Source organism: Engraulis encrasicolus, chromosome 15, assembly GCF_034702125.1.
Source record: "Engraulis encrasicolus isolate BLACKSEA-1 chromosome 15, IST_EnEncr_1.0, whole genome shotgun sequence".
NCBI classification, from domain to species: domain Eukaryota; kingdom Metazoa; phylum Chordata; class Actinopteri; order Clupeiformes; family Engraulidae; genus Engraulis; species Engraulis encrasicolus.
Genome location: NC_085871.1, coordinates 45,772,670 through 45,844,758, shown reverse-complemented (window position 1 = coordinate 45,844,758; position 72,089 = coordinate 45,772,670). Strand labels below are relative to the sequence as shown.

The following is a 72,089-nucleotide window of genomic DNA, read 5'->3' as shown; positions in this document are numbered from 1 at the left end:
ACACGGGCGAGAGGGCCTACACATGCCCAGAGTGCGCCGAGGGCTTTAAGAAGAAAAAGGAACTGAGTTCTCACATGGAGAAGACACACTACAACGCGATGCAGGACCAGCACCAGCAGCAGCAGCAGCAGCAGCAGCAGCAGCAGCAGCAGCAGCAGCAGCAGCAGCAGCAGCAGCAGCTTCAGCCCTTGTAAAGTGTTCTGGTCATTTTGACCCATTTTTAGTTTTTTGGTTGAGAAAAATAATATCAGTTATTATTTTTTCCACAGTGAGATTCACTAAATTTGGTTCATTTTCTGTGAGAAACATGATTCTGAAGGGAAAAAAGTGACCCCCCCCCCCTTCTCTCTCTATCTCTCACTGTAAAAATCATACATAAACTGAAATTCACAGGCATAATGCAGGGAACATGAGGGTGAATATGAGCTATGACTTTTTTTTCCTTTTTAAAATTATTTTTCTATATGCACAGGTCAAAATGACCTGAACACATTCTATGAAACAAAACCACATGCACCTTACAAAGGTTAAGAAGAAAACGCATCTGGGTTTACACATGAATAAGTAGGGATGGGGCCGGTCCAATAATGTGTCTGTATCGGGTTCGGATATCACCATAAGTCAGAGATTCATTCAGAGATTCATTTTCACAAAATTTCCAATAATGACTTTGAGCTAGGTGTAATGTTAATTCAAAATCATTACAGTTGCATATTTGTTTTCAGCATTGGATTATTACTACATTTTTAATTGTTACCTTTTTCTTGTTACTTGGTTTCCTGCGTCCTCTGCAACAATTTTTTTTTCTAACTGAGATGCACCACACAAAGTGATTTGTTTTGTACACGATTAGACTTGGAATCAGCTTGAAAACATTGCTGGTATGCTTTCATTTGTTGTTGAGAGGAGTTGCTGGGTTTTTTTTCTAATCATACTAGTACTGTATATAAAAGTTACGGTAAAATTACAATGAAATGCACAGAGCAAGTCAATACCATGTGCGCATTCCAATATGCGACCTTGCTTCCTCCACTTGTGCTTGTGGCCTCGTACCAGGAAGTAATATGTCATGATGACATCACTGACAACAGCATTATATTTCAATATCGTGCAAAAGCTCAATTGTGAAGTCTTTTTCTCATTTGCAATTGGGATGGTGAATGAAAAACAACCCCACAAAAGTTGTTGTGGCTAGGCTGACAGATGGGAAACTTTACTGTTTTCTCCACGGAGGAGGGGCCAGGAGGCGGGGCGAGGCCACAAGCACAAGTGGAGGAAGCAAGGTTGCATATTGGAACGCACTTCATGTCAGGTTAGAAAGGTTCCTTGGCTCCATCTATTGGGTTCAGCACAAAACAGATTTTTTTGTCTCACACTCTGGAGGAATGTAAACTAAAATACGAGTATACACTTGGACCCAATATACTATACTGTGTGAATAATGATCTTATGCAAAAATGTTTTTGAAGATTATTGGAAAGAAATTGGGTGTTCAAAGACCCATCAATACTACTGAATTTAAACGGATAAATGTAAAAAAAAGAAAAAAAGAATGGACGGATAAGGATATGATGCAAGTTTGGTGTTGAGAGTTTTTACATGTTTATCAATAAATACAATATCAAACATGGCAGTTTAGTATTCCTTTAATGTTCAACGTTTAATAGGAACGCGGGGGGAACAGGAGTAATAAAAGATAGAAAAAAGATTTATGAATATAGCATTTAAATATGTCTTTTAGAAGTTTGGTAAAGAATTCTGCATGTGCAGCAGTGTTTCTCAGAGCACAGGCAGCTGGGGTGGGGGTGGGGGTTGTCTCATGAGGAAGTCAATGGGGTGTTGTCTGGCATATGATGACGTCAATGGGGCGTTTGTTCAAAATAGTTTGAGAACCATAATTATGACATTGTGAGCAACCTGTATTCTAGGGACCTTGGGCCCTCTTAATGAGCGAAAGAAAGCGAAAGCCCAACTGGGAAACTCCAACTCCCATTGTCATTGTGACACAGCACTCCACAGCACACAATGAAATTGCATTTATGCCTCACCCCTGCAAGGAAGCAGCCCCCAATGGCGCCTGAAAGGGTATCTCAGTCATGGAAGAGGATCGGGGAGATGGTTAATTACCACCAACCTGGCAGGTCGAGAGCTGAACTGGCAACTTTTGGGCTACAAGTCTGACGCCCTGACTGCTAACCCATGACTAATGCGACCCTGTTTGTATGTTCCTATGTGAATATTACCAAACATTCTGGAGGTAGCTTTACATTTTTAGTATCTTCACAGAAGAAATTCAACACGCAATTTTGTGTTTATCGCTACAATAATGAAATACATAGTAGCCCGTGGCGTGGGTCATGTACTTGCTCTCCTTCCCTTGCTTTCTCCGTCTGTCAATGCCACTAGGCGGGTTTTGATCATTTTTTGGGCTGGAGTTCACCAGCCTCATCTGGCAACCCTGGCTGGGACTCACTCCCCAGAGGGGGTTCACTCGCTGGTGGTTACTGTAGCCAGGCCGCACCCTCCAATATGGCTTTCAGGCCGACCAGAACGGAGCTGGTGTCGGTGCTCACACCAGTTACGGTAGGGACACATACACGCGAATTTGCGAACTTTGCCATTCATTCCTATGAGAATGGCGAAGGCAAGCGATGGCGAGGCGAAGGCAAGCGATGGCAAGCGACAGCAAGCAAACAGGAGCGAAGCGAAGCGAAATTATTAAAGAAAGTTTAATGTTATGCAAATGAGGAGCGAATTCGCCTGCCACGGCCCAATCAAATCAACAACATAACTGTTCCATTCCATTTGATTCGCCGTGACGACCCGATGACGGTTGAATTTCGCCTCTCTTCGCTTCGCCTTGCTTCGCCTCCTATGTGTCCCTACCGTTACGTTCGGCACTAAAGTGTTTGTCTGCGAACCGCCAGTGTTCATACCGGGCTCTGAACTTTTTCCGCACGTGACAGTGTTACCCGGATGAACCTGCTGACGACCACGCTGTCGTCACGGTTCGCAGAGAAAAACCTAGTATTTTGCGGTTCGCATTGCGAACCAATTTTCCGGTTCGCGAACGCAAATATCTGTGGCGTGAACACGACGGTCGGTTCACGATTAGGTGCGGGAACGGGCTCCAGCACGGTTCTCAGTCGGCCTGAATGCGCTACTAGTGACGCAACACCTTCGGCGTTGCAACTAGTCATGTCAAGAGCAATGCACTTTCGAAAATACGGGAACTCCTTTCACTTTGTCGGGAAGCAAACAACCATAAGCAAACCGAGGGAGGCGGGTCAACCATGTCGTTTGGGAAATGTTTAATGTTATGCTCTTGGTCAGACCAAGTCTTGAAGAGATTTGAATGTCGATGACAATCAGGCTAGGTTACTGTAGCCTACTGCAGCTAGTTTGCGATCGCAAGTGAAAGATGGATGGGTGTCAATGGAGCTGCTTATAATAATATATATTTTTTCTCATTTTATATTTTTTTGCCCTGAAATGTTAATATTCAGTTCGAAGCTAGAACTAATACGAACTCATTTGGGTTGGGGTTTTTTTGTGCCACTAGGTCATTATTAGACTATATTAGATTATTATTATTATTATTATTATTATTATTATTATTATTATTATTATTATTATATAGGCTACTGGGTCAGCATTGCAAGCTCAATTAATGAGGCCAAATCACTGACCTAGACAGGGCCAAATCCATTTTTCATGCTGGAAAAACTTAACATCTGGGGGAAAAAAATGACAATACAGCCTCTGGTATAACACCTTCCATAGGTCCAGTAGCCTAGCAATTTCTTTTACATTGAGCCATATAATATGGACTTCATTTTCCATTCCATTGCCTTTCCCCTTGCCCATGTTCGCCAACTAGTGGCAGCTAGGTGGAACTGTGGCTACAATGGGAACCAATGGGACTGCAGCTCCTCCATTCAAGTTTCGCTGGACTCTGGACTCACTATAATTATAGTACTACACCGTGTCGGGTCGCGTTGACTGGTGTTTCGCCCTTCGCAGTGTTGTTTAGTGATTGCACGTTTGTTGGTTTTAACGCATGACACTAGTCCCACCGGCAGCCGTCTCCGTGTTGGAACCGATGCACCTCCAGTTGTAAGAAAGGTAGGCTGTATTTGTTTATGTCCCCCTCGATCACCCGACACGATGCAAATGCATACTACTACTGTAGCATCATGTTAAGTCCATGCACTAACAGCCCTGTTATCATGGGTACTGTCCGTTCGGAATGGTGGTATTTCTCTCTGTATACTGTAAGTTAGAAATGAATGAACACTCGTGGTCATTGCGCGTGTTTGGCTTGCAGGACCAAAACACAGCTGCATCGCATCGCTGCTTTGCGTGGATGTGTGCTTCCTTGTGTGATTGTGTGTTCGAATTGGTGCTACTGTACGTGTTTTCGATTGCATTGTATTTTTTCCCCTCTAGTTTGTCAGCTCGCTGTGGCACAGCATGTACGATTTGAAAAATACTTGTAGCTATGGCTGTGGTTTTCTCTTCTCCTTTCTTTTCATTTGTTATCAGTCTTGTCCGTCTTTGATGCCCCTCCCCAATCCATGCATTCATCCGTTGCTGGTGCATGGGATGTGTGTGAAAGGCCACACACTGAAACCATGAGCGCATCTTAATATGGGACCTTGCCTCCTCCACTCGCTTCTCGTCATGATGACATCACTGACAACAGCATTATATTTCAATATCTTGCAAAAGCTCAATTGTAGAGTCTTTTTCTCGTTTGCAATTGTTATGGTGAATGAAAAACAGTCCCTCAAAAGTTGTTGTGGCTAGGCTGACAGCTGGGAAACTTTATCGTTTTCTCCACGGAGGAGGGACCAGGAGGCGGGGCGAGGAGACGCGCAAGTGGAGGAGGCAAGGTCACATATTAAGATGCACTCCATATCTTATGCACATAGTGAAGGATTTGCAGCGACATTGCCATTGCATGACTAGTGTATAACAGGTGTGGATCACCAAGTGTGATATCAAGTGTGAAACAAAACAAGTGTAACACCAAGCGTGAATTCCAGTGTGTAACACCAATAATCCAAGTGTGTAACAAAACAAGTGTGTAGTGTTTCCCAACCAGGGGTATGTGTACACTGCGAGCACACTGCAGGGGGTACTTGGAAAATTGTCATTTTAACAAATGCATGGCGCTTAGTTATATTAGCATAGAGAAAGCGATATAAAACTTGACTTAGGGGGTACTCATGACACAAGGAAAAGACTTAGGGATACACAAGACAAAAAAGGTTGGGAAACACTGCCCTAGTGTAACAACAAGTGTGAATTCCTGTATGTAACAGACATGTGTTTGCACCATAGCCTATCAGGGTTATTGAGGCCCTATCATGTCCCTGGTGCTTCTCTTAATCATGCCCACGTCTTTGCAGGTTTGTTTTTCTTTTTTCCTGTTTTGTTAATGTAGCCTATTGTTTCGTTTCTTTTTCTGTCTTTCGTTACTTGTGGAGCCAGATTTTCAACAGATTTTTAAAAATAAAGATTGTATTTTTTTAATATTTTTCTAAACCCTGTGTCGCCCACCTTGTTGGGTATTTGGTTCCTTTGCTTTTGCCTCCAGCTAGCCATAGGGAAGTAAAGGGTGGTAGTAAAGGGCTTTACATAAGGCTGTGAACTAGAAGTGTGCATAGCACTTACTTAAATCCCTGGGTGTTACAATCTTGGCAGTAGTTGGCAGGGCGAACAACAACAACAACAAAAAATTCCCTGTGTTTTTTGTTTGTTGACTTTTTTTTTGGGCTAGTTATTTCGAGAAGCACCTTGTGTGTGTATGTTTGTGGCTGTGGCTGTGTGTGTGTTTTGAGAATTAATGAATGTCTGAATATCTTTATTGTCATTGTACAGGTACAAGGAAATTTGTAAAGTGCAGAACAGCAGTTGGCAGAAGAACGAGCACAGACAACGGCGCTGAGGAACCCGTCGCAGCGGCAATGCTGCGACTACAAGATCATGTGGCTCAGCAACTTGAAGCTGAGATTGAGATGCTCTCAAGCATTCAGGGACCTGCCACTGCGCAGGGAGGAGGTTCCCAGCCAGTACCAAGGGAGCAGGCACTGTGTTTGCCTCGGAAGAGGCGGCGCACTACGTTTTCGGGCTCCTCCACTGGTGAAGAGTGTCTGGACGAATTGGAAAGCTGCACACAGTTGAGGTACATGTCTGATGTGGACAAACCATTGTTTTTGTATAACCATCTAGAGTAGTGTTTCTCAACGGGGGCGGTACAGCCCCCCAGGGGGCTTTGGGAAGGTTACATCCGAGAGGGGGCGGGACTTAGTTTCTATTTGAGGCATATGTCCATTTCTTTTTTGAATACTAAGGAGGGCGTTGACTGGCTTATGATGAGGTCAAGGGGGAATTGGGAGGCTTGTGATGAGGCCAAGGGGGCGTTCAAAAAAGGTTGAGAACCACTGATCTAGAGCGATGTTTCCCAACCTTTTCTGTCATGAGTACCCCCTAAGCATTATGAAAAGTTCCGAAAACACGGCACACCTAGCCAGGCAGTGCCCTCCTAGTGACGCAACACCTTCAACGCGTTGCTTCTAGTCAGGCCAAGAGCAATACAACAACGATTCTGAGCTCCCGAAAAATCGTGAATTCCTCCCACTTTGTCGGGATGCATGCAACCATTAGCAAACCAAGGGAGGCAGGTCAACCATGCCATTTGGGAAATGTTACATGTTACGCTCTTGGTCAGACTAAGTCTTGAAGAGATTTTAAAGTCGATGATAATCATGCACACTGGATACTGTTCTTTTTTTTCTCTTTATTTATTTCCCTCCCCCCCCCCCCCCAAAAAAAAAATATCCAGTGTGCTGTTTTTTACCCTTCATATTGCTCATGTTTTCCTGCCTTACACATGCACCTGGATAACTGAATGCTTGTGCCATTTTAAATGTTGACACTGTATTAAGAGACCAATTCTGTGAAAATGTGCGGGATTACATGCTACGTAGACGAGAACTCAAAGATTGGTTAAAGCAGACAATGATTTGACCCTGTTGGATGTTAGAAGTGAGGCCACTAGGTGGGTGGAGGAGGGGTCAGCCCATGGGCGTAATTTTAGGCGTGGACGGTGGGGACATGTCCATACTACTTTTGAGATAAACCTAGCTTGTCACCACCATTTTTTCACAAATATAATGTAAAAACAGCATACCCAGACAATTTGCCATGGCAATGTCCCCATCATTTTCCAAGCTAAACCTACTCCTTTGGGTCAGCCTGACCGTGACGGGGGTTCCTGTGCTCCGGTATGCGTTAATGAGGCCACATACAGTAAGGGAAGCCGACAGGGGGGACAAAGGGTTCTGTTGTCCCGGGCCCTGGGAGAGAGGGAGGCCAGAATTGGGGCATCATTACATTGTGTGTATTGGGTGGGGGGCCCTTTCAGATGACTTTGTCCTGGGCCCGGCCAAAGCTGTCAGCGGCCCTGCATACGGTACTCTGCACAGTGCGACCAAAGAAAGTGGATCTAATAAGAAGCGTCATTTTGTTTCTTTTCCGGTATCCACTTTATGTCGGGTGAACGCCCCTTTAGGAGACCTTCGGTTAGGAGACCTTTGGAGTCCTGAGGTTGAGAATCAATTAAGTCCCCTTAGCGCTGTAGATGGCGGTAGCGCACGTGTTGCGCAAGCACCTCAAAAAGAGAAGAAGAAGTAGGGGACAACGCCCTCTTAGGAGAACCAACTTGAGCACAAGCTTTTGCATTGAGTGGGCGTGTTTTGCGTTATCTTGGTTTGATTCAGTATTTTTGGTGCGACTCCACCTTGGCCCAGACATCTGAAGTAGCAGAGTTAAAGTGATACTGTCCCATTTATAGAAATCAGCTTATTTTACCCCTCTCCATGAGTTAAATGATTGAGAGCCTGTTCCAACCTCCGTACTTTCCGCCCTCTCCACACTGTGTTTGGGTACGCAGGGCGGTTCCATTTCTAATCGTGGCGGTGAAGTGTACTGTAGACTACCCGGATAACGCCCCCAAACCGGACGTTTTATGAAGTGTGGAGTTACTGTACACTTTTCGCACTCAACGGCCGCCATGTTTGTTACGTAGTTGAGTGTCAGATCGGTCAAACTCCTGAATCTCTGTGATGACAGCATAGTTTTGATTCCAAAGACAATAGCCATGTGTTTAAGAGAAAGGGGGAACTAAAAACAAATGTCAACATGAGGAACAGTGTCTTCCATGATGAATTGCATTTTGGCGGTTGGTAAACGCTGATGACACGCAACAACCGTCATTTCCGTGAAATGTATCAGACAGAACGTGAATTTTAACTGCACTTCACCCTCAAATTTAGCCGTTAAGCTCAGGGTGGAAAGTGCACTGCATCTCAGTACACAGTGCACAGTGTGGAGAATGGAACAGGCCCTGAGTTTTACCTTTCTCCTGTACTTCCTGCTGTTCTCTAAGTATGGCAGTGCAAATTTTACTTCCATGCTAGCATTTAACATTGTGTGCGTTCCAATATGGGACCTTGCTTCCTCCACTTGTGCTTGTGGACTCTCCCCGCCTCCTGGTCCCTCCTCCATGGAGAAAACAATAAAGTTTCCCAGCTGTCAGCCTAGCCATAACAAATTTTAGGGGACTTTTTTTCATTCACCATACCAATTACAAATGAGAAAAGACTTGACAATTGAGCTTTTGCAAGATATGGATATATATATATATAGTTGTCAGTGATGTCATCATGACATATTACTTCCTGGTACGAGGCCACAAGTGGAGGACGCAAGGTCGCATATTGGAACGCACCCACAGTCATGAAGAGTTGATGCATATTGCTTACTCTGTGTGCATCATTTTTGTTTCGCTCTGCTGTTTTTTTCAGTGACGGTGATGATGCAGGCTGGGTGCCCTCCAGGGAAGAAGCAGAAGGAGAAGGAGATGTGGAGGAGAGCTGGACCACCGCTGGGTCTCCCAAGAAGGCTGCTGGGTCTTCAACCTCTCCGAAGAAAGCTGCTGTATTCCACGTCTCTGAGTCAGGGAAGCATAGTGATAGTGAAGGTGATGATGATGTAGGTGATGCAGACTGGATGCCTTCCAAGGAGGAAGCAGAAAGAGATGATGATGAGGAGGAGGAGGAATGGACCCCTGCTCGGTCTTCATTGACTCCGAGGAAAACTGCCGGGTCTTCAACCTCTCCCAAGAAGGCTGCTCGGTCCTCAAGCTCTCCGAGGAAAACGGCCTGGTCTTCTACCTCTCCCAAGAAAACTGCCTGGTCTTCAACCTCTCCCAAGAAGGCTGCTTGGTCTTCAAGCTCTCCGAGGAAAGCAGGTTGGTCTTCACCCTCTCCGAGGAAAGGTACTAGACAACGACGGGGCAGCGCAGCATCCGCAAGCCAAGGCTCAACAGGTGGTGAAGAGGAGGGTGGGCCCTGGTTGGACGATAGTACAGAGGACCACCTGCCGCCTCAGCCCGAATTTCAGCCTCTACGGACGCCTGGTCCGCAAATTAAGCAAGGAGCGCAATACACAACCCTGCAACTTTTCAGGCTGTTCTTTACTGACGCCATGCTGGACACTTTGCTACGAAACACTAATAGAAATGGAGTCAAGCATCACAAAAAGAAATGGACTGACATCACACTTCCAGACCTCTTCTCATACATGTCCATGCTCATATACATGGGAATAACACAGCTTCCTAGCCTTAAAGACTACTGGAAACAAGCCAAACCATACAACCTATCCTTTCCCAGGTCCGTGATATCCGGCAAGAAGTTCCAGCTCATCACCACGGCGATACACATGAGCGACCCAGACGACGATGCCGCAAATGACGCACGGATAGGAACGGCCGAATATGATCGCCTGCAGAAGGTGAAACCCATGTACACAGAGCTGCAGGAGGCTTGCAGGAACAACTTCCATCCCTATCAGCATCTCAGTGTGGATGAGAGGATGGTGGCCAGCAAGGCCCGCATCGGATTTAAACAGCATCAGAAAGACAAACCGACCAAATGGGGCTACAAGCTGTTTGTCCTCGCCGACTCCAGATTTGGCTACACCTGGAATTTCTTCATTTACGAGGGGAAATCATCTGAAGCGTCTCAAGCGCTGGTGGCTGAAAAAGGCCTCAGCTATGACTCTGTGATGCAGCTGCTGCCCACGGAAGAACTGGGCACAGGATACAAACTGTATGTGGACAATTTTTACACAAGCCCAGAGCTCTTCAAGGACCTCCTGGAGAAAATGGTCTGGGCCTGCGGAACCATCAGGCCAAACAGGAAGGGTTTCCCTACAGACAGGCCCGGTGCGCTTGACAAGAAATCTCCGCGAGGCACCATCAGGTGGATCAGGGAAGACCCCCTGTTGTTTGTGCAGTGGAAGGACTCACGCGATGTGCACATGTGCTCCACCATGCACCAGGCCCATGCAGGGGAGACCATTCAAAGGAGCCTCAAGGGTGCTGATGGGAAGTATTCGCCACAGGATGTCCCAGTTCCGCCAGCAGTCAGAGACTACAACAAACACATGGGTGGGGTCGACTACTCGGATGCTCTCATTGGCTACTACAATATCCTGCACAAGACCAGGAGGTGGTACAGAACCCTGTTCTTCCACTTCATAGACATTGCAATCACCAATGCCTTCATTCTACACAAGGAGATTGCCTTGAGCAAAGGGGAAAAGCCAAAACCCCAGAAGGTCTTCCGGGAGCAACTCTTGGTAGAGATGTCAGAAGCTGGATCCCCCTCCACTGCGGTCCCACCTCCCTCAGCCCCCTACCTCCTGCGCGGCATGCACCTGCCAGTGTATATTGGTGAAAATGCCAGTCAGGGCCGTAAGAAGTGCACTGTGTGCCAGCATAAGACCCCCATCATGTGTGAGGCTTGTGAACGCCCGTTCTGCTTCGTCTCGACCCGAAACTGCTACAACAATTGGCATAAGCAGAAAATCCCCTGAACTTCCCCAGGGGTCAACGCAGATTTGTGGTAACTCAACTGGGATTTGGACTCAATGTCCTATGTGATTATCAGTCTAACCAATGACAATGCGAGAGAATTGTGTGGGGTGTCTACTTGCGTGAAGTTCGTGGTCTAGCTTTTTAGAGAGTGCCCCCGGCATTCAAAACTGCAACATTTCGGGGGCTTTGAGGCTTGTGACTGCTCATTCTTTGTGCTCTCGGCCCGAAACTGCTACAACCAGTGGCACAAGAAGAACTTCCCCTGAACTTCCCTGGCAATATTTTTAAGGAGCGCCCCGGCATTTAGAACTGCAACTTTTTGAGGGCTTTGATGGTGTAAATGAGGCTTGTGTCCTCCCATTCTGCATGATACCGACCGGCAGTGCTTAATTCGAGGGGGAGCTAGCTCCGGAACCTCAGACGAGAGCTCCGGAACCTTGGATGGAACCTCATGGAAATACATCGCAGATCCCCTTGGGGGGGAGCCACCCATCTTCTGCGCTCCAGAACCTCCCGCTTGACAAATTAAGCACTGCCGACCGGAAACTGCTACAACCAGTGGCATTAGCAGAACTTCGCCTGATATGCACTTCCCCAAGACCCCACAACTGCCTCTCAGTGTACAATGACAGTTAGGGATGCACGATTTGAAAAATTTCGTCCGATACCGATATTGAGGTTTTGGCCGATAACCGTTATTAACCGATACCGATGGGTTTTTTTTTTAAAAAAAAGAGATAACATTTAATACAGACTGACAATAATGCAAACTGAATTTTTGAATGTCCTCTTATTTCCAAAAACTCCCTGTGATGAAATTGGATAAAAAATAGAGACAAACTAAAAGACAAAACAATGAAAGTCACCATCAAGTCCAATCTTTTAGAACCGTAACATATAAAAAAAACATCGGCATAGGACTGATGTCCGATATGTTGATAAATGTGAAATATCGGCCGATACCGATACATCTGGCCGATACATCGTGCATCCCTAATGACAGTTCTTACATTTCTGTAAAAAGTGGTCATAAAACATGGTCTCATCTTCCAAGAAATCAATTTCAATTTATTTGTTTAGGGGGATAACCCCTTGAGATAGGACATCTGGTTTTCGAGGGGGTCCCCAAATCACAAAAAGGTGCAAGGGTATACTTAGCACTTCTGCCTTGCCGTCCTGTGAATGTTTGCATGCTTACTAACGGTAAATACAAATATGATGGCATGTACATGTTTGGGTGAAATTAGTTAATGACAAAAGATCAACAAAGGTCGGCGTCTGCGCCTGCACTTAACACCCGTGTATTGCTTGGTGCGTGCACTCCCAAAAAGTAGTAATCACTCAAGATAACGGCAAAAAGGAGGCGCACATAAGGCTTGTGTGAAAAAAGTGTATTGAAGCCGAAACACAGAATTCTGAGGTTAACTGGAGAAATAGACGTTTCGGGGATAGTCCATTCTCATTGTCTCCAGTTTTCTAACCTCAGACTTCTGTTGTTTAATTTCGGCTTCAATACACTTTTTCACACAAGCCTTGTGTGCGCCTCCTTTTTTTCCCATTCTCTTGTGAAATTAGGTAAAGCAGACACCTTCTGTTCCTTTTTCTGATTTCCTGAAAGATCAGACCATATTGTAACAGAAATAAAAGAAATTTCAAAGGGTGTACAAAGTTTCTCTTCTGACTGTAAATAATGACTGTATATAGTCTAGGGTTGTAACGATATTGTATCGAACTGAGAAAGTGTTATACGCAGAGTCAAGATACTCTATCGCAGGGGTAAGGAACCTACAGTATGGCTCGGGAGCCATATGTGGCTCTTTTGGGAACTGTATCTGGCTCTTACTTGCTTTGGGTTGCCAACCGTCCCTTGAAATACAGAATTGTATTGTTTCGTTAAAATGCAAATCTATGAATAAACGTATGCGGGACGTTAAAATGTGTTAAAATGCTGGAAATTACATCTAAGAAATTCTGATCACCTTCTTACCTCTGTTTTTTTTTTTTTTAGAACATTCCGTTTATTACTAAATTATTTTTATACTATGTTAGGTTCATTTTTTTAAATATATAACTGTATATCATTCATTTGCATTTTAGTTTCTTAATATCAGATTACACACACACACACACACACACACACACAGCATTATTATTACTTTACATTACATTAGATTAGATTAGATTAGCCTTCATTGTATCTACAGTAGGCTACATAAATTAGGTGTGGACATGAGAAAGTATGTTAGGTTCTATTTTTTCATATCACCGTTATATCATTCATTTGCATTTTTGTTACTTAATAGCCGATCAGATTTGACTACATTGCAGCCTACATTGTATCTACAGGGGCCTATGCTAAGAAGCTGGTTCAGGAGTAAACCAGGTTAAATTAAGAGGTAAATCATCTTCTAATTGAAGAGCCTGGAGTACTCATTTTCGTATGTTATGTTCCCACCATGAGTGACCTGGCATAGATAACTGTAACTCCTAATTTTTTTTGTAATTACAGCATCCAATTTGCACCAGTATAATTGCTTGTGCTGTTCATGACACCAATTTTACAATAAAACTTCAAACTTGCCCAACAATACTTTGTCTCCTTTTCTTTCCATGCCTTCATTTGTGACCAAGGCCATGCTTGTAGTTCAAAAGGTTCTTGTAGAATAAGACTTGGAGAGTGCGCTTTGGGTAGGTGATTGAAATATTCCGATTATTCACACCCTCTTCACATTTCCCCATTTAACCTGGGTCTTTTGTCAGTTGAATTGGTGATTAATTTCTGTTATATGTTTTTTAATCGATTAACGTGTTCAATCCATAAATTAAATTGATTTAACACCTTCTGCATTGCTTCTTGTCAGGCCAGGAGTAATACAAATATTGCCTATGACCTCCGGAGAAATCGGGAACTCCACCCACTTTGTCGGGAAGCAATCAAGCAGCAGCAATTGAGCAGCTCCAACGGCCCTGGGTAGAGACATGTTCAAGGCAGTGGCTTAGTTTAAGCAGAGACATTGTATTGGGACTAGGAAAATGGAAATCAGGCCTTTTGGGAAACGTTATTCGTTATCTTCTGGGTCAGACCAACATCTCAGTACGAAATTTGAATGTCGATGATAATTATGCAAATAGAATAGTGGCACTGGCTGTCGCTGCGCCACCCTGACATGGGGCCTACACTACAAATCTGCTTGTTTGTTTTCTAGTTTATTGCTTGAAAAGTGAAACTTTAACTCCCCGGTGGGTGAAAACCAGTGGCAGGTGTCCACCGATCACATTTGTTATTTGTAAAAGCTCACCTGGGAAACTCCAACTCCCATTGTGACCCAGCTCTTCACAGAATACAAGCACTTGCTGTAGACAATCTTGCTTGCTGTGGGCAGTCATGGATGAGCGGTTAGGGTGTCAGACTTGCATCCCAGAGGTTGCCGGTTCGACTCCCGACCCGCCAGGTTGGTGGGGGGAGTAATCAACCAGTGCTCTCCCCCATCCTCCTCCATGACTGAGGTACCCTGAGCATGGTACCGCCCCACCGCACTGCTCCCCATGGGATGCCACTGAGGGCTGCCCCCTTGCACGGGTGAGGCATAAATGCAATTTCGTTGTGTGCAGTGTGCAGTGTTCACTTGTGTGCTGTGGAGTGCTGTGTCACAATGACAATGGGAGTTGGAGTTTCCCAATGGGCTTTCACTTTCACTTTCACTAAGAAATTGCATTTATGCCTCACCCGTGCAAGATTGCAGCCCCCAATGGCGCACCAAGAGAGTAGTGCAGCGAGACGTTGCCGAGCTCAAGGTACTTAGTCATGAAAGAGGATGGGGAGAGCATTGGTAAATTACTCCCCCCACCAACCTGGCAGGTCGGGACTCGAACCGGCAACCTTTGGGCTACAAGTCTAACTTCCTAACCGCTTACTCATGACTGCCCCAAATGACTTTGCATTAGGTGTGCATTCCAATATGCAGACTTCCGTCCTTCCTTGCTCACTAGCCTGCTTGTGACCTCATGATGACACCAATGACAGAAATTTAATTCTTGCAAAAGCACAATTCTAATATAATATAATTTCCTCATGAAGAACAGTCCCCCAAAAATTGTTGTGACTAGGCTGATTGTGGGGAAACTTTATTGTTTTCTCCACGGAGGCGGGGCATCAGCAACATGCAAGGCCACAAGCATAAGTGGAGGACGGAAGTCTGCATATAAGAATGCACATAAGAAGGAGCCCGTTTTCCTTTTCTCAATTTCCTGGTAAATAACTCCCTGGGTGTATTCAAATATGCGGACTGTCTTCCTCCACTTGTGCTTGTGGCCTCACGTTTTGCTGACGTCCTGTCTCCTTGGAGAAAACAATTAAGTTTCCCCACTGTCAGCCTAGCCTCAACAATTTTTGGGGGACTATTCTCCATTCACCATCCCGATTGCAAATGAGAAAATGACATTGGAATTGTGCTTTTGCAAGATATTGAATTCATTTTCTGTCGTCAGTGACGTCATCACGAGGTCACAAGCAGGCAGGTGAGCAAGGGAGGACAGGAGTCCGCATATTGGAATGCACACCCTATTGTACTACTGCAACACAATACAGCCAGCAACGATTCAGAAGTGCACACAGTGCTCACTGCACCCAACAAAATTGCATTTTTGCCTCATATGTGTAAGAAGGCAGCCCCAAACGGCGCCACGGGCGGTGCATCTGTATAGAGCTGTATAGATATTCTCAACTCACGATTTGGTTTGTATCAGAAGTTTTGACCACCAACCTGTATTGGTTTGATACACCCCAAGATTTATTTAATTAATCTTTATAAAATGCAAAATGAATTTAAAAATTAAAAAACTAATAGTTTATAGGTACCTAGATAACAAGAGACTACAAATATATTTTTAAAAAGTTACATATTCATAATGATTATTTGAAGCTTGAAAGCACAATCACATATTATTTTGTGGTTATTTTTGGGACTGAAGGGTAAAAGAACTTTGATGGGCATATCACAATAATGCCTTCTTGCACTGCGATACAGGACTCTGGACTCTGTATCATGATTCCTCGGTTCGATATAATATCGTTACAGTCCTTTGAGCGGTCCTTTACTGTCCAAATTTAACACCGGGAACCATAACACACTGCTGTTATAGGGAATCAGTTGTGTGTATGTGAGTTACATTAACCTCTTACCTCAAAATACTACACACAATATCCAATTATGTAATTTTTAACAATTTATTGAGAAATTACAAAACGTGTATACAATGTACAGTATATGCACTGATGCTAAATGTGAACCAATGTCCAACAATAAAGTGAACAAAAAAAACATAGGCTACAGCAATTACCATAAAACCGTAAAAATTATATAACAGCAAAATATATTCTGTGTATAAAACTATTAACTTATGGGAACAGCTGTGTGTGCTGCTGAGGAGTGGTGTTCCTGAATGGGGCATCAGTGACATCAGTACAAAATACAAGACGGCACAACATTTTGATCTTTATGTATTGAAGTGCCAGAATCTGTTGGAAAAGCCTTGAGAGGAAAAAAGGACTTTTTACTTGGCTCATAGCTGTTTAATAAGGAAAAACGTGTTGAGAATACAATGGGTGTTCAGAATACAGAAAAGACCTTGACCATGACATTGACCTTGACATTACACCTATAAGGACTCGCAGCAAATAAGTCCACATGTCACATTTGATGGCTGAAAGTGAAAAATATTGAAAAATACAAGAAATTGATGAGAGAGGCTTCATATTAGCAAAATTGACCTTGGCCATGACCATTCAAGTTCAAAGGTCATCCATTAGCTTCATGGAATTTTCAGAAAGGAATCCCAACTCAAATGATCAGAATCAGAGTCAGAATTGATATGATGTGTATTAACATTAAACAAATATGATAATATAGATTCTCCTCATAGGCGATGGCTGCCATATTTGGCGTGGCGACCATATTGTAAAAAAAAACATGGCACTATGGTGAGCGAGCACCTCTGTGATTTTTCATGCCTAGTAGAGAGGGACCCACTAACCCAATTCAAGTAAGAAATTCCCCCAGCTCCAAACTGCGAGCAGAACTTAAGACCAGATAGCCTACTGGACTAAGACATGTTGCATGCCAGCATGTTGCATATTGTCAAAAGCATAATTACATTCTTTGAGGATTCCGACGGTGCGACATGAAGTTGGGGTTACAGCGTAAATGACCATGGAAAATTGTGGGTCTCAAGACAATTCCAGTTAAGAACCACTGATCTATGGTAAATACTAGTAATCTAATCCATCATTGCATTATTTTTGGGTGACTGTGTGTCAGGACCAGGGTTGCCAGACGAGTGATTTCCAGCCCAAAAAAATGCACAAAACCCGCCTGGAGGGACTAAATCCTGCACAATTTGAACTTAATTCTACCCATTGCTGTGGCCATGAATCCACAGGAAAACCCACCAAGTGCTCTTTTTACCCACATGAGACCATCCTAAGCAGCTCCATTGGGTGGGAAACCTCCCAATCTGACAACCCCTGGTCAGGGACAAGATGGAAGTTGGTGTGTGTACCAACATAGGTGTCGGTTTGTATGGCTGAATGCAACCTAGCGGCCATAACATGTTCATATGTTTACTTGTTTAGTATATATGTATGTTTGTTTCTTTCTTCCCTTGTGGTCCTTATGTCCTTTCTTCCTTCATTTGTTAAGAAACTAACATACTTTCACATGATATATATGTATATATAAAATATGATCCTAGAATACTTTCTCCTAATATATATAAAAATAGAACAAAACAAAAAAACTGTAGAATCCAACATACTATCTCATGTCCACACCATATTTGTCCTGTTGTTGCAATGCAGGCTAATCTACTCTAATCTAAACTAACAATAATGCAAATCAATGATATACCGGTACAAAAATTAAAACCCAATATACCTTCTCATGATACAAAAAAATAGAACATAACATACTACCTAAGAACCTAATGTGTATCTTGTAGATACAGTGCAGGCTATTCTAATCTAATCTAAATCTATAGTATTAATTTTGTAATAAATTGAATGTTCTATAAAGTGAAAAGAACAAGGAACATGTTCAGTAAAAAAAACTTTCAAGATAACAAAATATATAGAAATAACAAAACAAATATGGAATATATACAATGGAACATAGACACTAGAGCAGTGGTTCTCAACTGGAACAGTCATGGGACCCACCATTTTCCACTCTCATTCGGTCGCGACCCAATTTTTTTAGCGTTCAAGTCAATTCAATGCAATTCTCAAAATGTAACCAAGACTCGAATGACTGGTTGCACGCTATCTATCTCGCATAAAAATTCAAATTGTATCTTTGACGACAGATGACACGGAGTTCACTATCCTATCAAAATAAAAGTTGTAAATTTGGATTTTTTTTTTTTTAGAATTACATTTTTTTTTACACCAAGGCTCCGTGACCCACCCATGACGGTCGCGACCCACCAGTTGAGAAACACTGCACTAGAGCACACTGAATGCAGCTTGTTTGCATATGCAGGATGCAGAATTTGTATGTGTGTTTTCTGTCTATTTGTGTCTATCTGTGTTTATATCCTGTTTTTTTACCCTGTGAGACCAAAGGCAATTTTCATGCTTGCATGATAATAAAGTATAATCTAATCTAATCTAATCTAATTTCCAAGCATTATTCACGAATGTGCATATCATTTTCTTCTCAGTGGTTTCAGTATTTGGGAGCATTAGCATCAAGCCACACATGATCACATGACGGGATTAAATAGCTATTTTGCACTCATTTCACATTCATTTCAAAGGAAAAGTCCACCCTTTTTTTAGATTTTCACATGTTTGCCGTATTTCCAAGCATTATTCAGAAAAGAGCATATCATTTTCATCGTTTTCAGTACTCAGATTTATTGGATCAGAATTATTAGCATAGCTTAGCATAATCAATGGAAGTAAATTGGGAACATTAGCATCAAGCCACAAGTGATAAAAGGATGGGATTAAATAGCCTTTTTGCACTAACTTTGCATTAATTTTAAAGTAGTTTATAATTACATTTTATGATGTTTTGTTTGCTCCCCATAGACTTGCATTGCTACTCTTAATTTGTCTGTACTGTTAATAAATTAGGTAATGCAAACACATACCTGTAGACGAAAATGATATACACATTCATGAATAATGCTTGGAAATACTGCAAATATGTGAAAATCAAAAAGGGTGGACTGTCCCTTTGAAGTAGTTAAGTATAAGTATAAGTACATTTTATGATGTTTATTGAAGTTTGTTTGCTCCCATAGACTTGCATTGCTATTCAGAATTGGGCTATACTATCAAACTAGGCAATGCAAACACAGAGATGAAAGATCTTGTGCATTCTTATACTTTACTGGGGACTTAACTACATATTTATGAGCAATTTCTTGAAATGAGGTGGACTGTTCCTTTGAATTAATACATTTGCTCTTTTCACATTTTGCCAACATAACAAAATAAAATAATGAATAAAAACGAAGCATATCATACAGTTGTGTTCTGGACTGAAGGGTAGCGAAATTTTGAAAGGAGTCTCCCTCACTGCTTCGCGATGTAGTATCGTGACGCTGCGTATACCGATTTCTCGCTTCGATACAATGTCGTTACAACCCCAGAATATATACAGTCACTATTTACAGTCAGAGGAAAAAAGGTTGTACACCCTTTGAAATGTCTTGCATTTCTGTTCAAATATGGTCTGATCTTCTGAAATATGGTTTCTCAAGAGGGATTTCCTCCCCCGGATGACCGTTGGCATGGTAGTCACCCATCTTTGCTAAGGCGGCCGCGCAGAAGCAAAGCACTGTGGGAAACACTGGACTAGAAGTGATGTACGTATGACATTGAGCCCAAACCCCAGACGAAATACCATAGAACTGCGTAACTAGAACCTGGGGGAAGTTCAGGGGATTTTCTGCTTATGCCAATCGTTGTAGCAGTTTCGGGCCGAGACGAAGCAGAATGGGCGGTCGCAAGCCTCACACACGATGGGGGTCTTCAGCTGGCACACAGTGCACCTCCTCCGGCCACTGGTGGCATTGCCACCGATATACACTGGCAGGTGCATGCCGCGCAGGAGGTAGGGGGCTGAGGGAGGCGGGATCGCAGTGGAGGGGGATCCAGCTTCTGACATCTCTACCAAGAGTCGTTCCCGGAAGCCCTTCTGGGTTTTTGGCTTTTCCCCTTTGCTCAAGGCAATCTCCTTGTGTAGAATAAAGGCATTGGTGATTGCAATGTCTATGAAGTGGAAAAACAGGGTTCTGTACCATCTGCTGGTCTTGTGCAGGACATTGTAGTAGCCAATGAGAGCATCTGAGTAGTCGACCCCACCCATGTGTTTGTTGTAGTCTCTGACTGCTGGCGGAACTGGGACATCCTGTGGCGAATACTTCCCATCAGCACCCTTGAGGCTCCTTTGAATGGTCTCCCCTGCATGGGCCTGGTGCATGGTGGAGCACATGTGCACATCGCGCGAGTCCTTCCACTGCACAAACAACAGGGGGTCTTCCCTGATCCACCTGATGGTGCCTCGTGGAGATTTCTTGTCAAGCGCACCGGGCCTGTCTGTGGGGAAGCCCTTCCTGTTTGGCCTGATGGTTCCGCAGGCCCAGACCATTTTCTCCAGGAGGTCCTTGAAGAGCTCTGGGCTTGTGTAAAAATTGTCCACATACAGTTTGTATCCTGCGCCGAGAGCCTCCGTGGGCAGCAGCTGCATCACAGAGTCATAACTGAGGCCTTTTCCAGCCACCAGCGCTTGAGACGCTTCGGATGATTTCCCCTCGTAAATGAAGAAATTCCACGTGTAGCCAAATCTGGAGTCGGCGAGGACAAACAGCTTGTAGCCCCATTTGGTCGGTTTGTCTTTCTGATGCTGTTTAAATCCGATGCGGGCCTTGGTGGCCACCATCCTCTCATCCACACTGAGGTGCTGGTAGGGATGGAAGTTGTTCCTGCAAGCCTCCTGCAGCTCTGTGTACATGGGCTTCACCTTCTGCAGGCGATCATATTCGGCCGTTCCTATTCGCGCGTCGTTTGCAGCATCGTCGTCGGGGTTGCTCATGTGTATCGCCGTGGTGATGAGCTGGAACTTGATGCCGGATATCACGGACCTGGGAAAGGACAGGTTGTATGGTTTGGCTTGTTTCCAGTAGTCTGTAATGGCGGGCAGCTGTGATAATCCCATGTATATGAGCATGGACATGTATGAAAAGAGGTCTGGAAGTGTGATGTCAGTCCATTTCTTTTTGTGATGCTTTGCTCCGAATTTGTTAGTGTTTCGTACCAAAGTGTCCAGCATGGCGTCAGTAAAGAACAGCCTGAAAAGTTGCAGCGCTGTGTATTCCGCTCCTTGCGTAATTTGTGGGCCAGGCGTCCGTAGAGGCTGAAATTCGGGCTGAGGCGGCAGGTGATCCTCTGTGCTATCGTCCAACCAGGGCCGACCCTCCTCTTCACCACCTGTTGAGCCTTGGCTTGCGGATGCTGCGCTGCCCCGTCGTTGTCTAGTACCTTTCCTCGGAGAGGGTGAAGACCAACCTGCTTTCCTCGGAGAGGTAGAAGACCGAGCAGCTTTCTTGGGAGAGGTTGAAGACCAGGCAGTTTTCTTGGGAGAGGTAGAAGACCAGGCAGTTTTCTTGGGAGAGGTAGAAGACCAGGCAGTTTTCTTGGGAGAGCTTGAGGACCGAGCAGCCTTCTTGGGAGAGGTAGAAGACCCAGCAGTTTTCCTTGGAGTCAATGAAGTCCGAGCAGGGGTCCATTCCTCCTCCTCCTCATCATCATCATCATCATCTCTTTCTGCTTCCTCCTTGGAGGGCATCCAGTCTGCATCACCTACATCATCATCAACATCACTATCACTGTGCTTTCCTGACTCGGAGACGTGGAATCCAGAAGCTTTCTTCGGAGAGGTTGAAGACCCAGCAGCCTTCTTGGTAGAGGTTGTTGACCCAGCAGTGGTCCAGCCCTCCTCCTCCTCCTCCTTCACATCTCCTTCTGCTTCTTCCTTGAAGGGCACCCAGCCTGCATTATCACCATTACTGAAAAAAAACGAGAGAAACAAAAATCATGCACACAGAGTAAGCAATATGCATGCACACTTCTTGACTGCATATCCACCTTGTTCTGTTGTCGTATGGGCGTAGCATTACCGCAGAAATACACTAGCGGCGATCTGAGCAAGGCGAGCGACAGAAGTAATTGACTTTGTATTGAGTTGCTCGACAAAGGCGATTCTGGAGACTAGAGCGATTTGCGAGACGAGCGCGACAGTTTGAAGTTGAAATCTTTTCAACTTTCTATGACGCGGTTCGGCGACAAGCCGCGACAGCCAAATACTGTATAGAGGTCAGTGACCAGCCAATGGGAATGCTTGAATGCTTTGCCTTCTGCCTGTACGGACATACTCTAGTCTCCTCAATCGCTCGTATCGCTTGCTGCTGCACTCTGTCGCTTGAATCGCATCGCGCCTGGTCTATTTGAGCGGTTAGACAATGTCCCCCTCCCTCCAACATACCTATTCCCTACCCTGGGTGTAGTAGACCACACCACCCTTTACTTCCCTATGACTAGCTGTAGGCAAAAGCAAAGACATCAAATACCCAACAAGGTGGGCGACGCAGGTTTAACAAACGTATAAAAAAACACTTTTTTATTAATAAATACACCTAAATCTGGCTCCACAAATTGGAAATGTGGTGTGTAATAAATCGATAATATACAATAAAATAAATTGATAATACTCATACAAAATGTTCAAATCTCTGTAAAGTAGTACTAACTGTATTCCTGAGGGTCTAAGCTTTCAAATTATATATAATGTTCCTGTCTTTATAACACCACCTGAATTATAAACAATTGCGAAATGAAGTTCAAGGTCACGGGTCCTGGTACAGGGCCTCCTTCAGGGTTCCCACTCAAATTCAGATATAAAATTCCATGATTTTCCATGACTTTCCAGACCCAATAAGCTGAATTTCCATGACCACTTGGGTAAAAAAAAAAAGACGACGTAAATTTGTCAAAAAGTGTGAAAACTGAAAATTATCTTCATCCCTACAGCCGACGCCGAACCACCGCGAGACTTCAGTGGGCTCACTGCATTCTAGAGTGTTGCACATATCAGCGTGAAACCAAACAGTCTCTGGCGAAGCGTTTTAGGATAACCAGTAAGAAACAATGTTACACACCAAACAAGTTTCTACTTTTACAGGACAGTTAAGAAAATTCCATGATATTCCAAGGCGGTGCATGCAAAATGGTAAAATTCCATGACTGGAAAAACTTTTATGAAATTCCATGATATTCCAGAAATTCCAAGACCCGTGGGAACCCTGCTCCTTACAGTTAAGAGGTAAATATTTAATGTTGCTTCTGTTACCTTGCGTTGGACAATGCTGTCAGTGTTGCAACTGCACTATGCACCTTGATGTCTTGTTTACTTTCTGCTACTTTTTAATGCATCGTCCTCTCCTTTACTCTGTGTGGGACAATGCTATCAGTGTTGCAACTGTACACTGTGCCTTACCCTGCTCTTGGTTACATTTCTCCTTGTAAGTCGCTTTGGCGAAAGGCATCTGCTAAATGCTAATGTAATGTAATGCAAATCGCCCTTATTCCTTTAGGGACAAAAGAGTTATTGAAAATGCTTTTAACGGCGTTGGGCACCCTAAAATGCCTCCCAGAGGGTAGTAACTCAAATTCACAGTGGAGAGGATGGGAGGGGTCTTATATGAATTTCCTGGTTTTGTTTAAAATTGGGATAGAGGAAGTGACATGACCTTGAGTGAGGGGGTACTCCTGTTATAAAACATGCTTAGGGGTACATGGTGTAACGCAAGTACTTTAGGCCCCCTGCAAGCTACCAAGAATGGGCCCCCGAACGAAAAAAGAGGGCCTACTATCATGTGAATGAAGGGGGGCCCGTTTCTTCAAGTCAAGAGCCCATGTGGGCCCCCCTGCCTCGCAGGGAGTTGCGGGGATATACTTTACGCCTCTGCTTAGGGGGTACATGGAAGTCATTGTGCACAAGCCTTCAGTTATCCATGTGCAGGAGTAAGGCAGGAAAACATGAGCAATATGAGAAGTTCAGGAAACACAGCACACTGGAAATTGTTCTTTTTTTGTTATCTTTTGGAGGGAATTTTAAAAAAGTGGGGGGGCAGCTGTAGCCTATCCAATGCGCAATGTTTTTTCTGAACTTTTCATAATGCTTTGGGGTACTCATGACAGAAAAGGTTGGGAAACATTGCTCTAGATTAGATCATACAAAACCAATGCTTTGTCCACATCAGACGTGTAAGGCCTACCTCAACCGTGTGCAGCTGTCCACTTCGTCCAGACACTCTCCGCCAGTGGAGGAGTCCGAAAACATAGAGCGCCGCCTCTTCCGAGGCAAACACAGGGCCTGCTCCCTTTGTACTGGCTGGGAACCTGTAGCCAGCCCAGTGGCAGCTCTCTGGACACTTAAGAGTCTCTCATTCTCAGCTTCAAGCTGAGCCACACGTTCTTGTAGTCGTCGTAGCATTGCCGCCACTGCCGCAGCGGGTTCCTCAGTGCCGTTGCAGGTGCTCATTCTTCTGCCCAACTGCTGTTCTGCACTTTACAAATGTAGTTGTACCTGTACAATGACAATAAACAAGACATTCAGACATTCATTCATTCATTCATTCTCAATAGGCTACACACACAGCAACACACAAGGTGCTGCTCAAAATAACCAACCCCCCAAAAAGATGACAAATAACACAAAAGAGAAAAATGTTTGTCGTTGTTGTTCGCCCTGCCAACTGCTGCCAAAATTGTAACGCCAGCGATTTAAGTAAGTGCAAAGACAGAAGTAGTAGACTATGTAACTTAGTAGGCAAGGGAACCAAATACCCCACAAGGTGGATGGACTCAGGTTTTAGAAAAGTATAAAAAATACACAATCTTTATTTAAAAAATAGACTTAAAATGTGGCTCCACAAGTATAGTGAAAGACAAGAAAGGATATAGGTAGGTACAATGGGTCTACATCAACACACCAGGAAAAAGGAACAACCAGACGTGGGCAAGATTGAATATGATGCGGAGAAGCACCAGGGAGACACTAGGGACCTAATGACCCTGAGATGGTGCAGGTGCACACACACACACTGTTACATACTGGAATTCACACTTGTTACACACTTCTTTCGTTACACTGTAATTCACACTTGTTACACACTTTTTTACTACACACTGGAATTCACGCTTGGTGTTACACACTTGTTTTGTTACACTGGAATTCACACTTGTTGTTACAAACTTGTTTTTATTACACACTGGAATTCATGCTTAGTGTTATACTAGCCTACACTTGTTTATTTAGCCTATTTATTTATTATTATTAAAATTATTATTATCATTATTATTAACATTTGTTTTGTTTCCCACTCGGTGATCCACACCTGTTATGTCACGCAATGTCACGGCAAACCTTTCACTATGTGCATAAGATACAAGTAGGACCCCTTTCAGTGTGGCCTTGGCTTTCACGTACCCCATGAGGACTGGGGAGGAGCATCAAGACGGATAACAAATGAAAAGAAAGGAGGAGGAGAAGAAAAAAAAACACAGCCTGTAGCTACAAGTATTTCAAATCGTACATGCTGTGCCACAGCGAACTGACAAACTAGAGGGAAAAAATACAATGCAAACGAAAACACTACAACAGCATGCAGCACCAATTCGAACACACAACCACACACATCCACGCAAAGAGAACAGCCATGCTCTATGGCTGTGTTTTGGACCTGCAAGCCAAACACACTAATGAGTACGAGAGAGTTCATTCATTTCTAACGTACAGTGGCCTCCTCAAAGACAAATACCACGCACCATCCCGAACGGACAACACGTTAAGACAACAAGGCTGTTGGTGCATGATACTACTGTAAATACAAACATGCAACTGCATGCGTTTGCATCGTGTCACGTGATGAACATAAACAGGATCACACATACCTTTCTCACAGCGTATCCCAGGTTTGGAGGTGCATCGGTTTCCAGCATGGAGACAGCTGCCAGTGGGACTAGTGCCAACAAACGTGCAATTACTAACAACAACACTGCGAAGGGCGAGACCCCCGCCAACGCTCGCGACCCAACACGGCGTGGTTTCCTAGCGCTGCTCTACTAGTGAGGCCGGAGTCCAGCGAAGCTTGAATAGAGAAGCTGCTGTTCCATTGGTTCCCGTTGTAGACACAGTTCCACCTAGTTGCCACTAGTTGGCGAACATGGACACAAGGGAATGGGATGGAAAAATGAATTCCATATACATGCAAAAAAAGGCAACTGCAATTTCCACTCAAATCTCCTCAATAAAATATTCCAGGTATGCTGGTGCTATACAAGAGGCTATTGTCATTTTTTCTAGGAGTTTAGTTTTTCCTGGCATGGCTGAAGATTTCGAGCTGTATTATTAACATTTGAATATTGACATTTCAGGGCAAAAAAATATAACAAGGGAAAAAAATATTGTAGGCAGATCCATTAACACCCATTCATCTTTCACTAGCCAGCTGCAGTAGGCTACTACCACTGGTGACCACCAGCGAGTGAACCCTGGGGGTGCCTCCTGTGTGCTGCAAGGACTCTAAGTAACTTAAGGTGCTTTCCAATATGTGGACTCCCGTCCTCCATTGCTCACTTGCCTGCTTGTTTGTTTTTTAATACAATTTTATTTTTTATTTAGTCATGGTATTACAAACATCACATGTTTCACAAACTGGAAGATAACATCAATCATTTCTTTTTCCCACATCATGACTTTTTTTTTATTTAAAAAAAAATCCCTCTCCACCCATTCCTCCCTCTGTACACACGTGCCCCCCCCATGCAACCCACCCATACCACAGACACACACACACACCCACTTGCCTGCTTGTGACCTCATGATGACGCCACTGACGACAGAAAATGAATTCAATATCTTGCAAAAGCGCAATTCTAATGTCATTTCCTTATTTGCAATTGGGATGGTGAATGAAGAACACTCCCCCAAAAAATTGTTGTGGCTAGGCTGACAACGGTTTTCTCCTCGGAGGCGGGGCGTCAGCAAAACGCGAGGCCACAAGCACAAGTGGAGGACGGGAGGCCGCATATTGCAATTCGCCCTTTATAGTTGCCCCAGCTCTAGAGAGCCTAATCAGTGCCCATCCCAAACCCAATTAGTGGCATTGACAAACAGACAAAACAAGAGAAAGAGAGTGAGCAAGTACATGGCCCACATGCTACATAGCATGCATTTCATTATTTTAGGATGAACACAATATGCGTGTTGAATTTCTGCTGTGAAGATACTAAAAATGTAAAGCTACCTCCCGAATGGGCTTGGTAATGTTCACATAGGAACATGCAAACAGGGCCAGACTAAGACGGCCCCAGGCCCCTAGGCTACAGGTTGCTCATATTGTCGTGATTACGAACTAGGGGAGGGGGTCTCACGATCAGAGGGTTAGGGGTTCGAATCCCTCCCTTACCCCTCACTCCATACCTGAAGTGCCCTTGTATGACACCTAGTTAGCCCACATTGCCTCAGGGACTGTAACCAATACCCTGTAAAATATTTCTAAGTCGGTTAGGATAAACGTGTCAGCTAAGTGTAATGTTATGTGGCGTGAACCTTCCACCTCATCAACGCATCGGTTCGGCAATGGGAGGCACAGTACGAGACCGCTGAGCTAAAGGACCGGTCCGATTGCCAGACGCTACCGCACTGTATTGAGGCTTGAGGCTCAGACTGTATTGAGTGCCCCCAATAACACGCAAAGAGAGTAGTGCAGCGGGACGATACCATGCTCAGGGTACCTCAGTCATGGAGGAGAATGGGAAAGAGGACTGGTTAATTACTCCCCCCCGTCAACCTGGCAGGTTGGGAGACGAACCAGCAACCTTTGGGCAACAAGTTTAACGCCCTGACCACTTACCCAATGACTGCCCTTTTATTTCTAGGACTGGAAACACAGACAGTAGGGACACATAGCAGGCGAATCGAGCCAGGCGAAATTCAGTGTTCCATTTTGACAGCTCATCCTTAATCAGTTCGTTGCGGCGAATAAAATGGAATGGAATAGTGATGTTGTTGATTTGATTGGGCCGCAGCAGGCAAATTCGCTCCTCATTTGCATAATATTAAACTTGGTTTAAGATTTCGCTCCTGTTCGCTTGCCTTCACCTCCCCAATTGGAATGAATGGCGAAGTTCGCTTCGCTTGGCCAAATTCACGTCTATGTGTCCCTACCAAGAGGGTTATAAGCACAATTTCAGTCTCTCTCTCTTTTGATATTTAACATACAGTACCAGGGCTCAAAGTACTTCAATGTCAAATGAGTTTTAATGTTCATAAAACCCCCAAGAGGATGGAGGGAGTATAATAAAACAACAACATTCCTACAGATTTGGAATAAAATGAAGACAGAGGAAATTGAATTATAATTACAACAAAGATTTATCATAACATACATACATATGAATTACACACAGGAAAATATACATTCTTTCTACACTGAATAAAGAATAAAACTGTACACTACATACTGGTGAATATTAGAGGTGGGCAGGGAAGCTGACAAGGGGGGACAAAGGGGTCAGTTGTCCCGGGCCCAGGGAGAGAGGGGGGGCAGAATTGGGTCCTCATTACATTGCATGTATTAGGTGAAGGGGCCCTTTCAGATGACTTTGTCCTGGGCCCAGACAAAGCTGTCAGTGGCCCTGGAGGTGGGTATTGGCAAAGAGTTCAGGATTCAATCACGATACACCTGCCGGGACGGACGCAATTCCATCATGAGGCATTGCGACTCATGTACTATTGCGATGCATTGCAATATTAACTTCAGTAAATGCGTAAAAATGCAGCTTATTTGTCAGTTGCTGTTCAGCATTCATAAGACCGTTCATCTTATTTAAACATTTTAGCATCTGAGAGAGAGAGCTTCCATCACAAATAGAACAGAAATATGACCTAACTTTCTACTGAACAAAATGAACCAGTAGCAAATAGAATGTTATCCTCGGAAAGGAGAGGCTGGAGCACACTGCAGCTTAGTTTTCAAGACTCGGGTGTGTGCACAAAATTAAGTCTTGAAAACTAAGCTGCAGTGTGCTCCGGCCTCTCCTTTCCAGTGATGTCTGTCCCACTGTGATGCACCTGCAAGCTGAGTGAGGGATGATGCCTAGAGTCCCAATTCTAGAATTTTATCCTTATTAAATAATCGAATGTCATTAATCGATGCTCTATATCAGGAAAATAAGCATTGCGATACCTGGTCCTGAATCAATAAAGTATAATGAAAGTTAGTATCATGATGCATTGCCATGATGATTTTTTTTGCACACCCCTAGTAAATACACAAGCGATCATTAAAAAATATATACATAAAACAACACCGGGGATGTAAATTAAAACCTGCCTGATACTGGTGAAAATCCAGTTTAGCTGGTAGAAAATAATAATAATAATAATAAAACTTACCATACTAGCCACTTGGGGCCATTATTACTACCCATTTTGGCTGGTGATGAAAGGAGTTAATTAACTACGGTAGTTAGTCAATTATTTATCATGACTGAATTCAATGAAAGTACTCATTTGTGAGCTACTGAATGACTTTTGTGTTCAATTAGGATTGACTTTACTGACTGGGTGCTTTTCCTTGAAAATTGTCAAAAAAAAAAAATAGCTTGTTGAATCGTGTGGGACCATCAGTTGTGCCTTTACACTACATACTGGTAAAATACACAAAAAGCGATAATAAAAAAATATATATACATAAACAACTTCATGTATAAATGAATTCAATGATGAATTCAATGATAGAAAATAAAACTTTCAATGGCATGGTTTCAATGGTAGAAAATAAAACTTACTAGTCACTTTGACCCATTAGCGAGTTTTTGGCTAGTAAGATTCACGTCGACTACCGATTTCGGCTGGTGATGAAAAAAGTTAATCATCATGAATGAATTCGGTGAAAGTACTGCTTTGTGTGGTGAATTCAATGAAGCTCCCGCACACTGTTCACATTTGCAGAGGTTTTTACTTGCGACGTTTCGGTCTATGACCTTCCTCAAGCAATTCATAGACCGAAACATCTTAAGTAAAAACTCTGCAAAAGTGAAAAGCAGGAGCTTCTTTGTCTCTTTTATACAAGTTGGTGACCCAGTGGATCCACTCCTACGCACCTGGCAAAAGGAGGTGTGCAAGAAAGAATCCTAAAAATTGTGCTGAATTCAACTAAAGTGCTGTTTGGTGTGGTACACCAGGAAGCACTTCTTGAGGTGCAGCGGCACCTTGCACGAGGCGCAGTAGTACGTGGTTTCACGGCGCGTCCCGCGAGCCTTGCACACGCGGCACACCCGAGTGGGATGCAGCTTCCTGGGCGTGGGCGCGTACTTCACCATCTTGTGGCTCGCCAGGCCGCCCGAGAGCCTGCTCATGGGGTCAAAGGGCGGCGCCTTGGGGTCTTTATTAATAAAAGTACCATTGGTCGACTCCGGCGGCGGCGGCACGTGGAGCTTCCTGTCAAAGAGAATAGAGAAGAGCCTCACACATACACATAGGGAATGAATGGGTCTTTAGACCCCATAGGTTTGTCCATTGCTAACTCCTATCAGAAACCCCTTACTGCAGAGATGGGGAACCTATGTCTCGAGGGCCCTTTGCGGCCCATGAGGTCGTTTTATCCATCTCCTGATAAATTTTAATGTTATGCAGCTTCACATGAACTATGACTTATTTTGAAATGCAATCTTAGAAAAAACATTTGCAATACAATTAAGTTATATTCTCGAGAACCTAGAGAAGGCAGGGTCTGTTTTAAAGGTGGCTGCCTTCAATATAGGACTAAAAGTGCAGGTAGAAATCCTGGTTTGTGTTCATAGTACGGCCAAAGAAGGTGGATCTAACAAGAAGCGTCATTTTATTTCTTTTCCGGTATCCACTTTATGTCGGGTGAACGCCCCTTTAGGAGACCTTCGGTTAGGAGACCTTCGGAGTCCCGAGGTTGAGAATAAATCAAGTCCCCTTAGCGCTGTAGATGGCGGTAGCGCACGTCTTGAGCAAACACCTCAAAAAGAGAAGAAGAAGGAGGGGACAACGCCCCCTTAGGAGACCCAACTTGAGCACACGCTTTTGCATTGAGTGGGCGTGTTTTGCGTTATCTTTCTCTAATCCAGTATTTTTGGTACGGCCCTCGGAGGACTTACGGCCCTCATATGAATTGAAGAATCGAAGCCATGAGACGAAGAACCATACAAGTCCACTTTTTCACATTTTGCACAACGCCCATGTTTTAAGTTGCAATTTGAAAATTCATTTGTATTTTTATTTTTCTTGGAGTCAGAAAACAAAAGCTTCTTAATTATAATAAAATCAGATTTGTTTAATGTCAAATGTTAAAATCTAATGTTACCAGGTATTTACAATTCTGGACATTTACAAAAAAAAAATGTTGGACTTGTATGGTTCTTCGTCTCAGGGTTTCAATTAGAAGTGGCCCCTCGAAAGAAAAAGGTTCCCCACCCCTGCCTTACTGGAATGCTAGCATCTATGTTAGTAATGCGTGATCTAGTACCTGCTCTGAGGGTCAGAGGTCGGCGACCTTGGCTCTTTCCTATACTCATGAACGGGCACCATCCGGGCACATTGTTCTTAAATTTGCGTTACGCCCCTTTATGGGTGAAAACAAACCGAATGTCTCATTGACTTACATGCTACATCGGCTAGCCTAAATGAACACATTCCATGCTTCAGCCACGGCCCACGGCTGTTTGGCTATATTATTTGAACAGCCGGAAACACAAGTTTTCGGCATGTTGTGCGTGAACAACGCTAGTCTACAGGTCTGTATCTCTCATTTATTAAGCCCCATCATCACCAATTGACTTGCATGGGTTATTTTCCCCCACAAATGGGCGTAACGCACATGGAAAACGTCACGCCGTTCATGAGTATTATTGACCGTATATTAGAAACCTCTTTACAGCAATGCTAGCATCTATGTTACTGTAGCAATGCGCTGTATAGTACCTGCTCTGAGGGTCGGCGACCTTGCCTCTTTCCTATTATTGCTCGGCGGTGGCGACGACGGCCTGCTTTTCTTCCTGACGGAGGACTGCCTTGTCCATTGCTAACTCGTATTAGAACCCCCTTACTTCAATGCCTGCATCTATGTTAGCAATGCGTTATATAGTACCTGCTCTGAGGGTCAGAGGTCGGCGACCTTGGCTCTTTCCTATTAATGCTCGAATTAGAAAGTCCTTACGGCAATGCTAGCATCTATGTTAGCAATGCGCAGTACCTGCTCTGAGGGTCAGAGGTCGGCGACCTTGGCTCTTTCCTGTTATTGCTCGATGGCGGCGGCGACGACAGCCCGCTTTTCTTCCTGACGGAGTTCCGCTTTGTCGGGGACCAGGTTGGATCTTCTGAAGTCCGCTGTCGCCAACGATGGTTAAACTCCTCCTCTTCCTCTCCTTCCTCACCGCCAACACCAAGACCAAGACCAAGACCAAGATCATAGTCACCATCTTCTTCATGTCTGGGCAATATGGGGGGAAAAAAACGTACAGTGTCAATCAATGTGTGTGGGTGTGCGTGCGTGCGTGTGTGCGTGTAAGCCCTACCTCTCCGTAAGATCCATTGCATATAGGAGCGGGCCACGCTCGTTAGGAGACACAAGAAGCTGTGTGTGTGTGTATGTGTGTGCCTGTGTGTGTGTGTGTGTGTGTGTACGTGTGTACCTCTCCTCAAGAGCGGGCCACGCTCGTTAGGAAGCACAGGAAGCTGTGTGTGTGTATGTGTGTGTCTATGTGTGTGTGTGTGTGTGTGTACGTGTGTACCTCTCCTCAAGATCCTCTTGCGTATGTGAGCGGGCCACGCTGGTTAGAAACGACAGGAAGCTGTGTGTGTGTCTGTGTGTGTGTGTGTGTGTGTGTGTGTATGTGTGTGCCTGTGTGTGTGTGTGTGTGTGTGTGTGCCTGTGTGTTTACCTCTCCTCAAGATCCTCTTGCGTATAGGAGCGGGCCACGCTCGTCAGAAACGACAGGAAGCCATGTGTGTGTGTGTGTGTGTGTGTGTGTGTGTGTGTGTGTGTGTGTGTGTGTGTGTGTGTGTGTGTGTGTGTGTGTGTGTGTGTGTGTGTGTCTTTACCTCTCCTCAAGATCCTTTTGGGTGTATGACCGCGCCACGCTGGTTAGAAACGACAGGAAGCTGTGTGTGTGTGTGTGTGTGTGTGTGTGTCTACCTCTCCTCAAGATCCTCTTGGGTGTAGGAGCGGGCCACGCTGGTTAGAAACGACAGGAAGCTGTGTGTGTGTGTGTGTGCGTGTGTGTGCATGTAATCCCCTACCTCTCCGCAAGATCCTCTTGAGTGTAGGAGCGGGCCACGCTCGTTAGGAAGCACAGGAAGCTGTGTGTGTGTATGTGTGTGTCTATGTGTGTGTGTGTGTGTGTGTGTGTGTGTGTGTGTGTGTGTGTGTGTGTGTGTGTGTGTGTGTGTGTGTGTGTGTGTGTAAACCCCTACCTCTCCTCAAGATCCTCTTGCGTATATGAGCGCGCCACGCTGGTTAGAAACGACAGGAAGCTGTCCCCGTGCTCCCCCAGGGGGTGTCTGGCGCGGTACAGGACGAAGGCGTTGAACAGGCTGATCTGAAACAGGTACACCATGAACTTCTTGGTCCACTTGGCCGTCTCGCCGATGCACGGGTAGAAGGCTAGGTTCCGATCGAGCCGGTCGACTCCGCTCATCGCGTTGTGGTAGTCCGCTACGCACTTGGGTCTGCGTGGTGGGCCGTGCGTGGTGGCGTGTGGTGGACGTTTGTCGCCGCCGCCGCCGCCATCTTTCGGCCGAGGGCTGCAAGATTATGGGAAAAAAAGATCATCACGATTAATAAAAAATTAACAACTGAATTTTGTGAAATGTATTTAAAAACCACAAAATGTCCGAAATGCATGATGCATGAAATGATAAACGTGATTATTTGGGTCAAAATTGAATATCACAATTATTTTAAACAATAAAACAACTGAATTTTGTGTAGAATAGTATTTAGAATCATGAAATGAAATGTAACCAAGAATGAATACAAGGCATGAAGAAATTAAAACTTGAATTGTATTTATTATGCAAAAAGCAATAGCATGATGCTTAGGTGGGCCAACAAGATTTTTGGCCAGAAATACCAGCACCCTACCCTGGTTCCTACCAGACCTCACAATTAAATGATCATGCCCATGATTTATAATAAATAGTCACGCCCAGAAAAAACAAAAAATGAGATTCGGGATACATTTCGCTTAATTGTGCAGCCTCCCTCGGCCACAGCTCTACTACCTGTGTAACATGTTAGTCCATGAGCCAGACCGCCGATCGCAATCGAAAGGGTGGGCAAAGTCTTGTTGGTATTTTAATATTGATATATATGTCTAGTTTATGAATTGGTATGATAACCTTTGCAGAACAGTAGCTTTATCATATTTATCATGCATTTCTTATTTGAACCATTTTACACTAAAAACGCCTGGGCTAATTTGCTAATATCTTGATAAATTGAAAGTAAAAATGACTGTGAGGTAAATATATTTATAGGAAAAGTTGTTCTACAAAATTCTTAGATAGTTTAAAGGGCACGTTACACAGATTTCCCACTTAATTTAGTTCAGGCCCCCATTTTCACTGACTTTTCATTAAAAAAAATAGTGTTTATTTCCCAAGCGAGAAAATACTGGTAGATTGGGTACAAAAATACAACAATTTTCCCAGTTTATCATCTACATTACAATACAGGTGGGTTTTGTATTACAAGTTTTCTTGAAAGTTGTGTTTCATTATCCACACAACGTGTAATGTACTTAAATGTGAGCTATTTTACATACACACCCAAATTTGATATGTAGACAAAGACCTATTGGATGAAGCAGAGACTGCACTCTTTACATAGACTAAGGATAAAGTCACTTTTTTTACCATGCTGTTGTTGAGAGTGTACTACACTATACAATCCAGTGGCATGCAAAGACATTTTGGGGGGCAGGTGCTCAAGGTGGAGGTGGGGGGCATGTGGAACTTCCAGTTGCCTTGCCAGAGCAGGAGTGGGGAGCCGTTTTCATTCGAGGGCCACTTCAATTTTTATAAAGGGCTGTACTATGAACACAAACCAGGATTTCCCCCTGCAGTTAGGCCTATATTGAAGGTGGACACCTTCACAACAGACCTCACCTTCACTAGGTCCCCTGAAAACACAACTTAATTGTATTGCAAATTAAATTTCTAACAGTTCTTTACAAAACATGTCATATTCCATGTGAAACTGCATAAGATTAAAATTACATCAGGGGCCGTAAACGGCCCTTGAGACATAAGTTAGAGTCCCCACCCTTCTATTATGCTATGTTAGATCAAGGTGAATTGTCACATGCTTTTGATCTCAAGAATCGTTACCATAGATGATCATGCCAATATGGACCACATTGTGACAAAAAAAGAAAAAAAAGGAACTTAAAAAAAAGGCCTTTTTTCGTCCAGTACGGCAAAGGGGCTGTTGCTTTAGAACCACCAAGTCCGTTCCTAGATCTGTGCATGCCAATGCAATCACTTGTGTTTGGAAATAGTAAAAATAAAGTCCCAAATCAACAGACTGACCCGCTCTGCACTTAAAGTAGGAGGGGTGAGGGATCACCTCACCTTCAAAGCCTTCCGAGTCCAGAGAGCAGGCCAGTAATGGGGAATAACAGATTACATGTTTCACGATTACATTATTAAGAATAAAAAAATGATGAGTTGCATTCCCTTACAGTTGCTGCTTCAGTGTCTGGTAATGAAAGTACATTTACTATGTGAAAATAAGTGATGGTTTCTAGATTCACATGTTATGCTATTCTAAAATTTTGATCATTCCACACATTACCTAGCCTGGGAGTACCCATGCTGCCTTGCACGTTCTTTTCGAACTGCTAGACGATATAGTCTGCCGTTTGCCGCCAGACAACACATTACCAGAAACCCAGAGAAAACACATAATGTGCATGTGTGTTGGTGTGGCATTGGCTGTGTGTCTGTGCCTGACAGATGCAGTGGACAGCATGAGTCTGTTTGCATTTGTCTCCTTCTGCTCAGTTATCTACCGTCATCTGGCTGTCCCTGCTGGTAACTCTTATAATATTGTCTTCGTCTGAGTTTCCCAAAAACACTTAAGTAGTAATAAGTAGTACTTAAGTACAGTATACTGACAAGGCGCCACCTCATACAAAAGTTCCATAGCCTCCAGGGATGGAAAGTAACTAATTACATTTACTCAAATTATTGTAATTGAGTACTTTGATGAGTAACTGAGTCTAAAATAGGTGATTTTACTTCTACCCAAATTACAGTTTGGCCAAAGTATTTTACTTACATTTGAATCTACCTTGAGGTCTGAGTAAATTCTGAGGTAGGCAAAATTGAAATAAAGGGGAAAATCTGTCAGACATGAAGGGAAATTGTGTGTTTTTACCATTTAACATAAATTATATATTTTGGACTAATCTATTGGATGACTATCTAGGGCCCGCCGGCCCCATACCATTAGTCCGACAGCCCACAGACGGTACACAATAGAGTTGCAAGTAACTGGCTGGGAATAGTAGAGCACACACCAAGGACTCAAGCTGAGGGAGTACCAGCGCAGCCTGAAAACAGTTGTTTTAAAATATATACAAGAATTATTGTTTATTAACAAAATTATTCATGAATTTAATCTCACAACTGGCAATTAAATGAAATCCACCAGACTATTTCCTTTGGTAGGCTTCCCAGTCTTTGCAATTTAAGGCCCACGACCCAAACGCAATGAAATCCAGACCCTTAAGTTCAGAGTAATGGGCTGTTGTATGAATGGGCTGACCCTAGCCCTGCAACTTTGCCACACCAGCACACACAGAATTTTGTTGTCACGATCGCCAGGTTATTGGAAGATGACTTGTGCAGAGATAGCTAGAGGTCACGAAGGGTGCTATTGAAGGAAAGCGATATAAAAGCAAACTGAAGGTAACTTTTACTCAAATCACATTTTTATTAAGTATTTTTTTTTACTTTTACTTAAGTAAAGATGTAATTTTACTTTTACTTAATTACATGTTTTAGTATTCTTTCCACCCCTGATAGCCTCTTACTGGAAATGGGCCTGGCGACAGGCCAATTCACTCTTGGCTGAAAACGCTGAACTACATTATAAGAACATTGCTAACATTGCCCAGCGCATGTAATGACTGAGATTGGAAGATAATTACTCTCTACCATGTTGTTAGATGGTCAGCTTAGGTCCCGTGAAATGCGGAACTAAGGGGCGGGACTTACCAAGCTCTATTACCATTTTGGTGACAATAATGACACCAAATAATGACAATATCTGTTATAATAGAGGGACTGCGTTATGGCGTTAAAGGCGGCCGGGGTACACCACATGACAGTCGGAGTACACCACATGATGGTTTTCTTGAACTACTTTGTACCCAGTGTGAGTACCACCAAGCCATGAGGTTATGTGATAGGGTATACAGTATCTTTACTTGAAATACTAATTTTCTAATGTAAGGGGGAAGAGGCTAGGGCTACAATAGAAAAGTAAATACAAAAATAATCATAAAAACACAAAAGGATGTGCAGGTCATGGAAAGCTCAGCCTTAAAGCTCACGATGAGTTCAGAGCTCTTTCAAACAGTTTTTTCATGAGCTGGGACGGGACTGGGAACTGTCCATGGACCTATTCGTGAAGCATTTAGGTGCCAACTCTACATAGCATCGACAAATACGTAGAACATAAATACAGCCCGCTACCAGCTTTTCTGCACTCAGCATGGAGAGTGTGAATCAAGCCAATTTCCACCATGTGAGGACTAGTAGTAGTAGTAGTAGTAGTAGTAGTAGTGTGAGGACTACCTCCTCATGCAAACTATGTGTGCCAACTATCAGTCTGGCATCTGGAAAGCAAGTCTTCAGCAGCATCCACAAATCCCAAGCCCACTTGACCATGTCTGGGCCAACAATGAAAATGTCCATCTCACTATACAGTGGATGTGGGGATATTCAGCCCCTGAGGCAGTGTTACAACTGATGTCTTGCAAGTACAGCCATCAATGTAAACTGCTGGATTGCCAATGTCCGAGAAGTAGCTGGAAATGCTGCACAACCCTCTGAAAACTTCAAACATGTGTATATCAGCATGAAGAGGATAATCATGGTGACATATTTACAGATATTTACTAGACTGAGTCAGATCCTGAGGACTAAAATAATGCTCTTTATTTATTCTTGCTGTTGCAGGAAAAGTTAAGAAAAAAAAGAAGTTTTCATATGTTGTCATTTTTATCACATTTTGTCAATCACATATTGCTTTGGTGATTCTATTAGGTCAATTGGTATGGTCTAACAACCTCTTTAGGGTCTTGATTGAATGGAAAGCATCCCTGAGGAAATGTAGGCACCCTGTGTGGTCAACAAACTGCATAATAACAAAAAACAATACAGTTTTCACATTTCCGTTTTACTGGTCCACCATTTCAATGCATGATCATTCACTAACTACCTGTTTGCAATGGTTATCATGCCATGTTAATGTACAGTATGGTTATCACATGTTAGTATGTGTTTGTTCATTATGTTTTTTGTTTTTGTTTTACTGTTGGGGGAAATGTAATAATAATAACCTTAATAAAAAACAAAAACGGATTTCATATTTTATCACATTTTGTCATTCACATATTGCTGAGGTGATTCTATTAGCCTATTAGTGTGGTCTAACAACTCCTGTAGGGTCCTGATAGAAGGGACAGCATCCCTGAGGTCATTTAAGCACCCTGTGTGGTCAACAAACTACATAATAACAAAGAACCACAATACCGATTTTTCACATTTCCATTTTACTGGTCCACCATTTCAACACATGATAACTACCAAAAAGCTACCTGTTTGCAATGGTTATCATGCCAAACTGTTAACTTGAGATGTCCAAGAAGTCAAAAAAACAGATTAGAACTTGCCCACCCGTTCGATTGCGAGAGGTCAATTTTTGGCTTCTGGCTCAAGGCCTATGTGTCTTGAAATGTCCATGTCCGTGTGGGCATTGTGTGTATTAATCTGTATTATGTGTATTACTTGACTCCTTAATTTCCCCCCAGGGATCAATTAACTTAGCCTGGCGACGCCATCCATGTACTCCACCCAAAGATTTTGGCTCCGCACATCGTCTGGCAAAAGACTCGAGCTCGGTTCTCTCAGTGTTTAGCCAATCAGCAAACAGTTGAGAGTGGTGACGTAGAACTCACCCGCGAGCTCCGTTACTGATTGGTTAAGGTAACTATATTCACACTTTCGTTTTGTTATTTGTATGCTTTTGCGACGCTATAACGTAACAGTATGCTAATAAAGCACAATATGGGTTTTAATTTGAGCTTGGAACTCCAATTAATTCAAATGACAGAGTAAGATCAGACGATCTCCCACCGTCCACGGAGATGGATTCCTCATGGCTTTTGCCAGACTGATTGACGGAGTCAACAGTTGGCTTTTCGCCCAGGCTACTATAAACTTACTCTACTGTACGATTTTTAAGAAATAGTCAGCGCCCCCCCAAAAAACGTGTGATTTGCCTACCTGGGCCTGAGTGGTGATGTCATCTCACGCTGCATCTCATCCCTGTGGTGGCTGGACATCATCCTCACGAGCTTCTTCCTGTCCTTCCACGCCAACACCATGACCGCGTTGTTGTGCAGCGCCATGCACCTGTAGTACAAATTATAGTAGATGGAAAAAAATCATTATCACAATTATTTTGGTCAAAATCGTCATCATGATTATTAATCACGATTATTGACTTTTTGCAGATTTTTTTGAAAATTATAACAAGATGAAATATAACCAAGAATGAATTATATACAGGATGAGCAAAATAAAATGAATTGTAATAATTATGTTAAGGCAATAGCATGAAACTTAGGTGGACATACTTCTGGCCAGAAACACCAGCCTGTTCTGGCTTCAAGGACGCTCTCAACGGTAGGTCACTATTGCCACGATTAAAATCACGACTTTGATTTCATGATTTTCGATTATTTTCGATTAACTGTGCAGCCTTAGTAGATGCACATGTTTCCAATAATGCTGAGTGTCCCGTGACCCGTTACAGAAAAGCTTACACACAACAATACGTCACTAGATGGGGACTTCCCCAGCCAAAATAATAAGAATAAAATGAGAATATAATATAGGAAGAGTAGAAGATTAAGAACACTTAGATGAAACTAAATAATTCTCTACACACCCGATCGGCCCCAGGTCGGAGTCGGCGTCGACGAGGCGGGCGATGGCCTCCGGTTCCCCCGGGCTGTTCCTCCTCAGCGTGCCGCAGACGTGGGTGTTAAGCCGCAGGAGACGCTCGGCGAGCGCCACGGAGTTGCGGATGTTGTCCGTGTAAAGCTTGTAGCCGTGGCCCGCCAACCTAGCAGAATGTATTAAATTAAATTAAGGTACACTTAAAGTCTTTACACGTATATTTTGAAATGAGGATTTTTTTAAATCCACAGGAAGCGTTCCGTGAGCGCCACAGAGTTGCAGCAGTTGTCCGTGTAAAGCTTGTAGCCGTGGCCCGTCAACCTAGCAGACCAGAGTGGCATTTATTACATTAAATCAAGGCGCCCTTTACACGTACAGCTCCAGGCCACTTTATTAGAATAGCATGAAAAAGTTGATTTATTTCCATAATTCCATCAATAATGTTTAACTGTCATGGATTATAGATTCATGGCCCAGTTTTTTAACTATTCCAATCATTAAATTGTTTGTTTTTACACATTTTGGTCTTCCAGCTCTAAAAAACCATGAATTGGGGAATACGCATCATTAGAATATTGTAATAAAATCACAAATTTTCTTCATCAAAATTTGTTTCACATCAGTTCACATCAAATCAGTTGAACTTTGGTACTTTCTGCACAACATGCAATGTTCAATACTTGGTTAGGACTCTCTCCGTCTTAATATTATTAATAATAACGGCCATGATGCGTTTAACATTGAAGTCAATGGCAGAAACAGTGCATGGGAGTAATGGAAGGCCAGATATCCTTGATGCTTTGCCGTCAGCTGTTTTTATATAGCTGACCTGGTGTCCCACACTTCACTCTTCAATGTAGATTCCCTGTAGATTTCCATGCCACGTTTTGTCGCTAACTCACCGGTTTAATTCTAAATCACCAGAAATGAAACCCCATTGAAAATGAATGGGGTTTTATTTCTGGTGAGTTAGAATTAAACTGGCGAGTTAACACCAAAGCGTAGCATGGGTATATTGAAGAGTGAAGTGTGGGACACCAGGTCAACAAACAAGAATAGCTGATGGCAAAGCATCAAGTATATCTGGCCTTCCATTACTCCCATGCACTGTTTTTGCCATTGACTTCAATGTTAAACGCATCATGGCCGTTATTAAGACAGAGAGAGTCCTAACCAAGTATTGAACATTGCATGTTATGTAGAAAGTACCAAATTTCAACTGATTTGATGTGCACTGATGTGAAACGAATTTTGATGAAGAAAATTGTGATTTTATTACAATATTCTAATAATGCGCATTTCCCAATTCATGGGTTTTTTGAGCTGGAAGGCCAAATTATGTAAAAAGAAAAACTTGAATGATTGGAATAGTTAAACAACTGGGCCATGCATCTACAATCCATGACAGTTTAACATTATTGATGGAATTATGGAAATAAATCAACTTTTTCATGCTATTCTAATAAAGTGGCCTGGAGCTGTATATTTTGAAATGTGGATTTTTAAAAAATCCTGTTTAGGTGTAAATCCAACATGTGGATAAAAATAAAATCAATTTTAACAGATGCGTTTTAGCCCCCTAAATGGAGTATTTATAAAGCCAGATTTTTGATATGTAGATCTTTCTGAAAACACATTGGTTTTGGCCTTCCGTTTACACGTAAACAGAGTTTTAAAATCAGCATAAGTCTAAACAACTTCTAAAATTTAATTAAAAACAGCTTAGGACAACAGGTGAACTCCGCCATATTTATATTCACTTTTTTAAGCAGATGTTTTGATTAATGTGCATTGTCCTAATCTAATAAATGAATGAATGAATGAATGAATGAATGAATGAATGAATGAATATAGATTACCCACCTCCCGAGGAGGGAGACCACTGTGTCCCCCAAGTCTCCGCTTCCCGCTGCTTCCCCACAGAAGGGCTTCATCCCTAAACAGTATCCCGTCGCGGAGTCGCAGAGGAAGTACGATTTCACCGCCTGCGCGGTCGGCTTCTCATTCCGGCGGGGGTTGCAGACGCGAAAGGCGACGCGTCCGCTGCGCCAAGTCATCTCGCCCTCGTCGATGCAGATGTTGGCGTCGGGCTGGTAAAACATGCCAAACTTCGACAGGATAGAATCCATGATGGGTCGCACCTTGTGCATGCCGTCGACGTCACGACGTTGAGTGCTGCTGAAGTGCAAAAACTTCCAAATCAGTTCGTAGCGACTTCGCGTCATCGTTTTGGCGAAGTAGGGCGTGCTCAGCAGCTCGTCGGTCGACCAGTAGCTAGCCAACGACGGCTTTTTGACGATGCCAGTCAGAAAGAGGAGGCCCAAAAACCGCCTGAGCTCCGGCACGGTCACGTCTTTCCAAGGGTACACCTTGGACCGGATTCCGGCCACGTTCGTTTGCCTGGCGTAGAGGTTGGTTTGCTCTGCGATTCTATACAGCAGTTGGTTGGTGATGATCAGGTCGACAAAGTTGCGAGGCCGGTCGGCCGTCAGTCGAGCGGCGAAGCCTCGAGGGCCGGGGGTGGCGGTGAAGGGGATGTGGCGCGGCCTCCAGTCCTCCATCTGCCGATGCCACTCGCCATTTATGCTGCATTATGGGAAAAAATGACGAAATCACGATTATTTGGGTCAAAATTGTTATAATTCATGATACTCAAAGTCGCTTAACCCGCTTTTTTAATCACGATTACTAAAACGCAATAAAACAACTGTGCCACTCGCCAGTTATGCTGCATGATAACGGAAAAAAAATACGAAATCACAATTATTTGAGTCAAAATTGTTCATGATCAGTTGTATTAAAGGGGTATGCCACTATTTTGGGCCTTAATACAGCTAAAATCGTTGGCCAGGGTTTATAAAGGTGGCAAAGTGTCTTATTTTTCAGTGTTTTATTATTTATTGTTAAAAGCAATACAATTGAAGAGTTCAGATGCAAAACCATTCTCCATTTCTGAAGACCTGAACTTCTATATTTTTAGAGAACCCGGTTGTTGGTTTGGTCTAGTATTTGATTTGATTTGATTTGGTATTTGATAATACATATAAATAGTTATGTTACATAAATACAATGAAAAAATATGCCATTTTGAAAGCTTTGTATTAAATACAAATGAATTAAGATTCATTTCTGAAAAGGCACTTAGGGTGTTTTGCATCTGAACTCTTCAATTACAGAATTTTGCACAGAATATTATTTATAAGTCACAAAATCAATCATAGCCAAGAATGTACGTATATAAAGGGATGAACAAAATAAAACTGAATTTTAATTACGATTTCGGATTAATTGTGCTGGCCTACCATTCGTCCTGCACGTCACTGCTGTCCCTCTTCCTGTCCAAGTCGTCTGGCATGGCACTGGCCTCCGAGCGGCTGGATACGGCCGTTGGTCGAGCTTTAAAATATAAATGTATACAAATGTAGTAAATATATACGCACTGTATAAAAACATGCTGTTACCATACAACAGAGAGAGAGAGAGAGAGAGAGAGAGAGAGAGAGAGAGAGAGAGAGAGAGAGAGAGAGAGAGAGAGAGAGAGAGAGAGAGAGAGAGAGAGAGAGAGAGAGAGAGAGAGAGAGAGAGAGTGAGTGAGTGAGTGAGTGAGTGAGTGAGTGAGTGAGTGAGTGAGTGAGTGAGTGTGTGAGTGTGTGTGGGTGTGAACGCACCCCTATTTAAAGGTGCAGACATCTCTTAGTCAGTCAGAGAGAGACACAGAGAGTGCGCGTGCGTACAAGAGTGTGTGAGTGAGAGAGAGAGTGTGTGAGTGTGAGTGTTTGAGTGTGTGTGTGTGTGTGTGTGTGTGTGTGTGTGTGTGTGTGTGTGTGTGTGTGTGTTTGAGTGAGTGAGTGAGTGAGAGTGTGTGTTTGAGTGAGTGTGTGTGTGTGTGTGTGTGTGTGTGTGTGTGTGTGTGTGTGTGTGTGTGTGTGTGTGTGTGTGTGTGTGTGTGTGTGTGTGTGTGTGTGTGAATGCACCCCTATTTAAAGGGACACTGTGCAGGAAATGGTCAAAAAAGGTACTGCAACTATGCTGCTTATTGAAATTGGGCTGCCTATTGCCAAATTTGATCTTTACATGAAAGTTACAAATATTTTCTAGTATGGTCCAAGTACAGTCATTTTGTAGCTAAAAATGGCTATTTTTGGAAATTCAAAATGGCGGACCATGGAGAAGATCCCCCTTTTCATGTATGAAAAGTGCAATTTTTCCAGTCATAATGAATACTTAGAATTTGATGCTTGTGGCAAGTATTCATGAAAAATGTAACATTAGTGAATGGGCAGCATGAATTCTGGAAATAAACAACTAAAAATCTCACACAGTGTCCCTTTAAAGATGCAGACATCTCTTGGTCAGTCAGAGAGAGACACAGAGAGTGCGCGTGCGTGCGTGTGTGTGAGTGTTTGAGTATGAGTGAGAGTGTGAGTGTGAGTGAGTGTGTGTGTGTGTGTGGGTGTGTGTGTGTGGGTGTTTGAGTGAGAGTGTGAGTGTTTGAGTGTTTGAGTGAGCGTGTGAGTGAGTGTTTGAGTGAGAGTGTGAGTGTTTAAGTGAGAGTGTGAGTATGAGTGCGAGTGTGTGTGTGTGTGTGTGTGTGTGTGTGTTTGAGTGCGAGTGTGTGTGTTTGAGTACGTGTGTGTGTGTGTGTGTGTGTGTGTGTTTTTGAGTGCGAGTGTGTGTGTGTGTTTGAGTATGAGTATGATTGTGAGTGTGAGTGTGAGTGTGAGTGTGAGTATGAGTGTGTGTGTGTGTGAGTGTGTTAACGCACCCCCATCTAAAGGCTTCTCTTGGTCAGTCGTTGTCTCCATCTCCTCCATAATCCACATCGAATCCAGATCAGGAATTGTGATAACATCTTTAACACACACACACACACACACACACACACACACACACACACACACACACACACACACACACACACACCTTCATTGAATGAATAAATAACCAGCAGACCAGTGCAGCGGTCTTATGATCAGCGGACTCTGCACTGACTGGCTGGATCAAATATGTGGTGGGTTTCTTTTTAGCTTTTAAAAGGTACACTGTGTAGGAAATGGTCAAAGAAGGTACTGCAACTATGCTGCTCATTGAAACTGGGCTGCCTATTGCCAAATTTGATCTTTTCATGAAAGTAATAAACAAATATTGTCTAGTATGACCCAACTACAGTCTTTTTTGCAGCTAAAAATGTCCATTTCTGGAAACTGGATCATGGAGAGAATTCCCCTTTTCATGTATGAAAAGTGCTATTTTTCCAGTCATAATGAATACTTGATTTTCATTTGAATTTGATGGTCGTGGTAAGTAGTATTCGTGAAAAAGGTAACATTAGTGAATGGGTAGCATGAATTCTGGAGATAAACAACTAAAATCTTACACAGTGTACCTTTAAGTGTAAGAACACACTCCATCTATTGTACCTTAGTGGTCTCCAACTGGCTGTAAGAATATATACAAATATAAATATATATATATACGTACGAATAAAAGATGCAGTTACCAAGTTGCCTTACAACAATACGAGAGAGAGAGAGAGAGAGAGAGAGAGAGAGAGAGAGAGAGAGAGAGAGAGAGAGAGAGAGAGAGAGAGAGAGAGAGAGCGAGCGAGAGAGAGTGAGCGAGAGAGTGAGTGAGTGAGTGAGTGAGTGAGTGAGAGAGAGAGAGAGAGAGAGAGAGAGAGACCGCGTGTGTGTGTGTGTGTGTGTGTGTGTGTGTGTGTGTGTGTGTGTGTGTGTGTGTGTGTGTGTGTGTGTGTGCGTGTGTGTGTGTGTGGTGTGTGTTAACTCACCCCCATCTGACTTCTCTTGGTCAGTCGTCTTCTCCATCTCCTCCATAATCCACGCTGAATCCGGGTCTGAAAATGATGATACAAATTATAAAACCTGAATCCGGATCTGAAATTACGACACAAATTATAAAACCTGAATCCGGATCTGAAATTACGACACAAATTATAAAACCAAACAAAAACTCAAAGAGCAGTAACAGTCCATGATATTACAGCTATGCAATATCGGTAACACTTTATAATAATGTTCCTTAGTAAAGACTCAGTAAATAATTAACTAATGATGAATAAAACATTAACAAATGCTTTTTTATTAACTAAGTTTTATTAATGCTTTATAAAATATCTACAAATGATATATGCAAGATTTTACACACCTTATAACAGAGTATTTTATTCATTTACAAGCAACTTGTAAATGTTTGATAGATATAAAATATTAACATAGCATTTCCTAGTCATTTACAAGCATTTGTTTACATTTCCTAGTCATTTACAAACGTTTGTTAATGTTTTGTTCATCAATAGTTAATTATTTATTAAGTCTTTATAATGCTTTTTTGCATGCATTATTCTAAAGTGTTACCCCAATATCATGTGCTAGTGTTGTATTTACTATTTACACCAGGGGTGGGGAACCTTTTCCATTCGAAGGGCCACTTCATCCGAGGGCCATACAGGTCCTCCGAGGGCCGTACTATAAACACAAACCAGGATTCTCCCCTTCACTTTAGGCCTATATTGAAGGCAGCCACCTTTTAAATAAACACAACCTTCTATAGGTTCCCTGAATAGAACTTAATTGTATTGCAAATGCATTTTCCAAGATTCCTTTACAAAATATGTCATATTTCATGTGAACCTGTATCCTATGTAGGGATGGGATATCGGTATCGGTGTATCGGTATCGGGTTCAGATATCAACATAATTCAGAGATCGGATCGGAATTTTCCCAAAGTATCGGAACTTTCCTGATACTGACATTGAGCCATTTCCAATGTTAATTTGAAATCATAACACTTGCATATTAGCTTCCAGGATGGGATTGTTTCTTTTTTACTTGTTATTTTTGACACAATAATTGGTTTCCTGTTCTTCTGACTTCCTTTTCTGACCAAATAGCCTACTTGAGCCTATCGTAAGTTGAAAACCCATGCATATATGTAGTTTTGGTATAGGATCGGAGTAGTATCGGTGTCGGCAGATATCCAAATTGAGATATCGGGATGGGATCGGAAGTGCAAAAATATGTATCGGTGCATCCCTACTCCTATGGTTAGTGCCCCTGGGCACTGTGCCACTGGCCCTTATGGATAATCCGGACCTGATTCATGGCATCGAGAATGTCTTGAGTGGTTCACTCACTAGGGGTGTAAATAATAATCGAATGTATCGATGCATCGATTTTACAGCCGGCGATTTAATCGAATCGCATCGTATCAGTGGGGCATTCTTAAGCATCGAAAATAATCAAATCACTTGCCCCTGTCCAATGCCCTAGCTCCATAACATAACAGAAAAAGAAAAGTTATTGGAGAAAAAATAGAATCATAAAGTTTCGAAAAGTATTGAAAGTAATCAAATCCTTGCTTTAAGGGACACTGTGCAGGAAATGGTCAAAAAAGGTACTGCAACTATGCTGCTCATTGAAACCGGGCTGCCTATTGCCAAATTTGATCTTTACATGAAAGTTTACTAACTAATAAACAAATATTTTCTAGTATGGTCCAAGTACAGTCATTTTTGCAGCTAAAAATGGCTATTTTTGGTAATTCAAAATGGCGGACCATGGAGAAGATCCCCCTTTTCATGTATGAAAAGTGCAATTTTTCCAGTCATAATGAATACTTAGAATTTGATGCTGGTGGTAGGTATTCATGAAAAAGGTCACATTAGTGAATGGGCAGCATGAATTCTGGAAATAAACAACTACAAATCTCACACAGTGTCCCTTTAAGAAATCGATACCGTACCGTATCGTCATGGAGGTTGTGATGTACACCCCTCTCTCACCCATGTTTAAAGGAGTGATGCTCCAAGCTGGATCCTCTTCTGGCGTCTTCTTGAGGTTGGACTTCCGCTCTAAGACTTAAATTAAGACAAAAGCAGGACACAGTGATCATGGGGTCGAAGAAGGGCGTAACACATGTGTTCATGGGAATAGTTGGTAACACTTTATAACAATATGTATAAAGCATTAATAATACTTAGTAAATAATGAACAAATGATGGACAAAATGTGTGTGTGTGTGTGTCTGTAAATTACAAATGTTAAATTGCGAAATGTTATGTTAATATTTTATATTCATCAAACATTCACAAATGGTTTGCAAATGAATAAAAGTACTCTGTTAAAAGGTTTGTAAAATCTTGAACATATTATTTGTAGATAGTTTATAAAGAATAAATACAAATTTGTTAATAATGAAAGCATGAGGAAATGTTTTGTTCATCATAAAATTGTAGGCATATAAAGATTTAGTAAATAATTAACTTAAGTGTTACCGAATACTTTAATAATTGTATTCAATAATTTGCTTCACATTACATTGAATAATACTGAAGGTGTATACCAACATTTCTAGTCTGAAAGATAGATGGGCAAATACATTTCCAATGTACAGTAGATAGTTTGATTACTAATAGTCTGTTAAATAAAATAAAAAACTAGGAAAGAGTCCAATTCTTTCTGTGATCAGCAGTTATCAGTGATCTGCTGATCCTTATCGGTAGTTGGGCCAAAAAAAAGGCAAAAAAAAAAAAGCTGATTAGTGCCTCTCTAGTATACAGTATGATATTAGTAATAGATTTATGGCATGGAAACTGTCTCGAGTTGTTCTCTCAGTCCAGTAAAGAAATAAAGGTAACACTTTACTTTAAGGATCGCTAATAAGGTGTTAATTTCAGAGTAATTTCTCAGTAATTTTATGGTAATAACTGTTTGTTATTAGTCGAGCCGAGCCATAATTGGCATTGCACTGGAAACCATATGGTTATTTTGCTGTTATTACTAATAACAAACAGTTATTACCATAAAATTACACTGAAATTACTGAGAAATTACTCTGAAATTAACACCTTATTAGCGAACCGTAAAGTAAAGTGTTACCGAAATAAAACATGCACATACGTCTCAAAAAAAGTTCTGGGTGCAGGACTGGCAATGTCACACGACAGAGGGCATGCTCAAACTACATCACATCAAATTATGAGAAATGGAAGCTTGGTGCACAGACTTTATTTTAGGGATGTTAACCAGTAACCGGTTAACCGGTAATCGACCGGTTCAACTTTAACCGGTTAAAATTTTCTGCTATCGGTTAACCAGATGTAATAATATTAATAATTATAATAATAATTTCCTCCCAAAAAACGATAATTTTGAGATTTTAGTATGATAATTCAGCATTTTCCATCTGGCAACACAGGTCCTGTCTGCGCAGCAAAAAAAAAAGCTTATGTGAAAAATAACAATGAAAAAAATCAGTGCTGTGCATATCAGGCACGCAGACGTTTTAAAATGTAAGATTACCGGTTAACCACCGGTTAATGAGTCTCGGTAACCCGTTAAGAGTTTTTTCAATTTTCGCCATCCCTACTTTATTTTCTATATTATTTTCTTGAGTTGTTCTCTCACCCAATTTTAAAGGAGGGATGGTGATGACGGGATGTGAGGGACGAGAAACCTCCTCTGCAGCGTCGTCCCTTAAGTCGCACTCCTCGTCTGAGACTTGGATGAAGACAAAAGCACAGCACAGTCAACATTGGGGTGGAAGAATGAATAAATGAATGATGAATCATTTTGCATCCAAGTTTCATACTTATCTGTTCACTTTGGTTAAGTGGATGGGCTACGCCCACCACTAATGACTAATTGACAGCTGTGATATATTGTGCTGACTGTGATTGAGTGACTGCACCCTGACAAAGACTGTGTAGGTTGAAACGCGTCTGACTGTCTATTTGCCTTGAAGAAAAATTGAAAAATATTGCAACCGGAGTGCTGCAGTTTCCACAGTTTTCGACATTGCCATTGACCAGTCTCCAATATGCATTTAAACTTAACGTAACATGAGCAAGGCACCTAAACCCCACACACTACTCCAGGGACTGTAACCAAAAGCCTGAGAAACGTTGTAAGTTATTTTGGATAAAAGCGTCAGCTAAGTGTAATGCAATTTAAAGGTACTCTGTGCAGGAAATGGAATATGCTGCTCATTGAAACTGGGTTGCCTATTGCCAAATTTGATCTTTTCATGAAAGTTTACTAAGTAATAATATTAAATAATATTAATATTATTTATTATTATAAATAATATTATTATAGTAACTAATATTTTCTAGTAAGGCCCAAGTACAGTCACTTTTGCAGCTACAATGGCTATTTCTGGAAATTCCAAATGGTGGACCATGGAGAAGATCCCCCTTTTCACGTATGAAATAATAATAAAATAATGAATGCTCACAATTTGATGGTGGTGGTAAGTATAGGCCTACATGAAAAAGGTAACATTTGTGAATGGACGGCATTCATTCTGGAAATAAACAACTTAAAATCTTACATAGTGTACCTTTAATACGTACTGTAATGTGCTGTGCTGTGCAGTGCTCAGTATCTTACGTGGTGCTAAGAGCCGTGTCGGGCTCCAGGTTTCCTCCTCGTCTTGGTCGTCTGAGTCACCGCCGTCATCGCTGCCGAATCTCACCTTAAGGGGAGTGACGTGGATACCACGGTGGTCGGATCGGGCACTCTGATTGGGTAACACTGTGTGCGATCTACCCCGATGATTGGTCGAGTTACCGCGTGGCGAAAGAGGAAACGTGGATCCATCCAGTGAAGTCCGATGAGGGGGCACCTGTAGCAGTGTTGCCAGATGATGGAAAATGTTGAACTATCGTACCAAAAATCTCAAAATTATCGGGGGGCTTTTTGGCAGAGATTATCGTACACAAACTAAACCAAATAGTTTGCTTTAAATCAACTGACTGAAAACTGACTTAAATTATCGTACACCATGTTTGTGATGATACAGAGGGGAAAAAATGATGGTACAAATGATGATGATTTATTGCACATCTGGCAACACTGACCTGAGGCACCTTCCTCCAGTCTAAAGGTTCCGTTACCGGCGGCAACCTATGCAGCGCTACCTCCAATCTGGGCAACCTGCTGCGTGGGAAAAAACATTCGGGGGAAAGAGAGAAAAAAGAAGAAATGCAGAGTTTTGTTGCGAAATGGTGTACCCACCATTTTTGACATTTGCACTAATTTATTATTGGAAATGACTGTTTAGAGGTCTTATCAACGATGTGTGAATTCTTGCCATTCAAATATTTTGAGAACATACCTTTTAAACCTAAATAAAACGCATTTTGCAATGCAATGCAATGGAATGCCAAATACAAAAATGTCAATTTCCCAAAATGTTCCAAAATGGATATACAACGTTATTAAGCAAAAAAGCTCTGCAAATATCACGCAACGAAGCCCCTGCAGGTGGAAACGTTTTCACTTTCATTTTTCACTTGTCATTTTCACTAAATAAGCTTATACGTATATCAGCAAGGGAGCTTCTACCCCCCCGACCCCCCTTTGCTCGACAGGTGCCAACCTGCACAACCGCACAAGAAAGTTTCTGGTGCCCCCCTTCCCCGCACGTCATTTTAAGGGCTCCGTACATTCCTGATGTACAGTATTGTTTAAAAAAAAATTCGCAGTGCATCCATCTTTTCTTTTCACGACATTCACAGTGCAATCCTAAATCTCGATCATAAATACGTACTGTACATAATGCCCACTTACCACTCTAAGTCTGGGTTGTCATCAAATATCAATAAATCGTCTCCAGAATCCTCGCTCTCAGATATGTAGAACGATTCATCCAGCGGGTCTTCTGCAGCCTCTTCTGGTTTTTGTCCTTCTCCTGCTCCTAAGGGTGCTCGATTATGGAAAAAATGATAATCACGATTATTTGGGCAAAAATCGGAATCACGATAAATGTTTTTTGCAGCATTTTCTTTCAAATTATAAGGAAATGAAATACAACCAAGAATGAGTTATATATAAAACAATATACAACTGAATGGTAATAATTATGTAAGAGGCAATAGCATGAAACTTTACAGATTTCTGACCAGAAACACCAGTATGTTTTGGCTTCAAGGACACTCAAAGTTAGGCCACTATTGCCATGATTAAATCCTGATTGAAATCACGATTTCGAGCCAAGTGGTCTAACAGCCCAATTGTATAACTATGACTTCATAATGTAAAATGTATCCTATTGTATGAATATGTAAGTGACAAACTCCCTGCATGTACATAGTTCTGTTCTTAATGTGTGTTGTTTCCCACTTCTCTTACCCTTAAAAAAAAAAAAACAATAAAATATAAATTAAAAAAAAGAAATCACGATTTCGATATCACAATTTGGCTTCAAGGACACTCAAAGTTAGGCCACTATTGCCATGATTAAATCCTGATTGAAATCACGATTTCGATATCACAATTGTATCACGATTTTCGGATTATTTCCGATGAACTGTGCAGTCCTACCTGCTACTTCATTTTTCAGGCCGTCGGGTGAAATGGCAGAAGACACATTCATTAGAGACATCAAAGACACATCCATCGATCTTCCTCTCCCTCCCCTGGTTCTTCGTCTTCCTCCTTCATGGCTTACAGCGTCGGTGACTTCATCTTTGGATTTCTCAGCTTCCACTTCGATGAATGGCGAAATGCCAGTGGACGATGTCGATCTTCCTCTCCCTCCCCGTCCCCTTCCTCCTCTTCCTCCCCAGGTTCTTCTTCTCCCTCTTCCTGGGCTTACGGCGTTAGTGTCTTTGTCTTTCTTGGCCTCTTCTTCTACGTCATCCTTGGGCACTTCAACAGTCATCGATCTTCCTCTTCGTGTCGATTGACTTCCTCCTCTTCCTCTTCCCAGACCTTTCCCGCTGCCTCTCCCTCCTCTTCCGCCTCTTCCTCCCCTGGTTCTTAGTCTCACGGCGTCAGTGTCTTCTTTGGGTTTCTCAGCGTCTTCTTCCACGTCATCCTTAAGAATTTCACCATTCATCGATCTGCCTCTTCCTCTCCATCCATTTCCTCCTCTTCCTCTTCCCAGACCTCTCCCGCTGCCTCTCCCTCCCCTTCCTCCTCTTCCTCCCCTGGCTCTTCGTCTACCTGTTTCTTGGCTTACGGCGTCGGTGTCTTCTTTGGGTTTCTCAGCTTCTTCGTCCTCTGGCATTTTTCCTCTCCATCGACTTCCTCCTCTTCCTCTTCCTCTTCCCAGACCTATCCAGCTGCCTCGACTTCCCCTTCCGCCTCTTCCTCTTCCCAGACCTATCCAGCTGCCTCGACTTCCCCTTCCGCCTCTTCCCCATCTTCCAGCCCTGGTTCTGACTCTACCAGTTACTTGGCATATGACGTGTGTGCCTTGGTCTTTGGGTCCCTCAGCTTGTTCTTTTACGTCGTCTTCTGATAACGATACGCCATTTATCGATCTACCTCTTCGACTTCCTCTTCCTCCCCCTCGACTTCCTCTTCCTCGGCCTCCCCTTCCGCCTCTTCCTCTTCCCCTTCCTCTTCCCGTTCCTTGGCTTATGACGTCTATGTCTTGGTCACTGGATTGCTCTTCTTCTTCTTCTACGTCGTCTCCTGACATTTCAGCATTCATCCATCTGCCTCTTCGACTTCCTCTTCCTCCCCCTCGACCTCCTCTTCCTCGTCCTCCCCTTCCGCCTCTTCCTCTTCCTCTGCCCATTTCTTGACTTGTGCTTCTTCCTCTGCCAGACTCTTGGCTTTCGTCTCTGCCCGTTTCTTGACTTGAGTCTCTGCCTCTTCCACGACTTACGCCTCTTCCTCGGCTCACGATTAATCCACTTCCTCTTCGTCGGATGATGCTTATGCTTCTTCCGATTCCTCGGCTAAAGCCTCTTCCTCTGCTTAGGGCTGGGAGATATTGAAAAAAACATACATCACAACATTGATTACTTTATATCACAATAACGATATAGATGTCACGATATACCACAATAATGTACTACCGGTAATGTTTTCAGCTATTCTCTTTATTGTGTTGTATCGTAAAGCACTTTTCTTTCAAATTGATCTGTTTATCCTTCTCCTTACAGTTTTATGAACTTAGAGCATGCATAGTGACAACACAGAATGTTATTACATCATATTAAATTGTACATCAGCTGTAATGATGTATAAAATTAGTTTATCACAATAGAAACAACAGTGGAGAAAGGGCACGATAGACATTTTTCTATCACAATAACCAATAACATTACACTACATTACATTACATTACAGTGCATTTGGCAGATGCTTTTAAACCAAAGCGACTATCAATCAAGGACATAATCATAGCAAACATCACTAGCAGCAGATACTAAGTGCCGATGCAACAAGTGCAGACGCAAAGTAGGGAAGGGGGTGTTAAAGGGACAGTTTGGTCAATTTCAACATGCAGTTGTATTGCTCACACTACCCTGGACTTGTCAGTGCCTGAGATTTTTTCTTCTTCTTCTTCAGCCGTTTCCGAGATCCTGGTCATTGTAATGGGGGCAGCTCTTTGTTTACATTTCAAAAAAACATTTTTATTTATTCCCAAAAACATCCAAAAGGTTATAAAACATCAGCAGACAACTAGCAAACAGCAGTACCTTTTGGGAAAATATTTGGAGTTGGCCTATGTTCCATTTTTTAAAAATGTAAACAAACGCTGCCCCCATTAGAATTGCTCATATCTCGGAAAGGGCTGAGCCGAAAAATGTGGCATCACCAGGTACTGACAAGTCAAGGGTAGCGTGAGCAATACAACTGCATGTTGAAATTGACCAAACTGTCCCTTTAAGTGAAGTAGATACTGGTACATATCATCATATCGCTCAACCCTACCTCTAATGCTTATTCCTCTTCCTCGGCTTACTCCTCTTCCTCTTCCTCCTGCCCGGCTGACTCCTCGTCCTCTTCCTCCCCATCTCCCCCCACGGCCTCTTGGTTCTGCCGCTGCCGCAAACGCTCTCTTCACTGCTGCCACCATAGGGTCCTCCTCCTCCTCCTCCTCTTTCTCTTCTTCGCTCTCTTCTTTCTCTTCATCGCTCTCCTCTTCTTTCTCTTCATCACTCTCCTCCTCCTCTTCATCGGCATCCCCGTCCTCCTCCTCCTCCTTCCGCCGTCTTTTTGGAGACGGTCTGCCACTGACACCTCTTCCTCGGCCTCCCCCTCGGCCTCTTCCGCCTCCTCTGCTCCATCCTCGGCCTCGGCCTCCCCCTCTTCGTCGTGCTGCAGCCCACCCACCACGCGCCCTCTTCACTCCCACGTCATTATCACTCTCCTCCTTTTCATCATCGTCTCCGTCCTCCTCTTCCCGACGTCTTTTGATGCCTCTGCCTCGGCCTCCTCCTCCTCCTCCTCCTCGGCTTATGCCTCTCCCCCTTCCTCCTCCTCCTCTTCCTCGGCTGATACCTCTTGCCCTTCCTCCTCCTCTTCCTCCCCCTCTACCTCTGCTTCGACTTCCGCCTCGACTTCCCCCTCTTCCTCCTCTCCCTCCCCCTCTCCCTCCTCGACCTCTTGGTCGGGCAGAAGCAGTGCCACGTCCCCTCTTCACGGCCACGTAATCAGCATCAGCATCATCTTCATACCGGTCCCCATCATCATCCTCCTCTTCCTCCTCCCAAAGTCTTTTGGAGACCAGAGGCTGCCATTCTCCATCTTCGTCACTGATGAAATCAGAGAAGCAGAGTAGAGTAGTTTTATTAATCCCGAGGGAAATTAAATACAAAACATACATAAATACCTAATACACATTATTGTATACAAGAAAACAAACAAACAAAAAAACTACTGTCCGACCCCCGATATAATTTTGATGTTATGCAGGTTCACATGAAATATGACATACTGTAAAGGGATCTTAGAAAATACATTTGAAATTCACATTCTCTTCAGGGGACCTAGAGACGGTGGGGTCTGTTTTAAAGGCGACTGCCTTCAATATACATGTAGGCCTAAAGTGCAGGGAGGTCAAAGACGTCCAAAAAGGAGTTGTCATGCATTGTAACGGATACCTTCTGCTGACTGTAACTGTAAAAAACATGACTCTTTTTTATTTGTTTTCTTTTTCCAGTGAATTCATGAAAGCCTCGGCTGTCATCCATTCACTTGAAACAATTTTAAAATCTTGTTTTTTACAGTTACAGTCAGCAGACGGTATCCGCTACACTGAATGACAATTCCTTTTTGGACGTCTTTGACCCAGGGGGAAATCCTGGTTTGTGTTCATACTACGGCTCTAGGAGTTTTACGGCCCTCGAATGAACATGAATTGGCCCCTTGAATGAAAAAGGTTCCCCAAACCCTGCCCTAAATCATCCATTCATTCATTCATTCAGACGAGAGTAGTCCTATTGATGTGATTACAACACTAGTAAATAAATAACCCCTTTACATAATGTATAGGCTACACCAGCTTTTCCACCATAGCCTAACTAATGAACACCAGCCAACCGGCCAAATGCTGGTGAAATTTCAGTTTGGCTGATGGAAAATAACAACTTGCTAGCCACTTTGACCCATTAGTGAGATTGTGAGTTTGGCTAGTAAAATTAACATCAGTTCTACAATCCATTTTGGCTGGTGATGGGAAAGTTCATCCAGAACACTGACTGTAAACTGCAAAACTGCTTCTACCTTGACTTTGTTTGCACACCTCTGACCATGCAACGCCACACCCCCTGGCTTATCTATCTCTCTCTCCCCCCTCTCAAACACACACATAAATATACACATGGCATGGCCCCCCTTTCCCTCATTATCTCATTCACTTGAGTGCACAACATGAGTGTCGCCCCCCTGCTCTGACCCATTCATACAAACGCGGGAGTTTCCTCTCCTCTTCCCCCCTCCCCTCACCGCCTCACATCCTCCATGCACATGCATACATGCCACAGAAATGCCTGCTGCTCACAACAACACATGGTTGCTAGAGTTAACCAAACTCAATGCATTCGCGAGACAGTGGTATTCGGAATTGCATCCTTGTTTTAGGACGTAGGTTGAGGTTTATAGTGAAGAGAAGACGTGCCGTCCAAGTGAAGCATTGCCCAATAACAAGGGGGATAGGTAGGCTAGGCTAGTAGCTCTTGGCTAATAATGATCACATGCAACATGCATGCGTAGCCATAGCATGCATTTTGTGCATAATACACACTTGTCATCTGCCCTAGTTCCACTGTCATAACGCCTAGCAGTTACTCACCATTCAAACTCGTACTCGTACTCCTGGTATTGCTCACTTTGAACTAGGACGGAGATTTCCTCGGCCTCATCGTCCGATATGGGTTTTCCCAGGTCTTCAGGTGGTGGTTCTTCTTGTTGTTGTTCGTATCCTTCTTGAAACATCGTCGACAGCCCCAGTCCCTCCGACATTGTAACACATGGGCGCTGGAAAGGCGCCCAAAAAACGTCCACACAACTTGCACTGTATCTCTAAAAACGCACGTCGTTCACCCACAACATACTTTATTTATGCATTCCTTAGAAAAAAAGTGAATGGCGGTAGGCGGTGTCTTTTGAACATTAGCAGTACTTTCTTCTTCGCCGCGAACGATTTCACAGCTGATTAAAAAAGAACTTCCGCCATCTACTGGTTGGAGGACAGAAGAGGTTCTTCCGTCTTTCTACATCATCATCGTCATCATCGTCATCTTCTTCATCATCATCTTCTTCTTCTTCTTCTTCTTCTTCTTCTTCTTCTTCTTCTTCTTCTTCTTCTTCTTCTTTCTTATTTATATGAATTATTTCTTTTATCTGAGCCTAGGGATGTTGCAAAAGATTTTCTAGGATTTTAGTTTGACAAAATTTACCTGTGTCTTTGTATGTTAATTGCCAATTCTAAATCAGACCTTTCCAAATTATGTTGGGCTACGTTCTGCATGAGCGCTTTGAATCTCTCTCTCTCTCTCTCTCTCTCTCTCTCTCTCTCTCTCTCTCTCTCTCTCTCTCTCTCTCTCTCTCTCTCTCTCTCTCTCTCTCTCTCTCTCTCTCTCTCTCTCTCTCTCTCTCTCACACACTTATCTCTCATCAGATCACACTACTCTGTATGACTGTCTCCAGCACTGACTTGTATAGTATATAGTTATAATAGAAGTCTGTGGTCAGCAGTGTAGATCTAAATGCCAAAAAAAAAACCAACAAAAAATTGAACCACCTAGACAGCCAAGCAGGGTAGCTAGAGGGTAGGAAGTAATGGCATATCACGTAGGCCAGTGATTCTCAAAGTGTGGTCCGGGGACCACTGGTGGTCCGCAACAGAGCTCAGGTGGTCCGCGAGGGGATTTCTACTTTTCCAAGACAAGCTAGCAGTAGATTTGTGACATTATTTCAAAGCCATGCATAGCTGTCATATATTTCCACCACAACAAGACAAGGCTTGTAATGTGACTAAAAGTAAGTGATATGCATTGCAATTAGCAGTGTCGAATTAGCACCCGTCAACTGTCAATTCTGTTGACAGGTGGGTGGTCCTTGAACATATTTGGGGGGACAAAGTGGTCCTTGGCCTGAAAAAGTTTGAGGAACACTGACGTAGGCTACAGGCTAATGTGATGTTGGGTACAATCCTGCAAAATCACTTTGCCTACCTGAAGGTCAAACGCTGCGCTCTTGCAATTACATTTTCACAGAAGACAAGCAGTGATTGCGGACTTTATTTCTTTTTACCTGGATTATTGCTTTGATTGTCCTGCACCTGGCCCATTGGGTGGGATGTGCACCCACTATTTTCTCCAGCCATTCACTGCACCATTTCACTATAATTTACAGATGGTGTGATTGGCTGGAACAAAAGGTGGGTCCAGGATTATAATTTCTGAAGACAGATTACCCAACACAGAATACAATGTAGGCCTAATCACAGTAGCGTTGCTGACACTGGTCCATGACAATGTCACAGTTTATTTCATTTTCCACCAGAGGGAGACATAGTTGAATTTGCAATTCAGAAGTATGAAAAGTTGTGCATGATCTTTGATCTAGAGATAGCTGCAACTAACACATGTTATTCAATTTTCCATTACATGAAGAGTCAAATGGGAATTCTGTGAAGCATTTTCATTAAAAACAAACAAAAAAACGTTTATTTAGGGTCTTCAAATTCCCCACAGTCTTGGTAGTTGGTAGTTGGTAGTGTGTTACTGTAACTGATGTAAGGCATTTTGCTATACTCAGCTTGGCCTATATGTTTACTGCAATGTGTAATCATGTTTATTAGGTCTTTGGTGTATGTGTTGTTTCTACGGTATGTGTTGTATCTGTGTATCTATGTAAGCTGTCAAACATCTTAATTTCCCTCGGGATTAATAAAAGTACTCTACTCTACTCCCCTAGTTCTGACGATGGCATCCTCCACCACAGAAGGGTTCAGGGAAAAGATATTTTTCTTTTATTTTTGATTGATTGAATTGAAGAGGATTGAATCTTTTTACTGTGTGTGTGTGTGTGTGTGTGTGTGTGTGTGTGTGTGTGTGTGTGTGTGTGTGTGTGTGTGTGTGTGTGTGTGTGTGTGTGTGTGTGTGTGTGTGTGTGTGTGTGTGTGTGTGTGCGTGCGTGCGTGCGTGCGTGCGTGCATGCGTGCTTGTGTGTGTGTGTGTGTGGGAGAGAGAAATAAAAGTCATAGAGTGGGCAAGGACAAATGCATCTAGACAAAAGAGGAAAAGAGAAAACCTTTTAAATTAAGCATTAAAAAAATCAGAAGGGAGACAACATGAGTGTTGATGAGCTGCATGATCCTTTGGGTGTCTCACAGTTTCAATGTTTACACTCCAGTGCACATGTTGGTAGTGTTGATAATGAAAACAGGTAAAGGATTCTACCTGTCAATAGGCGCTCCTAGCCTCGCGAGCCATCCTACGTACTTCCGCCAAAGGATTGGCTCCACTACTGTAGTCTGGCCGTGCTTCTCTGTGGAGTGCCTGGAGCAGTAGAATTTTGATCGCAACGCCCCCCCAGAAAACAGCCAATAATCGAATACGCCCCCCACGTGGGGGCGAAAGGGGGAGGACGCTCGTGACAATGACGTACACATCTGCGCCAGAGCTATTGGTCTGCGCTATGTTGTTGTTGAGTAACTGCCAGCGATTGGGTGAGAGGTGTCCAATAATTTCAAACCATAACTGAATGCAAACTTCCTGCTTCCTACAATCGCTTCAGAGCAAAGAAATGCCAGACCATAAATACGAAATGAAATGGTAGTATTATGGGATGGTCAGGACCAGGCTAGGCGACTCCTGCCTTTTCAACATGTTGGGGGCGGTGTAATACTGTTGAGAGAACTGTTTTCCACCAACGGATGACAGAAACAGAGTTTACAGAGTTGACAACAACAGAGTTTACAGGGACATCTATTAATCAGTTCACAACTATGTGTACCCAAGGTAAGATAATAAAGTAAGACAAGGTATGGGCTATGTAGGCCAATAACAGAAATGTAGCACGTATTGTACTAATGGTTGGGTTGGACTGTTAGTTGTAGTAGGTGTCTGCCAGTCGATTGTTATCGCCAACAGTGCTGTTAAGGGCTTCAGCCAACAGCCCAATATTATCCCTTCGCGCAACTATCTGACTTCAATGCAAAATATTAGGCCAGCACAAAGCTGAATTAGTACTTGTCTTGAATAAGGCTAGTTTAAATATTTTGGGGTGAAAGCAAGGGAGAAACGTGACCCAGATGAATGCATTAAAAAAAAACAAGGTTAGCTAAGGTAGATAAGGTAGAGTACACCTCCCCACATGAAATGGCCTACTTGGGAGATTTAAGGGTTTGAGGGTTTAATGAAAAATACACATTATACCTTGAAGAAAGTAGAAACTTCAGAAGAATTTCTTTAAAGTTCAATTCTAAGTATCAAGGAGCAGACAGAAACACACCACAGGTTTCCCAGTCTTAGCAGCTTACGGCTGTTTACAGGGTATTGGTTAGTCCCTGCAGCATTATGGACTTAGGTACCTTGCTCAAGGGCACCTCAGCCACGTGGAGTACGGTATGGATTGGTAGGGTGGGATTTGAACCTACCACCCTCCGATCTAAAGCCCATCTCTTTAACCATTAGGCCAGGGGTGCCCATTAAGGTGGAATTGCAAAATCCCACTGTTAACTGTTTTTAACGGTTAGGAGCAGGGCTTGACACTAACTTTTGCGCTTGGCTGCCATGTGGCTAGTGGTTTTCCTGAGTCACTAGCCATTCAGCTATTCTGCTAGCCACAATTTGATATTGTTTTTTTTTTCTTTATCATTACGCTGTTCATCTAACCTCAGAAGATGAGTGCACATAGCTTTCTACATGGAAATAAATCAAACAAGTAGAAACTGAGTAACTGAGCTTTTTCTTGAACTTAGATAGAAACAATTGATACACAAGGCGTACAACGCAGAATAAATGCTATTCTGATATGTCATACCATTGAATAAGATACCTGCCACATTGGCTAGTGGCACTGTAATTGTTACCAGCCACAGCCAAGTTTTACCAGCATTTGGCCGGTTGACAGGTGCCAGTGTCAAGCCCTGGTTAGGAGGCAATGGAAGTGACCATTTTCGTTCTTCTTGATGGAGTCGTGCTGCATGAGCGCATGTGCACTGCGACCTGCATGAAGCATCCTGGTTAGAAATTGGCATGACGCGGCATACGTGAGTGACTTCTGCTCTGAATTCATGTCACAGGGCATTAAGTCATCGCAGGAAGAGATTTTCTGCTCTAGAGTCACTGCGTTGGCATGGGACCTCCAGTATGTCATCAATAAATAATCTGCCCTGATTGGCCTTCATCTAGCTGATGTGAATATTGTGTGTGTGCAGTTCACATTTTTGTGAGGCCGTTCACTCGCTGCTTCACGTAGGAAGCAATGTTTTTTATTGTCTATAGGGAAGTCATGTTAGTTACAGTATTTGGTAACACTTTCTATGAAGCCCATATCTATAGCNCTTATGAGCACATTTATAATAACTTATAATGCGCATCATAATCGTAGTGCATTATGACTACACTCATAACGCTTCATGATTGAGTATATCAACAGTCATGAACAACTATAAATCTAACTTATAATGCATTATAAATCTGAGGGTATAATAATAATACATTATAACTGTCATAACGCACTGTAATTATGATGAGCCTTATAATTTGTTATAAATGCGCTCATAATGTACTATAGATATGGACTTCATAGAAAGTGTTACCGAGTATTTTTGTCTGCCTTGTTTGCCAGGCATTCAACCAGTAGTTATTTTCTTTTCAATTCCACATTTTAAAGAGGGCAGGTTTTTTCTGACCTAGCTTCACCATAGGCTTGTCCACTGACATACAATACATCAGACATTTGATCTTGAAATCTGGCTTCCACCAATTCAGGTCATGCATTTGGCTGCCAAGATTCTTTTTATGAATCAATTTTCCAGGACAAAGCAGATCCCAATCATTGTGATCGCATGAGTATCTGCTTACTTCATTGCAAATATGACTACTGTCTCAGTCCCTGCTTTAACTTCCCATGGCCCTTTGACTAGGGTCAAGGGTCATAGAGCATGCTCTGAAGTTCCTTTTTCTCACCAATGTGGCAGGAGCCTAATGACCTCGGAAGTACTGGCAAACAGAACACGGACACACACACACGCACACGCACGCACGCACGCACGCACACGAACACACACACACACACACACAAGCACACACATGCACGCGCACACACACACACACACACACACGCAGGCACACACACACACACACACACGGACGCACCCCTCCACACACACACGCGCGCACGCACACACACACACGCACACGCACGCACGCACACACACACATGCACGCTCTCACGCACATACACACGCGGACATGCACACACACACACACACACACACACGCACACATAAGGACATGCACACACACACACGCGCGCGCACACATGCATGCGGACATGCACACACACACACACACACACACACACACACACACACACACACACACACACACACACACACACACACACACACACACACACACACACACACACACACACACACACACACACACACACACACACACACACACACAATGCATGGGCATGGCCACACAGTCACTTAAAAGGATTCATAAGAGGGCAAAAGGGTTTTCACACACACACTCCAAGAAAGTACACACACCCTCAGATAATGTCTCCGCAAAGAGCCCCTGTCTCAGAGGGAATTTCTCTCACGCACACACCAACACCGGAGACAAACCAAAGATCAATAAGACACTAAGAGCTAAGCAGAAGCTACGTAAGAATGGAATCTGATAGACAGAGAGAGAGAGAGAGAGAGAGAGAGAGAGAGAGAGAGAGAGAGAGAGAGAGAGAGAGAGAGAGAGACAGAGACAGAGACAGAGAGAGAGAGAGAGTACAGTATCTATATTGTGTGGCAATTGTGTGTGTGTGTGTGTGTGTGTGTGTGTGTGTGTGTGTGTGTGTGTGTGTGTGTGTGTGTGTGTGTGTGTGTGTGTGTGTGTGTGTGTGTGTGTGTGTGTGTGTGTGTGTGTGTGTGTGTGTGTGTGTGTGTGTGTGTTTGTGTGTGTGTGTGTGTTTAGCAGAGAGCTTGAATCACTTAGGGATGGGAGCAGGCATGCCTTCCCCTCCCTTCCCTTCCCCACCCCTCCCCTCTGTTCCCTTCCCACTGTAGTGTAGTGTAGCCCAGCACAGTAGCAGACAGGGACCAGATAACATCACAGCATCATCCTCCTCTCACTACAACCACAGTCATGGTAAGGCTTCGACTTCTATAGAATTGAATTGAACTGAACTGAGCTGAACTGAACTGAACTGAATTGAATTGAATTGAATTGAATTGAATTGAATTGAATTGAATTGAATTGAATTGAGCTGAATTGAATTGAATTGAACTGAACTGAACTGAACTGAACTGAACTGAACTGAACTGAACTGAACTGAACTGAACTGAACTGAACTGAACTGAACTGAACTGAACTGAACTGAATGGAATTGCACAGAACAGAATAGAACAGAACAGAATGCATTTTATTGTTATCATCCACATGTACAACTTCCACTAAACACATTTACAATGAGATTGAGAGCACGTATTATTATTACAGTAGCCTACCTTTGTGAAAAGGTTAGTCGGCACTTGTTGGGCTGTCTTGATGTAGGCAAAGGCCTACATGTTCCCCATAGCTTTCTGTTCACAGGTGAATACATAGTAAAATAGCCCATAAGGAATCATCCTTATATCACATCACATTCAAGTTTCTTTGTTGAGCTATGGTTAGGGTTAGGGTCAGTTATGACACAGGTCAGTAATGACATTGAATTGGCAAAGCAAATACTTATTTATATCGACTGATTTACGACTGTTTCATCAGTTTCGATAGCATGTGGGCTAGACATGCTAACACATGGTCTGTGAATTTGAAATGCTTTTATTGCGCTCATTTTGATTCATCTTGGGTGTGTGCTTTTTATCAGATCAAATGTCCCTGTATGTAACCTGTGTGGACACGTTGACAGACAGAGTTGACGACTCAACACATTCTCCACGAATGACTGGTCTCCATTTGATGCCTTGAGATGCATTACATTACATTGCGCCACATCCCAGCTAATAATCGTCCCAGGTGGCTCTGTGATGTGGTTTTGACCCTGTGTGGCCCTTAACTAGAGGACCCGAGGCATTGTAGTATTGGCTGTATCTCAAAGTCAAGGATCCTGGCCTTGCTAGGACATGAACCGCCCATGATTGGATCTTTTTGGTGAACTCCGCAAAGTATCCTATCTGATCACTGGGCATTTTTACATCCTAGCAAGGCCAGGATCCTTGACTGAGTAACAGCCATGGTGTTTCATTGAGGAGCCCTAAGGGGGTGTTGAGAAGGCTACAGCTGACAGGGGCGGGGCTTAGTTTCCATTGGGGTGCATTAGTCCATGTTCTTTTTTAATACTAAGGGGTGGGGGGTTGGCAGGCTTATGATGAGGTCAAGGGGGTGTTGAGATGCTTATGATGATATTAAAAAAATAAGGTTGAGAACCATTGCCGTGGCAGATTAGCACACCATAGGGTCATGCTTGGTCTTGCAACATTAGCAGATAACAGGGTCATGCTCTTTCAATGCAGCATCATGATGCAGTCTAGAATAGATTTAGAATGGCCTAATGTGTCGTTGTACATTATGCACTCACTTACAGTAACAAAACATCAAACATATTTCTTGAACTTTATTTGTGATGGGATGGTGGAGGACAGACAGGAAGCAAGTGGGGAGAGAGAGCCGGGGAAGGGCCGGCAAAGGACCCAGGCCGGAATCTAACCCGGGTCGCCAGTATAGCAGTGCAATACCCTACTGCTTGAGCCATAATGTTTCAAAAAACTGTTGTAAAATTGTTTCAATAACTTGTGAACACCCCTCTTTCAGTACAGACATGTGTCTGGAATATTTATATTAAAGGAACACCATAGAGCCTACATATTATTGGAAGAAAAAGATAGAGAGTAACTGGGGAGTGGTGCTGAGGAGGCCGCCTGTGCATGCTTTGTATTTGACATGTTGCCTTGTCTAATCACGTGTGCAACAGGTGCTTGGGAACCACACGATGGAGCTGCTCGGCCTGCTGTTGATCACCTTGGCCCTCCCAGCACACTGCTATGTACTGCAGCCCAGTAAGTCAAGCTGTGTCTTTATAAAGTCTTTTAATTCAATCATTTAAAAAACTCATTTAACGTTCAAAGACAAATAATTTTTCTCCTTTCTCCTGAAATATTTTGATGTTGTTACTTCTTTCCAGAGGTAGACAAAATAGAAAAAAAAACCTGCCATAATTTCCTTCCAACACAAGTAATTTCAGTAACATCTAGCCACCTTACTAGGTACAATGGAATAACAGGTGTAACCACTATGTAATATCATGCTGTGTACCTGTTTCTGTCTTCCAGAGGGTCAGAGTTAAAGACAAATTATGACTTTGAATCAACACTTGAGATTTTCTTTTACTTAGAACGTTTTTAAATTAGAAGTTTTATGGACTATGATAGAAAGTGGAAGGGTGGGATTTGAACATGCAACCCTCTAATCTAAAGGCCATTTAACCCCTTAAGACGCAGCATTATAAATTAGCTGTTACCAGAATGGCAATGACCAAGTCGTAATGTATTACTAAAGGCCCCGTGCACTGTCATAGTAGTGTAGTACTATAGTAGTTAACTTTCAATCTCTATTACAGTGTGCCACTGGAGGTACGGCGTGCATTAAGGGGTTAATCATATAAAGCCCTGTAATAACATTTGGTTCATTCACCAGGTTTGAGCATCATGACGGAAGAAGAATGGAGAGATGAAGCCAAGGACTATTCACCAGAGGATACAGCACATCTACTGAGGAATGAGGAGAAGGAGAAGGAGCAGGAAAAGCAATATTCACCCGAGGATACAGCACATCTTCTAAGAGAGGAGGAGGAGGAGAATGAAGAGAGACAAGTGGAAGATGGGAGACGGATGGAGAGAACAATTGATGGGAACATTGAGACGAGAAAAGAGGAAGATACATATGGCATGAAAAAAGATGGAGGAGAAGAAGAGGATGATGAAAGAAGGAGAGGAGGAGGAGACGAAGGAAAGGAAGATGAGACAAGAACACTGGAGGAAGACAAAGAGGCCACACGGGAGCCAGAGCTGGCTCCAAATGGACAGCTAAGAATGGATGGAGAAAGAGGAGAAGAAGAAGAAATGACAGGACCAAAGGAAGGCAGAGAAACAACACAGGAGAGGACGCCGGAATTGGATGAATACGGGAGACTGACATCTATAGAGAGCCAATGGCGCCTCGTGCCTCACTATGGGCACCTAGATGAGATCCAGACTAACCAATCGGAAGACGAGGAGGTCCAGACTAACCAAACAGAAGAAGAGGAGATCCAGGCTAACCAGTCAGAAGCAGAGGATGTTGTAGGAGCAAGTCAGACTGCTGGTGGTGGGATAGATGTTAGAGGGATGGAGGGAAACCACACCGAAAAACAAACTAAAGGGGAAAGAGAGGAAGAAATGACGGGAAGAGAGCATGACCAGCATCTTGTGATGGAGGGAGGAGAGACAGACAAACAGAAGGAGGAGGTGGAGGTGGAGAGCAGAGGAGAAATTGAGAGCCAGATTGTTGGAAAATTGGATGGAGAGGAGGCCAATCCCATTGACTTCAGAAGGACTGTTAGTTCCCAAAGACGTATTCCATCTACCCCAGCCATTTATTCAGAGTCTGAATCTGATCTCAGCACAACCCTTCTTTCACAGCCCTCTGCGGAACCACAAGAAGGCATGCCATTGGCTAAAAAACCCGAAATTGATGATGACATCACAATGCTTCAGAATGTGAATGTGACTAGAAGTTCTCAGACTGTCCACACGAGGGCGGTAGAGGCCATTCCAATAAGCATGGAGGTTCCAGTGAGTCCCACGAGCAAGACACTACTCATCAGCTCCATGTATTCAAATTCTGGCCCTCCGAATAATATGCACTCAGGACAACCACAACCATCAACTGGACAAAAGAAGCACGCACTTGAAAAAAATGAAACCTCAAGTAATGTTATTCCTCACACGACAAACAATCAAACAGAGACAGAGGCACATCAACTTTTGACTGACCTAAACCGGACAGAAAATTCGGAAGATAAATCTCTACCCTCTGCGAATAACAATGGAGCCTCTGTTACACCCAGTGCCAAGACAAAATCCAATGAAACACAAACAAAAAGGACCTCCAGAGCTAAAAAGAACAGAAAACAGAACAACGTTAAAAGACTGAAAGAGAAAACAGACAGATCTCTGAAGAAGGAGAAGAAAGAGAAACAAAAGAAAAAAGAGGAGGTGGAGGAGGTGACCCCAACCCCTTTCTTTCCTTTCTTTAAAGATGACTACTGCCCCTCCGAATGTGCATGTTACGGAAGGTAAGAGAACTTGTCTGTCTACCTGTCTGTCTGTCTGTCTGTCTACCTGTCTGCCTGCCTGTATGCCTGCCTGCCTGTCTTTCTGCTTGTCTGTCTGTCTGTCTGTCTCCTTGCCTATCTGCCTGCCCGTCTGTCTGCCTGCTTGTGTCTGCCTGTGTGTCTGTGTGTCTGTCTGTGTGTCTTTCTGTGTGTCTGTCTCTCTGTCTGTCAAGTGAGACAGACGCCATCACCAGTACTGAATGTGCTCTGATTGCATTTGCATTTATTCTGTATGGCATTATTCTTGTATAGCGCTGTCTACGCCAATGGTAAGTACAAAGGACTTTTTATGTACAGTTCTGTGGGAATTGAATCCATATGTGCTTGTTTTGCTATCTATTTACTTACTTTACTGAACCCCATCACGCCATTCGGCGCATAGGGCAGCAACAAAGTCTCTCCACTTCGATCTGTCGGTAGCCAACTTCTCGATGGTCCCCCAGCTCTGATGGTACTGCTGGAGCTCCTTCTCGATGGTCCGTCGCCATGTCATTTTTGGCCTCCCTTTCTTCCTTTTGCCTTCTGGGGTCCAGTGTAATGCGGCTCTTGGAATTGCGTTGAGTTCCATTCTGAGTAGGCCTACATGACCGATCCAGGTCCATCTGCGCTTCTTGAAGATGTATTGCATATTTTCTTGTTGGGTGATGTTGAGGAGGTTATTGTTGGAGATGGTTTTGGGCCAGTAGATGCGTAGGATTTTCCGCAGGGATGATGTATGAAAGGTGGAGAGTTTGTGCAGGTCGCCTTCAGTTGTTTTCCAGCATTCAGCACCATATAGCAGAGGAGATATGACGCAGCTTTGGTAGAGTCGGAATTTTGTTTTGTTGCTGTATTGTTTGGAGTTCCATACCTTCCTTAATCTTGTGAAGCTTGCCTGTGCTTTGTTGATCCGGTTCTGGATATCTTTACTGGTTCCCCCATCGTTATGAATGGTGCTTCCCAGGTATATGAAACTGTGTTTTCCAAGGTGTGGTTCTCTATTGATACAGTTGTTGGTGCGTTGGTGTTGATGGGCATAACTTTGGTTTTGCTGGTATTGATAACAAGCCCTACTTGTTGGCCATAGTGCTGAAGTCTGTTTGTCTTCTCCTGTAGATGTGTGTGTGTGTGGGACAGAAGGGCCAGATCGTCTGCAAAATCGAGGTCCTCTGTGGTGGAATAGAGGGTCCAACGAATCCCTCTTTTCTTGTCCTCTGTGGTATCTGTGGTCTCTTTGCTATCTATACTTGTATAATATGTCACTCATTTTAATATAGATATTTTATTTATTTTCTTTTCTTGCTGTTTCCTCTCTGTTTCCTTTAGGGTGCTCTGACCAAGGTTCCCTCTGGCATCCCTATGGCCTCAGCCATTTAAGATGAGATCTCATAGGGGAGCCCAAATCCCACTGTGTGTGTGTGTGCTAATATTTGCTCCATGTGTTTACTTGTAGGGTGGTTCAGTGTTCGGATAAAGGCGTGGACAAGGTCCCCTATGGCATCCCCTATAACGCCCGCTACGTCCTGCTGATGAACAACCTGATTGACACCATACAGCTCGACCTGCTGGCCGAGTACCTCTCCATGGAGTTCCTAGGTGCTTAGCACACTCACACACACACATGCACACATGCACACACGCACGCACGCACGCACGCACACGCACACACACACACACACATTCCTCTCTGTATATCTATAACTCATGCTAGTAAGCCCTACTGCGTCCCATTGTTTGTGTGTGTGTGTGTGTGTGTGCACGCGCGCGCGTGTGTGTGTGTGTGTGTGTGTGTGTGTGTGTGTGTGTGTGTGTGTGTTTATACTTATTTGCATTTTTTTGTGTCCCTAGTGCTTAGCAACAACCGCTTGACGGACAGCTCGGTGGAGGGCGCGTTCGAGGGCATCCAGAACCTCAAGCGTCTCTACCTGGACCGGAACCTGCTGAACAGCATCCCGTCGGACCTGCCGGGCTCGCTAGAGGAGCTGCGACTGGACGGGAACATCATCAGGGTGATGTCGGAGGCGGCGTGGGGCAGGTGTCCCGGCCTACTCATCCTCAGCCTCAACAACAACAGCCTGGGCAACGGGTCGGAGGCCCTCCCGCCCGGGGTGCTCTCTCCCCTGGGCAGCCTCCGCACTCTCAGCCTCAACCACAACCACCTCCAGGATCCCCCTTCCCTGCTCCCTGTCGGCCTTCGCGAGCTCTATCTCCGCGGAAACCTCATCCGCAGTTTCCACGGCGACAGCGTGTTCGGTGGTGACGCGGAGCTGCAGGTGCTGGACCTGAGTGCCAATCTCCTCGGCAACAAGGGGCTGGGCAAGGATGCTCTTCGCCGTGCCAACCGACTGGAGAGCCTGAACCTGGAGGGCAATCTCCTCAGACAGGTACTGTGTGTGTGTTTGTGTGTGTGTGTGTGTGTGTGTGTGTGTGTGTGTGTGTGTGTGTGTGTGTGTGTATGTGTGTGTGTGTGTGTGTGTGTGTGTGTGTGTGTGTGTGTGTGTGTGTGTGTGTTTGTGTGTGTGTGTGTGTGTGTGTGTGTGTGTGTTTGTGTTGTGAGTGTGTAAATTCACTTGACAGGTGAGAAAAATGAAAATAAAGTCTGTACGACAAGCTCCTGTTTCCCTTATTTTAATGTACTTGTATTTACTTGTATTAAATGTAATGTATTTAAATTATAATAAGAGGAATGGGAGCTTGGTATGCAAACTTTATTTTCATTTTTCATGTAACTTTGCTAGTCCTGCACCCAAAACATTTTTGAGACGGATGTGCGTGTTTTATTTCTTTGTTATATTTGTCTTGACAGGTTCCCAGAGACCTGCCAACGTCTCTCCAGACCCTCAATCTGTTACATAGATTTTTGACAATAAAGTACACTTGACTTGACTTGACTTGACTTGACTTGACTTGACTTGACTTGACTTGACAGGTCTCTTGTGGAGGAGTCGATTAATTGAATCGAGGGCTGTAGGATGGATGCATTGTTTCAAATCGATTATTATTTACATCCCTGACAGGTTCCCAGACACCTGCCCGCGTCCCTCAAGACCCTTAACCTGGAGAGCAACAGCATCGTCTCAGTGGGCAAAGCCGCGTTCAAGCGTCTGGCGAGCCTGGAGCACCTGGGCCTGGCCCGCAACAAGATCGCCAGGGTGGCGCTGGGCGCGTTCCGGGCGCTTCCCATTCTTCACCAGCTGGACCTGTCCCACAATGCATTGCGACAGGTGCCCAGGCAGCTGCCCACGGCGTCGCTGCACTTTGTGTCGATCGCGCACAACAAGATCCAGTCGGTGCCGAGGGATGCGCTGTGTCACGGTGCCGTGGCGGGGGGAAATGGAAAGGGAGACTCTGCTGCCCCCCAGAGTCCGTTGGTGAGAGTGCAGCTGGAGCATAATCAGATCGACATGGGCCGTCTGGACTCGCGAGCCTTCTGGTGCCTCAGAGGGTTCCAGGTGGTCCATTTTGACTGAAGAGAGCATGGTGCCAATGGATAAGGAGAGAGTGGACCATTTCTTTGTGACGGACAGCCTGATGGGCCAATGGGAACAGCTGGTCCCATTTTGACTGAAGAGAGCGGGAGCCAATGGATAAGGAGAGAGTGGACACAATGATCGCCTATTAGAGTAAGATAAGTCAAACTCTGCCCACTTAATGCAAAGGACTGAAGTGAGGGGAGCCAGTAGATAAGGATTTTTTCTTCCGTCTCATTTCTTTCTTCCGTCTTCCCTTGCTCACTTGTCTTCTTGTGGCCTCGTGATGACGTCAGAGACCGGGATGGTGAATAAAGAATAGTCCCCCAAAAGTTGCTGAAGCACTGGCCAGGCTGACAACAGGGAAACCTTATTGTTTTGTCCATGGAGGCGGGGCATGAGTGAAAAACGAGGCCACAGGCGCAGGCCGAGGATGGGAGGCCACATATTGGAATCCACCTAGGGCAGTGTTTCTCAAACTTTTCGTGACATTCCCCCCTTCAGAGGAAGGGT

At 43.5% G+C, this 72,089-nt stretch overlaps 3 protein-coding genes across 3 annotated transcripts; 1 reads left to right on the top strand and 2 right to left on the bottom strand.

Moving 5' to 3' along the window:
* Positions 1-19,892: 19,892 nt before the first annotated feature.
* LOC134464297 (piggyBac transposable element-derived protein 4-like) lies at positions 19,893-24,558 on the bottom strand. Its single transcript, XM_063217766.1, has 2 exons — positions 24,293-24,558; positions 19,893-22,024 (listed from the first exon to the last, which is right to left on the bottom strand). The coding sequence occupies exons 1-2, from the start codon at positions 24,556-24,558 to the stop codon at positions 19,894-19,896; spliced, it is 2,397 nt and encodes a 798-aa protein (XP_063073836.1). The 3' UTR covers position 19,893.
* Positions 24,559-30,149: 5,591 nt separating this feature from the next.
* LOC134464296 (uncharacterized) lies at positions 30,150-57,687 on the bottom strand. The gene is made up of 18 exons (XM_063217765.1): positions 57,365-57,687; positions 55,003-55,826; positions 52,654-54,045; positions 51,901-52,027; positions 51,189-51,267; positions 50,719-50,953; positions 49,735-49,827; positions 48,111-48,185; positions 46,097-46,162; positions 45,074-45,160; positions 43,611-43,704; positions 42,172-42,894; positions 40,298-40,474; positions 39,631-39,759; positions 33,526-33,855; positions 32,844-32,915; positions 32,306-32,542; positions 30,150-30,525 (listed from the first exon to the last, which is right to left on the bottom strand). The coding sequence occupies exons 1-18, from the start codon at positions 57,532-57,534 to the stop codon at positions 30,237-30,239; spliced, it is 5,199 nt and encodes a 1,732-aa protein (XP_063073835.1). The 5' UTR covers positions 57,535-57,687; the 3' UTR covers positions 30,150-30,236.
* A 9,187-nt stretch (positions 57,688-66,874) lies between these two features.
* On the top strand, positions 66,875-71,576 carry wu:fc23c09. Its single transcript, XM_063217764.1, has 5 exons — positions 66,875-67,103; positions 68,037-68,088; positions 69,560-69,702; positions 69,955-70,490; positions 71,124-71,576. Exons 1-5 carry the CDS (start codon positions 66,875-66,877, stop codon positions 71,574-71,576), a joined length of 1,413 nt encoding a protein of 470 aa, XP_063073834.1.
* Positions 71,577-72,089: the final 513 nt, after the last annotated feature.

Excerpts from the sequence above, each read along its gene's own strand:
- LOC134464296 (XM_063217765.1), bottom strand. The coding sequence starts at position 57,534 with ATGTCGGAGGGACTGGGGCTGTCGACGATGTTTCAAGAAGGATACGAA. Across the intron at positions 48,186-49,734 it reads CATCCCTCCTTTAAAATTGG|TCTTAGAGCGGAAGTCCAAC; the intron begins GTGAGAGAACAA and ends TCTTAATTTAAG. Across the intron at positions 42,895-43,610 it reads AGTGACGTGCAGGACGAATG|CATAAATGGCGAGTGGCATC; the intron begins GTAGGCCAGCAC and ends CCCATAATGCAG.
- wu:fc23c09 (XM_063217764.1), top strand. The coding sequence starts at position 66,875 with ATGACAGGACCAAAGGAAGGCAGAGAAACAACACAGGAGAGGACGCCG. Across the intron at positions 69,703-69,954 it reads CCTCTCCATGGAGTTCCTAG|TGCTTAGCAACAACCGCTTG; the intron begins GTGCTTAGCACA and ends TTGTGTCCCTAG. Across the intron at positions 70,491-71,123 it reads AGGGCAATCTCCTCAGACAG|GTTCCCAGACACCTGCCCGC; the intron begins GTACTGTGTGTG and ends CATCCCTGACAG.
- LOC134464297 (XM_063217766.1), bottom strand. The coding sequence starts at position 24,558 with ATGAGCACCTGCAACGGCACTGAGGAACCCGCTGCGGCAGTGGCGGCA. Across the intron at positions 22,025-24,292 it reads GACAGCTGCACACGGTTGAG|TAATGGTGATAATGCAGGCT; the intron begins GTAGGCCTTACA and ends GTTTTTTTTCAG.